Source organism: Hydra viridissima, unplaced genomic scaffold, assembly GCF_058129835.1.
Source record: "Hydra viridissima isolate aposymbiotic clone 2 unplaced genomic scaffold, HvirCarnegie_v1 scaffold_4, whole genome shotgun sequence".
Taxonomy (NCBI): Eukaryota; Metazoa; Cnidaria; class Hydrozoa; order Anthoathecata; family Hydridae; genus Hydra; species Hydra viridissima.
In genome coordinates, this window is record NW_028324303.1 from 2,415,677 (window position 1) to 2,483,527 (window position 67,851).

General features: G+C 29.5%; 7 protein-coding genes and 2 pseudogenes across 12 annotated transcripts; 4 read left to right on the plus strand and 5 right to left on the minus strand.

Annotated features, from left to right (window-relative positions):
- Positions 1-1,908: 1,908 nt before the first annotated feature.
- Positions 1,909-3,583, minus strand: LOC145185287 (uncharacterized; annotated as a pseudogene).
- Positions 3,584-4,879: 1,296 nt separating this feature from the next.
- LOC149889401 (uncharacterized) lies at positions 4,880-5,209 on the minus strand. Its single transcript, XM_090085110.1, has one exon. The coding sequence runs from the start codon at positions 5,207-5,209 to the stop codon at positions 4,880-4,882; it is 330 nt and encodes a 109-aa protein (XP_089941236.1).
- A 6,139-nt stretch (positions 5,210-11,348) lies between these two features.
- LOC149889402 (uncharacterized) lies at positions 11,349-12,694 on the plus strand (annotated as a pseudogene).
- An 11,049-nt stretch (positions 12,695-23,743) lies between these two features.
- On the plus strand, positions 23,744-25,850 carry LOC149889403 (uncharacterized). Its single transcript, XM_090085616.1, has 3 exons — positions 23,744-24,339; positions 25,318-25,437; positions 25,579-25,850. The coding sequence occupies exons 1-3, from the start codon at positions 24,072-24,074 to the stop codon at positions 25,638-25,640; spliced, it is 450 nt and encodes a 149-aa protein (XP_089941742.1). The 5' UTR covers positions 23,744-24,071; the 3' UTR covers positions 25,641-25,850.
- A 9,819-nt stretch (positions 25,851-35,669) lies between these two features.
- On the plus strand, positions 35,670-39,763 carry LOC145201226 (uncharacterized). Of its 5 annotated transcripts, none has more exons than XM_090085962.1 (5): positions 35,674-35,957; positions 38,380-38,587; positions 38,820-38,930; positions 39,057-39,179; positions 39,267-39,332. In XM_090085962.1, the coding sequence occupies exons 2-4, from the start codon at positions 38,389-38,391 to the stop codon at positions 39,137-39,139; spliced, it is 393 nt and encodes a 130-aa protein (XP_089942088.1). In that variant the 5' UTR covers positions 35,674-35,957; positions 38,380-38,388; the 3' UTR covers positions 39,140-39,179; positions 39,267-39,332. The 5 variants fall into 5 exon arrangements, 4 of the variants coding, with proteins under 4 accessions (XP_089942086.1, XP_089942088.1, XP_089942087.1 ...); XR_016452043.1 differs by adding an exon at positions 39,683-39,763 and having other exon boundaries at positions 35,675-35,957; positions 39,057-39,332; XM_090085961.1 differs by lacking the exon at positions 39,057-39,179 and having other exon boundaries at positions 35,675-35,957; positions 39,267-39,555.
- On the plus strand, positions 39,666-40,876 carry LOC145193854 (uncharacterized). Of its 2 annotated transcripts, none has more exons than XM_090085963.1 (5): positions 39,666-39,804; positions 39,987-40,159; positions 40,256-40,320; positions 40,465-40,559; positions 40,678-40,876. In XM_090085963.1, the coding sequence occupies exons 1-5, from the start codon at positions 39,792-39,794 to the stop codon at positions 40,776-40,778; spliced, it is 447 nt and encodes a 148-aa protein (XP_089942089.1). In that variant the 5' UTR covers positions 39,666-39,791; the 3' UTR covers positions 40,779-40,876. The 2 variants fall into 2 exon arrangements, with proteins under 2 accessions (XP_089942089.1, XP_089942090.1); XM_090085964.1 differs by having other exon boundaries at positions 39,797-39,842.
- A 6,468-nt stretch (positions 40,877-47,344) lies between these two features.
- Positions 47,345-48,401, minus strand: LOC149889404 (uncharacterized). Its single transcript, XM_090085453.1, has 3 exons — positions 48,005-48,401; positions 47,775-47,870; positions 47,345-47,634 (listed from the first exon to the last, which is right to left on the minus strand). The coding sequence occupies exons 1-3, from the start codon at positions 48,249-48,251 to the stop codon at positions 47,516-47,518; spliced, it is 462 nt and encodes a 153-aa protein (XP_089941579.1). The 5' UTR covers positions 48,252-48,401; the 3' UTR covers positions 47,345-47,515.
- Positions 48,402-50,115: 1,714 nt separating this feature from the next.
- Positions 50,116-51,660, minus strand: LOC149889405 (uncharacterized). Its single transcript, XM_090085562.1, has 3 exons — positions 51,054-51,660; positions 50,548-50,667; positions 50,116-50,409 (listed from the first exon to the last, which is right to left on the minus strand). The coding sequence occupies exons 1-3, from the start codon at positions 51,331-51,333 to the stop codon at positions 50,348-50,350; spliced, it is 462 nt and encodes a 153-aa protein (XP_089941688.1). The 5' UTR covers positions 51,334-51,660; the 3' UTR covers positions 50,116-50,347.
- Positions 51,661-65,218: 13,558 nt separating this feature from the next.
- On the minus strand, positions 65,219-66,895 carry LOC149889406 (uncharacterized). The gene is made up of 3 exons (XM_090085374.1): positions 66,272-66,895; positions 66,006-66,104; positions 65,219-65,420 (listed from the first exon to the last, which is right to left on the minus strand). The coding sequence occupies exons 1-3, from the start codon at positions 66,516-66,518 to the stop codon at positions 65,350-65,352; spliced, it is 417 nt and encodes a 138-aa protein (XP_089941500.1). The 5' UTR covers positions 66,519-66,895; the 3' UTR covers positions 65,219-65,349.
- Positions 66,896-67,851: the final 956 nt, after the last annotated feature.

The window sequence follows — 67,851 nt, forward strand, 5'->3', positions numbered from 1 at the left end:
CATTAATCAATTGTAAAGTTGTCACCAGGTTAAGTATATTCATACTGAGAAATTTGCATCCTTGTATGGCAAAATTAAATGAAGTTGAAATGTTATCGTAGGAAGCAGATCTTCCAAATTGCTGTCAGCAGGGTGTTACGGAAAGTCATTGGTTAATTGTAAAAGGAATCTTGTTGAAAAGTAAGAAGTTAGCATCAGATGAAGATTTTTAGAAAAAGCTTTAAACAAAAATAACTCAAAGCTAGATCAAGGTGATGATATCAAGCACTTGAAAAAATATTTGGTTTCTATCAAGTTCAGAATGTTGTATATTTATTCTATTTATTTTACTTTTGTTATTCAGAATATTGAAATGTTGTTAGCACCTCAACGAGGTGTAGTAATTCGCTGTGAAAATCAAGATTACCACTAATGCTAGTCTGCCTTTTCAGAGGTCCTCAAGGTGCTATCAAAGTTTTTCCTTGACGATCTCAATATTTAAAAAGAAATAATGTCTTGAAGTTAACGGAACCTGGTGAAAACTTTAATTTAAAATAAAACAATACAATTTATCGAACGACTGTAATAATAATATGAAACTGACCGGTGCAAAACAATATTTGGAAAACTCTTGATTTTTCATCTAATCTTGTCTTGTAATTTCACTTATTTTGAGAAAACCTAACATAACTTACAAAAAAAAACTTTTTTTTTTCAATTTTATTTTATAGCTCCCTTTAACCCACTGAAATTTAGATTTTAGTTATAAAAAACCTTGCAAATCGTATTTACAAAAGTATAGCTCTCATCATCATCGTTTTTGAAGCCGAAAATCCTCTAAGCTAATTTTAAAAAATTAGCTTTAACAGATGCTCCGCTTCACAAATGATATCCGTGACTTTTTTAAATTGTAAGTTTATCTTGTTTTTTACTATTTTCGCCACTAAAATTTCTGCTTTTTGATTGGTCAAGAAAAATTTTTTGAAAAATGTTTATTAAACAAAATATATTCTTCAATCACAAAATAAAATTTTATATTTCTTGATTTTTTACAGAAACGAAACAGTTTATGAGTAAATTTGTATGTTATTCATCTATTACACCTACAGTTTTTACAGTTGCAACTATAAACATTACACAAACATGATTCTCCGTTTCTAAATAATGATTCTACCTTTTTTTTAGTCGTAATCGACAATGCACTTTAAAGCTGATTTGAATAGTTTTATTTGAGACAATTACGTTCGTTCATAACGAGTATTAAAATTCGAATGAAGTTCTTTGCCAGCTTGCTCACTGAAGAGATTATCGGGTGGGAAATCGGCTAGCAAATATCTAGCGAGAAGTCGTTACGATTAAGGCAGCGATTTGGCCACGAGAATGGCTTGCGACAAAAGCATGCGACTAGCTACCGACAAGTCGTTACGATAAAGACAGCAATTTGGCCACAAGGTTAGCAATCAGCTAGTTAAATAAGGAAGAGAATAGCTACTGAAAACTCGTAACACAAACTACACTTTTAGGCCAGAAAATATCGGCTAGGCTGGAAAATATTCCTAAAAAATCGCATGCTATATTTTCAGGGGAATAAGTTATAACCATTGAAATATGATTGCATTTACTACAGATTTTAGATTTATGTCATAAGAAAATATTAAAAGAAAATGTATGAGTTATTTTTAAAAATTAAAAAAAGGCTTTAACAACTTAATGATTTTGCTTAAATTAACAATATTAAAAATTATTTAAAAATATATATGAAGAATAAAATAACTAAAAAAAAAAGGTGAATAAATAATAAAACAAATTTAAAAAATAATTTAACTGGAATCACTACACGAGTCAGTGTTTTATTTTCGAATTTTTCTAACAGGACTGTTTAAATCATTTGTTAAAGAATTTCTCTTTCTCGTTGCAAAATATCAATCTTTAGATTTTTTTAAGTGTTTCGCAATTAAGGTAGTCATACTGGATTCAGTGGCAGTTGGAAATAAACAGTAAGCTGCATCAAAAATCAAACTTTCGACTGGTCCTATAAACCTACGCTTTTTATCTGCACCAGTTCGATTGATGCTGCAATATAGCTTGTCTGTTATGCAAGTTTTTAAAGCATTTTTTAAAAAGTCACTCACATTTTTCCCACCATTTTGCTTCATCTTTCTGCAAATGATATCTTTATCATTAGAGTGATTTTTTTTTTCTAATGTATCAAACTCTTTAACTGAATTTGCTGGTAAATAATCTATATTTATATTTTCGTCATTACCATGGTTAGTGTCTAAAAGTGAACGTATGGTACGCATTTCTGTTTCCAACCCACAAACTTTTCTGCACATGGCATTCACTATGAATTGAATGCCTTCAACAGTATTGGGTTCAACATTTGCATTCAGAATAAAGTTATTTATTTAGTCTATCCCATTTTTTTGAGGTGGTAAAGAAAAGGAAGGAGATGAATGCAATAGTGGTTGAATTTGTGAAACAGACTGCAACTCTTATGGAAACACCGGCTGTGTAACTGGTGAGTCATCTACTTGATCCATTGAGGTAGAGAGAGATAGAAAGTTCTAAAACAAGATTAACAAAGATTGTAAATACTCTTAAATGATATAAAAACTCTATCACAATATTCTAATTATTTTATACTGATTTTTTCATTTAAAAGTGGTAACTAAAAACACAACAAATAAACCATTCAAATGAAACCAAAAAAAAATTCTTATTTTCACAAATGGGATAAAAATTCTTAAAAACGTAAACTGAATTGGAATCGGGGAGCTTTGATGACTCTCACGATGGCCATGATGTTAAAGACGGTTCTTCATCTTTTCTCTTTCTGTTTTGTAGATTTATAGGAGTTGTTTTTTTTTTATGTATTAAAATCAATTTCTACTTCTGATTCTGCAGTAAGAATATTCTACAAAACAAATAATCTTTTTTAGTATATGTACAATCATAGTTTTATATGTACAACAAACATATAAAAAAATCTATATTGATAAGAAAGCACACCAGAAATAAAAACAAATACAGATCATAAAAATTGAAATACCTAAATTAAATACTCAACACATTTTCTGCAATACTTAGTGTATTGATTACAATATAGATAATTTATTAAGTTGCTTTAAAAACACTCACATTCAAGGGTGGAATGCTCTGCCTTTTGGTTTGACCAACACAATCAATAAGTCTAAGGAGTCCATTTTTAGGAGTAAAATTTTTTTTACTACAAACTTTTGAAATTTTTGAATAAGTGATTTCGTATTAATTCCAACTATAAGCGCATAAAATAAATAAAAAATACAATTTTGCAAGATTAATTTATTTTTAAAAATGTTTCTACTGGAACACTTATTGTTTTTTAATTCCAACAGGGTATAAAATACTTATCTGTATTATTTACACCAACCTTATGCATTGCCTTCATTTAAAGGTCATCTTCCGTTAATGTTTTACCACGAGATCTCCAATCATCTATACACCAATTTTTTAGTTTCTCTGATAATATTATGTCGCAGTTTTTTAATTCCAGAACTTCGCTGTCACAATACAAATATACAATATAAGTCATTTGAAATAACACATTTGTAAAATGGAACATAAAAGTTATACATAATATATAACATAAAAATCAAAAAGCTTTTGATTTATGTTATAGCATTTTGATGTCATGCAAATGTCATTGTCCTTATCAGATGACTCATCTGAACTAATTACATGGCAAGACTCAAATGAAATATCATTATTACAACTTGCATTACATTCATAATCATCAAGTATTTTATTTCAACTGCTTCAATGCTATCAGATGACCCATCTGAACTAATTACATTATTAAACTCAGATAAATATCGTTATTACAACTTGCATTACATTCATAATCATCAAGTATTTTATTTTCAACTGTTTCATTGTTAGCATCTTCAATTAAAGATCCTCAAGCATTTTCAACGCTTTTTCAACGAGCTGTTTTAACAACCCGATGAACTAAAAATGTAATGTTTATATTTGATAATGCTTTACATTTATGTAAAGGATTATCAAAAAGTTTTTATACTAAATTTTTTATGATATATATATATACACACTGCCCGGCAAAAGTTTCCGGTCACTCTGTTTTTTGTAAAAAAAGGTATAAAAAAACAAGTTAACTGATTACAATTTACCAAATATCATTACAAATAATTACAAACTAATCAACGTGTTTAAAGCTATGATAAAAATGATATAAATAAACAAGTTTTTGTAATATAACGCGAACAAAAGTTGTTTTTTTTTTCATCGAAAAACCCACCCTTTGCTTACCTTATTGCACAAACAAGTTTTGGCATACGTTTGATTAAATTATCCAAATAAGTCGGAGAAATATTTTTCCACACTCGTTGCAAATTTGATCACAAATGAGTCGTTAATGTAGGACACTCTTTTCTTACCTCACGATCCAGTTGTTACCATAGTAACTCCATTGGGTTGAGATCAGGGGATTGTGGGGGCCATGTCATAATTTTGAGTTTTCCGCGAGCTTCTTTTTTTTGAAAATAGTTTGTACAGTATTTATTTGCGTGTTTTGGGTCATTATCCTGTTGCATGGTGAACCTGTGGCCAATTAGACGCTTTTCACAAGTCACGGCATGTCTACATAATATCTTATGATATATGTTCTTATCAAGAATTCCATTAATTTTCACGAGATTACCAACCTGATTAAAAGCAAAACAGCCCCACACCATTACTGAACCTCCACCATGTTTGACAGTAGGCTGTATGCACTGTGGATGAAATTTTTCAGTTGCTGTTCGTCTCACATAGATCCGTCGCTTTGTTCCAAAAACAAGAAATTTGGATTCTTCCGTCCACAATACATTTCGCCAGTCTATATCTGTCCAATTTGAATGTGCTAGAGCCCATTAAAGCGATATCTTACAGTTCTTTCTGAAATAGCTTTATTATAAGCAGCGTTGAAGTTAGATGTTATTTCTTGGGCTGTTAATCGTCTATTTTGTTTACATGAGAGTATAATCGACTTGTTTTCAGCCTTTGATGTTTTGCAGGGACGTCCAGTTCTTTTCCTTTCTTTATTTGTACCAGTATATCCTATATTTATTTGTACCAGTACATGTAAACCGATTTTCAACAGTTTCTGAATATATCTAGTAGAACGACCATCTTTTGCCAGAGCAACAATTGAAGAACGTATTTCTAGTGATAAATTACAATTCTTTGACATTTTATATTATTTTCTAAAATTTTAGTCTAAATATAATCAAATCGCACTTTTATAAACTAGAAATTAAAAAATAATATCAAACTTTATTCAGCTATATAAAATATTTACTAAATTAATTTATTAATCCAATATTTTATATTAACTTCAAGGAAATTATGCTTTGATGACAAAAGAACATTTGAATTTTATTTAAAAACTTTTTACGAAGTATGTTCAAGCATATTTATAATCGAAATACGAAGAAAACATAGATTTTTCATTTCAATATTAAAAACACATTAGCACATCTTACTTGAATTATTTTATGGTTTATATACAATTTTAAAAGTTAATATCAGTTACAAGTTTATATAAACCATTAGCACATCTTAATCGAATTAATTTATGAATTATAAAGACTATATATATAATTTATATATTATATATTTATTATTATTACATATATTATAATATATGTAATATAAAAATATTAAAAGTTAATCTAAAGTAATATAAAGCAATATAATATATGTAAAGCATTATCAAAAAAAAAAACTGAGTTTTTATACTAAATTTATATATATATATATATATATATAGTTTAGGGGTAGTCAATATGAGGAAGTTTTCAAATCTAAAATACTACACTCTAGATTTGGGGAAAAAGTTAAAATAGCAACTCCCAAAAAATTTCAGCTCAACAGGCCCACTCTATCTTTACCGCCTAAGCACTTTTTTAGAAAAAAATTCTCAAAAACCATCAAAAACAGGCGATTTTGCAGGTCAAGGGAGAAAGTTAAATGAAAAAAATTTGAAACTTTTTTTTTTCTGGGATGTTAATTTTTACCTATATATTTTAACAAAAATACATGGTATCGTAGTTTTTAAAAAAAAATTATTTTTTTTGTATCTAGATTTAAAAATATTACAATATTTGATAATAGTTTCATGTTATTGGATTAAGTTTCAATAGCAAAGAAATTCAGTTGTGTTTATGTCAATTTTCACCACTTTTCTTCCTCTCAAGTGAAGATAAGCTTTCTGCAAACTTACTTTTAGAAAGTTTGTTTGAACTTCTTCCTGGTGTTCTGAAAGCACAACGAACTTTTTCAACAGTTAGCAATATGTTCTGTTTATCTTCCTCATTATTGTATCGGTGAATAAATTGCTGCATCATTCCAACAGATCTTTCTGAATGATCATTTACTACAATTAAAGATTTGGCATAATTCTGAAAGCTTTTAAAAGCAGATTGAGTAAACCAAAACTCAGGGGGAAGCGAAAGCCAATCTTTTTTCCTTTGTTCCTCTAATCCAATTCTATCAAACATAAGATATGAAAATTCATCAACCAAAAGTGCAAGTGAAAAAGGATGTTCACTAATTTCGTTCCCCATTTTCGTTCCCCATTTTTGTTTTAACTTTTATATCTATTTTTGATTTGTTTTTAGTACTGTACCATGCTGAAATCGACATTTTAAAAGTTAGAATTGCTTTTGCAAGATTTTCTTTCTCCTCATTTGACATATTATCTTCCAACAGAGCAAAAGGAATCATTGTTGAATCTAAATACCAACTATGTTTGTGAAGAGAGTTTAAAATTGCACCAACAGCATCTGGTTTGGCACAAAGTTTTTCTGTTGCATTTGGTGTATTGCTTTTATATCAAAAAAGGGAGCTCTAATAGCGTCATTAGCTTGTAAATACTATTTGGCATAAAAGCAAACTTTAAATTCACTTATTAGCCTGCTTAGGATAAGAACCTAGCATGATGAACTACTCCAGGTTTTCTTAGTGTTAATGAAGAAGAAAAAAGGAAAATTACGACGAGTTCTGCAAGCTCTTTTCTATCATCTCTGATTAAATCTTTATTTTCTTTTCCCTTTGTAATATATTCTTGGCAAAAGTTCAAAGACTCTTTCGCAGCTTTCTCAAGAATGGTTCCCCTTACTACTTTCCAATCAAACTTTATCCGTTTGATTGTAATTAAAATCAGGATTTTCAAAATCTGTTTTTAATTTTTTAAAAATGGGATTATCTGGTCCTGTGGAATTTTCATCTGAAACAGAATTACAAAAATGAACCATTCTTAATTCACATACATAATGTCTGCATGAAATAAGTAAAAGATGTTTGTCTATATTGCTGGATATTCTAATTAAAGAACCTTTCTTTAACCCAGTGTTACTTGCAGTTGTATCAAAACATATTTCCTCCTAATTTGGACTCCTTAAGAAGGTCCATTACACAATTGCACTTATCTTCACCAGAGGATGATGGTAAAGGAAATACTCCAAGCAAGTATCCCAGCAAGCACATAACGTTAAAACAACGTTGAAATAACGTTGATCGACGTTGATCAACGTTATTTCAAAGTTGTTTCAACGTTGTGTGCTTGCTGGGATGTCTCACCTCCAATATTTACGTATACAGCCAGTCTTTCAGTTTTAATTCTTTTTCCTTTGTTTAGTTCAACTAATGTTTTGCCATCAAAATGCACTATGCATGGGTATAGGGATTTATTAATTGCTTGTTGAACATATTCTTTTGATATCATGCATTTATTATGATTTGCATGTTTCATTTTTCTAGCTGCTATAGACTGGCTACAATCTGTTAGATCTGTAGAATCTGGCTGAAATCTGTTAGATCAGCTCCTGATTGAGTTAGAATTGCACCTGTAACTTTATGTATAACACTTGGAGAAATATCGCTGATTGTAGCCATAAGAGCTGCATTACCTGCAAAAACGTCTATGGGAATTTCAGCAGTGACTTTTTGTTGTGAAGGTTTTCTTTTAAACCACTTCCAGGATCAAAATCAGTATCACTCAAGGAGTCCTCACTAGTATCTTTATTAATCTCAACATTAGTAGTACCCTCTAATTCTTTATACCGTTGTTTCACTTGCTGCTTTCTCTTTCTGCTACTCTCCATTGCCTAAAAATGTAACAAAAAATTTACTAGTTATTAATTTAATTTAACTATACGAGAGATTGAAATAGTGAGTGAACATCGTTTTTTTTTGGTTCAGCTATTTTTATTTTAAACCGTCTTAAGTGCCATGTAAATTGTAAGTAATTTGGTTAGGAAGCGTAGCAATCTTTTGTTTTTTGGTTTAAAAGAAATACATACTATTTTTCTGTACTTCTTATCTTCTGATCCAAGCATAAGTCTTCTTTCCACTTCTTGGTCCTCCAGAAACTCCAAATCCTCAAGCTTGTCTAAATCAGATCTTTTTTTGTCATTTTTTATTGTATTCCTAAGATCAGGAATGCCAGCCCAGAATATTTTGTTCAGGTAAACTTTAAAATCTTGTTGCTTTGCCAAACCTTCAGCGGATCCCCTTTTTCCATGCAAGTTTTGAATATCCATTGTCCAGACTTGAAAGATTTTTTACTAGACTTTGATCGTTTAGTATAAAAAGGCCAGCTTTAGTCCATGGCGCTATTACCTTGGCCAAAATACAATCACATTTACTTTTTATTGCACATCTTTCAAAGTTTTTCTGAGGAGGACAAGCAAAAATAGTGGCCTTTTTTGATGTTCTTGGGAAAAATGATTGGTTGTAAGCTGAGTGCTGCAGTATTTCCATCCCAGTTGGAAGCTGATAGCCTTATTTACAAAAAATAAGAAATAAAAAATTTAGCTAAATTATTTAACTTCAGAGATTCATTCAAAAACTTATTATAGCTGGTTTTGCTTTTTCGATAATGAATAGTTTTTTTTTAGACCTTAGTGTTCTTTTACTTCCTATTTTCTGACAACACTCTTCTTCTTTATACATATTTAAATTATTCTATTTAAATTTAAAAATCAAGCTTAAAATAATTATTGTAAATTAATTTACAACGACGACAAATGGAACCGTTTATGGTTCTTTAAGCTACTAAAGCTTATAGAAATTACTAAATTTTATTGTACATTTACATTATTAACTTAAAAAGTAAAAAATATATATTTTGGATATACAGTTACAATCCTTTTTTAGTAACAATACGGTAAGTATGTTATTAAATATTGTAATTTTTTCAAATCTAAATACAAACAAAAAAATTTTTTTTTAAAAACTACGATACCATGTATTTTTGCTTTAAATATATAAGTAAAAATTAATATCCCAGAAAAAAAAAATGCACCTGCAAAAAATGTAAACCTGCAAAATCGGCTGTTTTTAATGGTTTTTGAGAATTTTTTTTCTAAAAATCTGCTTAGAGGGTAAAGATAGGACCTGTTGAGCTGAAATTTTTTGGGAGTTGTTTTTTTAACATTTGCCCCAAATCTAGAGTGTATGGTATTTTAGATTTGAAAATTTTCTCAAGTTGACTTCCCCTAATATATATATTAGGGATGTGAGAATATGTGTAGTTTGCCGTAAAAAAAGTGTTCTAAAAATTGGTCCGCATTTTTTTTGATTTAGAAAAAAGTTGATTTAGGATAAACCAGGCTGCACCTCTATTTTGGAGCTAAATGAAATGAAATTTTGTATTTATTTAAAAAAAGAGTCAACCTACAATTTGATTTATTTCATGGTTATTTTTGTAAATAAAATGTAGTGTAATTTTACATTTTTAATCTTTGATGTTTTTCTATGAATCACTGCTCCTAAAATAAGAAAGGGTCCTTCTTTAATTCAAAGGTTCTTTTAAAACATTTGTTAAACTATCTATCCTAAAAATTTGAAGTAAATCTTATGTGCTCATATTAAGTTTAGGTTTCCTCAAGCACCCAAGGTATTTTTGTGAATTTGAAAATTTGAAGCGTTGTTACCCTGAGTTCGCATATATAAAATTTCCGGATCTCATGGTAGTTTTATGGAATTCCGATTGGTGCAGCACTTATTTTCTTATTTCGCTTCAAAATTTTGTACAGATTATTAAATTTTGTTTCATTAAATATACAATTTGGTTGGTCTACTGTTCAGCCTATTATTTTAATTTTCGTGTATTTTTTATTAGATTTTTTATATTGTATATATTTACTATAAGTTGTTAAAAGAAAAATAAAAGGTAAAGAAATGATTTTTAGATTTTAGGCTAAAACCATTTTTAAAAAATTTAAAATTTATTAATTTGAATCTTAAAGATTTTTTTATATTCTTTAGTGATTCGCAAATCTCAAAATGCCAAAAAAATATAATATTTTTGATCTTCAGTCTTTGTATAGTGATGTAGGTTTTAATTTACAGACAACATGCCTCAAAGGAAAGGTTATTTTTTTATATTACAAAAATAAGTTTTCTTTTACTACCATAGCAAATATTGTTAGTGAAACATTTAGTTGTCAAACAACAAAAAATCAAGTTAGACATTTAATAAACAACAGTGTTATTATATTCAAAAAGAACATCTTTAGGGATATGTCAAAGTTTGAAAAAATTTTTTCAGAAGTTCTTTTTAGGACAATAGCTCCCGAAGCTATTAATGATTTTTCATTAGCATCTTCTCCAGCCTTTGTTGAACTTTCTCAATCATCTAAATATCCAGTAAATCAAAATTTGATAAATCTAAATGTTTCAGAGGTTGTGCCAATCGAAGTTCAAGTTGAAGATCCAAGAGGAGCCTATGTGACACCAATAAAAGCTAAATTAAAACGTCGTTTTACTTTATTATCACAATCACGTAGTGATGAAAGAAAAAAATATAGGAAAGTAATTTTTAACACAAAGAGCAAACTTTTACAAATGCCTTTTGAAATAAGACTTTTGAAGAAAAAAATTTGGAAAAAAAATATCAGTATTTGTAATCTTTTAAAAATTTATTTTTAAAAAAAAAAAAATTAATCTTTAAAAAAATTAAAATCTATTAAAGTTGAGGCAGGTCAACAAAACTGCAAAAGGCTGTTGTTATTGTTAAAAAGACAGATACAAAAATATCAGCAACTTAAAAAACAAAACTCTGTAATTCTACAACTTAAAGAAAAACTTGTAATAAAATCAATTGAACATCAAAATTTTCTTCATGAAGAGAAGATTCATAGTTTAGAATGCAATTTAATGGTTTCAAAGAAAAACAAAAAAACATATAATACAGAACTACGAACGTTTTTGATGCTGTGACTAACCAAGTATCTGCAAATTGCATTTCTTCTTTCATTCGAAGTTTTACCTAACATCTAGGTGTTACCATTAGAACTGTTCCTTGCCGCACTACTGTCGAACAAATGGTTAGGGAACTAGGTGTTATCACTGACCTCCAAATAGCAGAAATTGCTATATCTGAAAAGAATTTAACACTTGGATTTGATGGCACAACTCAGGAAGTTGTATATGCTAGCTGTATCCACCTTACTACTAAAACCGGTTGTAAAGTTGTAGCGCTAGATGAGTTAAGTGGTGGCACATCAGAGGACTATGAGCAGCATATATGTCAATCCATAGACAACTTATGCCTCTTTTCATTTAAAAAAAACTTATGCCTTTTTTCATTTAAACTTATCCCTCTTTTCATTTAAAAGATTTTCAAGAATGTTGTCAAACTATAATTGGCAACATATCTAATACAATTTCCGATCGAGCTGTTACAAACCATGCCACAATAAAAAAGTTAAATCTGACATGGAATAAAAGCTTCAATGAGTTTAATTGTCATCTTCATCCTCTAGAATTATTTTCCAGTAGCTGTAGATCTGCACTAAAAGTAATAGAAACAGAAAAAAGGAAAACTATTTGGTAGCGACTGCATGCCCGAAAATATTGTTGTGCAACTAAATAAACTTCGGTACATGGATGGAAATGGCAATCCTAAAGGATTTGTTTTGTTTTTATTAAAAGAAGAACTTCCTAAAGGTTTACTTCCTAGATACAGAGGAAATCGTTTGAATATTTTTTTTCATATTTGTGGAAAATTAATTCAACATTATGACATTTTTAAAACATTTCTGACATCAGGTACTATTTCATGTGTTTGATTACAAGCCAATTTATCTATTGACTTTGCAAACAATATTGCCAAACGAGAACTTTGTGCTGCTGGATAATAGGAAAACTTATAACTAGTCCTTGGATCAAAAAATTTTATGCTTCAGCCGAAAAACAATTCTCGCATTTGGCTGGTATTCTTATTAGTAAAAGAGTTCTTGATACGGTTGACCAATGTCTAAAAAATCCGTTAAAAATCTTATCAAGATCACAAAATATTTTTGATGAAGAGTTTGATAAAAAAGATCTTGTCTGGAAGGCTCTAATTGAATTCTGCCCTAAAGATGACAATATGAAAAAAATGATTTCTGTTTGCTTGACTGCTATATCTGAAGCAATCAATAGGCAATATAACAAATACTTTAGTATGAAGCTCACAGGACGAATGGAATTTGAGACTGAATCTGCAAGGCTACATAATATGGATGCTGAGGAAATGATGGGAATGTTTAGTGCAGCACAGAAATTTGCACCTAATGCAACTCTTTATTACCTATCATTAAGACTGTGTGCCAGAAAAAACAATGTCATCCACTATTTAAACGGTCTTCCAAAACATGTTAAAGAGTCTGTGATTGAGTGGCCATAATTTTTGCACTAAAAAAAAGAGAGATTAATTGATTAAAGATGTCTGAAGTGGATAAGGAGATGACACACAGAGCAGAGCAAAAAAGGCAAAAAAAAGATACAAAAGAAAGGAAAAGAATAGAAAAAAAATTTAAAATATTAGATATAAGTATTGAAACTTTTGGAAACGAGTTTCCAGACATTAGTGAATCAAATTTTAATGTTATTTTGGATGTCATGTCTGGAACTGCCATAGGCAGAAATATATGTCATATTAGGTATGAAGATGAAAAAAAGGTTATATGCAATGGGAAAATTGAAAAAACTAAGAAAATGATACAGGATACATATGTTGTTGCTTATTGGAACAAGGAAGAAGATTATAACGATGCAATAGACTATGATATTCCAAAAGTTCAACTTGCATATATATGTATATATATAAATATATACACTATATATATGTATATAAATATATATATATATATATATATATACATATACATATATATATATATATATATATATATATATATATATATATATATATATATATATATATATATATATATATATATATATATATATATATATATATATACAACATCATAAATATCCTATAAGATATAGAAATGGGTTAAAACTGAATAGCAGGGGAAACACTTATAAAAATCTTTTAATTTTGATTAAATTAGGTTTTAAGCAAAATTATTTAAAAATTATTTTTGTTCTATATTATAAAAAGGTTTGTGCTGTTTCGAATGACATAAAATAAACAAATAAACAAATATCAATCGTCAATAGTTTACTGATCGCGCTTATCTATCTTCCCAACATCTTATTTCCACAAGCCTGGAACAGTGCGCCGAAACTACAACTGTATAAAACATTTCGACTTAAAATCGACTTAAAGTTGCGATATGGCGCAATCAAATCGATAGCTAAAAACCCGCGATATGTAGCTATCGACTAGCTATAGATTTATCACTATGTGGTAACCAGCTACACAAATGCGATATGTACCTAGCGTCTTATCATAATAAAATCGCTTTCTTAAAAACTGCGAAATGTAGCAATCAACTGGCTATTAATTTTTGGCTATCATGTAGCTAGCTACAAATCTACGATATGTAACTAGCTATAAATCGTTATAAATCGTTATTAAATCTATAGCTTAAGATCTGCGATATGTAGCAATCGAATAGCTAAAGATTTATCGCTATCTAGTAACTAGCTACGCAAATTCGATATGTAGCTATCGACATATCGTTATAAAATGGACATGTTTAAAGTTCAATTATTTTCATAATTATAATAGATCCAACTCTAAAAATCGAATTTTTGAAGATGTTAAAGACCTTACGAAAGAATAAAATAAGAAAAAAAAAATTGCTTGAAAATAGCCATAAAGCTAGCTAGTCGCTAGCTCACTTCCCACCGGGTTGCGTTGAAAATGGAAGAATGTTAATAAAGTCTATGCCTAAAAACTCCCACAATCCATTAACCTTGATGGATTTCCGTTCGGGAGCACAAGTTTTAATTTTCTCCATGTCCAGACATTTGTCACGTTCTTTTACCCATTTGGGAATATCACTAATCATACCTCTAGAAAATTGCGAAAAGAGTATGTATAGAATATGATAAGTAAATTACTCTAGAAAATCTATTATTTTTGCATTATAATAGAAAATGAACCATGTTAAAATCTTTTTTTCATTTAAAAAAGTGATAATATTCAAGGATATTTAATAAAAAACAAACTCAAATACCCTTACTTAGTCAATAAAAAGCACTTTTTAGCTTAAATCTGGTGGTATTAAGACCAAAATGGGTTCCATGATTAAAATCATGCACATTCCTGAAAGCAAGCTTCGTTTCTTCAGCTGTTGAAAGAACATGTAACTTATGAGAACACTTACATAGAAAAACATTCTATCTAAGAGAAAAAGATTAAATACACACAAGTTTCATTTGCCACATTTTAAATCAAACATTAAATTTTAAATTCAAAATAGAATTTATTTATATTATACAAGTTATAGCATTTATATAGAATATTTAAATATAATGTATTTTCAATAACTTATCATCAAATAAATCAAAGCCAAAAACTGAAATTCTTCTCAATATTAATACATTCCCAAAAAATAGAAAATTTTCAGTTTAATTCACAAATGACTTTTTGCTCCAAACTAAAACCTTTCTAAATTGTCGCATCAAAAAGATATCGTTTAACGTCTGCATTAGAGTACTCATAAACCTTTCTTGGAAAAACACCCCAAAAAACTGATTTTATTCTAAGTTCCAAGAATATATTCTTAAAATCACTCCATTTTGTTGTTCAACATTCACATTTTTGTACCAGTACAACATTCTCAGCGCTAATGCACTTTCGCATTCTCCCTCCCCCTTCCTTTTTTTTTTTTTTGCAGGTTATAAATGATCATTGTTCAAAAAAAGAAAAAATTGGTATCTATTTAGTTTTTTGACCTATAAAGTGCTTTAACTATATCTTGAAGAAAAATTAATTCCCTACCAAATCGCTTATACTCACCATTTTCCTTACACAGTTATGTTTTGTAATATTGCTAACGACAAAGTTTTCACGGTTGCAGCGTCTAATTTTGACATAGGGTGTTGAAAGTTTTATGGTTTAAGTTAGAAAGTTTCTTCATTTTAAACAACGATCTTTCATAACCTACCATATAAAAAAAGGGTGGGGAAGGGTGTGTGTGAAAGTGAAGTAGCATCACATTCTTTATAATATAATAGATGAGAAACTTTCATTCAAAACACAAACCTTATCCTCAAATTAAGCCCTTTAAACGGTATGTTTGCTAAAGTTCGACAGTATGTTAACTTTGAAACGTTGGACAAGAATTCACGGAAACTACTTCAATTTTTGCTTCTTTTTTCCAAAACCGTTTGTTTAGAGCAATACAAAAAATATAATTCTCCCCAATTAATTTCCCTAGTGATAACCTGTAAGGTAAACTGAGGTAGCTTCGACATCGGTGTACCATTAACACTTTTTGTTATATAACTCACAGAACACATAAAACTCGTAACTTATTTCAAATGTGGCTGATTGGAAAAGAATTAGCAGTTTTTATTACGAGCGCCATTTTGCTTAGTTATTATGATATTCAGTGAAATGTTTTCGGTTAATAGGACAGTGTTGTTAACTTGCTCAATTTGAACTTTAGTAAAACTTCTGTTTGAGGTATGAAAAACTCCAAGATTTCTTTGAGTATTTGTTAATTTATAACTGTTAATGCCATTATAGGTTTCTTTCTTTCACAAAGCCATAAGAACAACACTGATTGATCATTTGAAGAGTAGCAGAAGTAGTCTAGTTGGTAGATCGGCTTTGCTAATTAACGACCCTTTGAGTGGGGATGTGGTGCTGATCAAAACACTGTGCAGTGTATTGTGAAGGATTATTTGCAGATTTTTGGTAGTGAGCATTCATTTCAACATGGCAAACCAGGAATCAATTGGTTCTATGATTTTGAGAAAAGGTGGAGAAATGAGTTGAAAAGACGGATGTTTCTGCAACTTTCAGCAAACAGAGCATATCAATGTAATCCAGTTGTGGGGAATAACTACTTTGAGAAGATTAAATTAATACATCAGCGTTTGGGCTAACGTTTTGTTAATGAGTTACTCTTTGCAACAATCTATGTTAAATATATTGATATTGATCCGCCATTTTCTTCGTCTAAAAGCTAAGTTATAATGATTTAACGCTAGGTTTAAGGATCCTCTTTTTGACCATTGTAGCGTGTCTGTACATGCGCAGGACTGTCTACTTCTTTAGCGAGTTTCGCGTTTCACGTGACACCTCATACTCTAACGAGTTTTTATTTTCTGCACTGATCTCAAAACATAACAAGTTGGCGTGTTCTATTGATTTTTTTTTTTTGTTTTTTATTAAAAAAACGTTGAAGCCAAAACTGGTCTTTCAAGATGACGGCGATCAGAGCTCTAAGTGGTGATTGGTGTACATTTTATAAAGATTTACAGAAATACGAAAGAAAATAATTTGAATTATTTGTATAAGAAAAACTAGACTATAAAATAATTTTTTAAAAAAATTGAAAAAGTTAAAATGATTTTAAAAAAATTAGACAATGAAAGAAGTTATTTAAATATTAAAGTTCAAAATATTCAATACACTTTTTAAGTGCAATTTACGATTAAAAGTAACATTTTTGTATAATTTATGTACTTTTTAGTTCTTAGATACCCAATGTAGTGTGCTAGAAGGTTGATAACATATCTGCATGGTAAGCGGCAATTGTGTCTAACCAATTTTTTGGTAAACCTTTTTTTTTCTATTTTTGTAGCAAGATACCAGATATGTTCATACTGCATGAACAATTAGTTGAGTGCTGTGAGTACACACAACTCAGGGTTTCTTTCTATGATTATTTAATGAATGAAATTAATTAATGGATATATCATTTAATAGGAGTATTTGAATTGCTAGGGAGGCGTTTTTTTATTTTATTATCTTTATTTTTATTGTTGTGAGTAAGGAGGTGATGAAGGGATCGGGTATTTAGGGGTGGTTTGGATCTAGGGTAATGTGGAAGGGTTACTGGAAGGTTGGGATCGAGGTTGGTGGTCTGGGGATTTCTTGGTTAAGAAAGGGCAAGATTTGTGGATAGTTTGGTTAGGAATGGGCAAGGTTTAATCCAAAAGGTTAAGGTTGCGTTTGCCGTCCTCAGTATACTTTATTACATAATATATCTCAATAGACGTTCTATTATCGTGAGAGTTCTTGAGATTTCTTTACAAGCAATTAACAAATTGCTATGTTGGCAGCTGCAAACAGTTGCAAGTTGGTTAGCAATTATTATTTTAGACTTAATAGCTACGTTTCTTTAGTCTAAAAATACAATTGCTAACCAACTTGACAATATTGTTAAGTTGGTTAGCAATTGGTTATTTTCACGTAAAAAGAAAAATTTCAGCTTTTTTTGGCACACAGGGTAAACAAGGAATACATCTTCGAGAAAAGTATTTTTCTTATCAGTGTAAATTATGCAAAAATTTTCCTTAATTACACATTATTTTGCGTTTACGTAACAAGCTTTATACGATAGGGCCCTGTCTTTCGGCGTAAGTTACTCATTTTTCCGCTTTATAGGATTGGGCTCACTTTTGGCCTCTCAAGATGGAGACGGAATTAACGAACGGCTATATGAAAATTTAGAAATTGATTATTATAAAGTTTTTTATCTTGTGTTCGTATATTAATAATATAAGTTTTAGATAAAAACTTTTTTTTTTATTAAACAATGTTTTTCCTAAAAATAATGATATATTAGGTATTTACATAAATTTTAAGTTCAGAGACGTTTTTTTGTTTCACAAACATATTTTTACAATTACTTGTATATTAACATTCCTGTTTTTTAGAATAAATCTGATTAAAATAAAACTAAATATAAATTTTATTTTCAGTTTGTTTAAATTTAGTTTGTTTAAAAGTACTGAAGAAAACGTGTTTTGACGATTTTTTGCGTAAGCTACGCATTTTTAAGCTTTATAGAATTGGGCCCAGGATTTTTCTTACGCAAAAAAAACTTTCGCAAACTGCAATCTTATAAACGAAATTACGCAGAATTTTTCAGTAAATTACGTAAAATTTCTCACGCAAAAAAATCTGCAGAAAATTCTAAATTTTGCGTAATAACGCAAAATTTTTACCAAAGAATGATTGTTGCGATTTTTTCTTCTAACCATAGATGTCTGTTTTTGTAAACAAAAAGATTTGTTCTCGAAAAACGTAGAGTTAAACAATTTTAACATTCAAAAATCCCTCAACTTGAAGTAGAAACTTTTATCAAAATGGTAAGTTTACGCTAGAGCAAACTCACGATTGATTGCAATATAAGACATGAAAGACCTAATAATAAGCGTCCGTCACTATAAAAAAAAGAGGTTAAAAGCTGAAAGCATTTTAAAAAATGAATGAAAAAGTTTTCATTTAAAAATTCTTTAGCATTTAAGCCCTTGTATTATAGAGTGACAAATCTCTAATCACTCTCACAGAGAGACAGAGAGTGAAAAGGGATCTGTCACTATAAAACAAGGGCTTAAATCCTAAAGTGTTTTTGTTTGAACGTGATGTCATGTAATGAAAAAAATGTGATTTTTATTTATACGTAAACTTATATAAAAGGAGCAAATGATCTAAAGAAAAGTATTATGCTTCCAATATTAGCATAGAAGAGATTCGCCATTCACTAAAAAAGCTGATGAGCAAATTAGTCATCGACGGAAATTCGTTTGTCATCTTCATAAATGAAGTTAGTTTTAATCAATAACAATTAAATACTTTTTACCAATGAGTACACGAATATATATAAATACATATATATAAATATATATATATATATATATATATATATACATCTTAATTTTTGTACGCATATCTGTGAAAATATGAAAGGAAATTTGTTTACAACACACTGATAGTAAAAATACTTTTCTCCAAGGTGTATTCCTGGTTTAATTTTTGTGCCATAGAAGCTAAAACTTTATTTTTACGTAAAAATAAAAAGTTTTACGGCTAATTTGAAAGATCCTTGAGTAAGCATTTTTTTTACTGTACTGCAGTTTTGAAAATTGCGTAATTGAGCAAAATTTTATTTTACACAAAAGTTTTCCGTAATTATTTATTAATTTGCGTTTTGCATATCAAGCTTTGTAGGATAGGGACCAGATATGTTTTTATAACATCAATTTTCAGATCAGTTACTAATGCTTTGTTTATAATCATTAGTAATAAGTTATCTAAATATTGTAGTAAAAAGTTATTGAATGGCGAATCTTTTAATGAAAGCAAACTCGGAGGAAACAGAGTTTTTGATTACTCCTCATATAGAATACTTTTTTATAAACAGACAAACTGTATACACAAACACACACACACTCACACACATAAGCACACACACACACACACTCACACACATATACAAACACACACACACACACACACACACACACACACACACACCCATGCATACATACATACATACATACATACATACATACATACATACATACATACATACATACATACATACATACATACATACATACATACATACATACATACATACATACATACATACATACATACATACATACATACATACATACATACATACATACATACATACATACATACATACATACATACATACATACATACATACATACATACATACATACATACATACATACATACATACATACATACATACATACATACATACATACATACATACATACATACATACATACATACATACATACATACATACATACATACATACATACATACATACATACATACATACATACATACATACATACATACATACATACATACATACATACATACATACATACATACATACATACATACATACATACATACATACATACATACATACATACATACATACATACATACATACATACATACATACATACATACATACATACATACATACATACATACATACATACATACATACATACATACATACATACATACATACATACATGGCCTCCATTTTCATGCTCAACAGTTTCCAAACGGTCACCAAATTGTTGATGGCTGTAGCTGTTTTTTCTTGTGAAATGTTTGCTATTGTTAGCTCAATGAAACTAACTTATTCTTTCTTTTGATTAAGGCCGATTGCGATAATATACTATTGCTTGTAATTTCCTCTAGAACTAGTAATCATATGGAGTAAGGTCTGGGGAACGAAAAGGCCAATATTGTTTAAAATGTCTGCCAATAACTCGATTTTCACCAAATTGATTGAGAAATTGTTTGATAACGTTAAAAATGTGAGGCTGTGCGCTTTCCCGCATGAAAATAACTGAACGCACATCTTTGTTTTTTCTCTATTCTGATAAAAGATTTATTTTCAGCATTGTAACGTATCGTTTACAGCTGGCGGAGTCGTTATAGAATAATGAACGGACAGCAAAATGGAGTCGAAGCAAAATGGAATTGATGTGGTGAGTGTGTTGCTTTCAACTACTGTAGCATGGCGAACTCGTAAGGAAGACTTGAAGCTTTTTTCGGAGAATATGATGAATTGATGTTTAAGGGACTTTAATATCATCTGCAATTTGTTGAGTGGAGCAGCAACATATCTCCAAAGCAATACATGCTGTGATTCACAATTGTTATTTTTTCATCCTTTAAAGATGGGCGACCTGAAATATTGTCTTTCATTGAAATATTCTGTCTCACGTAAAAATGACTGTTTACTCAAAAATAATAATCTACAAAATAACATTCCCCCCTTATATATGCTTAAAAAAAAAACATTCTAGAAATATTCTTATGCACACGTATCTGTAAAGATAAGCATAGATAAGTTTGGTTTTTTCATTTCAACGATTTGATTTTAATTCTGATTTTATTAAATCAGTTTTGATGTGATATTTTTTAATTACAGAATGTTTCTTTTTCTATCACAGCACCATTTCTAACATCAGCATATGTTTGAATAACGTTAAAATAAGATTGCTAAAAGGAGAATTTGTTAAAATTACTTTGATACCTTCGATTGTTTTAAAAACCAAGAACTTTTTACAGCACTTTTGTATGAGTCATGAAGGTAAAGGTGTGAGGCAAGCTATTAAATGTAGTTTTTACAAGTAGAGAAGATAATTTTAGAATGTACATCTAACTTGGAATCATATTTATAATTAACAAAAGCATTTATATTTTGAATGATATGTTCAGAAACCTTTATTGAGTTTTTTGCTCTTGCTCCTTTATGTTCTAGACAAAGAGAGGAAACACTGAACCTTGTCGCCATTATCTATAAACTTCGATATAAACTATGAGATTAAAATTTTTAAAAATTATGATACTTTTTGTTTGTAAAATGAAAATAGTTCACCCTAGAAACATGATTCCAGTCTTGATTTTGTTTACTTGGTTGTTCTCTTCAACTGTTATTATCTTTATTATTTAGCTACAACCTATTGTTTTTGTGATATTTACATTTTTACATATATATACATTAGAAAATGGTTGAAATTTGAAAAGTTATGTATGTAAAATTGTATATAAATTAAAAACTATGGGTTGTAGTTAAACTATATTGATAATAACATATATATATAGATAAAATGCATAACTAAAATGCTATTAAAGAAGTACCTTTAAAATATAATTAATTGTAATCTTTGTAAAATATTGTTGATAAATTTGTTAAATTTGTTAAATTTAAGGAACCTGATTTCTTAAATTTAATTAATGTCATTAATTCAATTGATTGATTTTTGCATTGTTTTCAGTATGACAATTAAAAACAACAACAATAAATAACAACAAATAATAATAGTAAACAACAATCTACAATATTATTATATTTTACAAATAACAGGTTTTTTAACCACATCATACTACATATAGTTTTTTTCAAATAAAACAACTCTCATAAAATTGATTTACACTGACTTATCGTTGAGAAGACAGAGGCTTGGATCAGGAAATTTTTGAGCTACCAAGAATTTTTGCCCAACATTCAGCAACTACTAGTAAAAAATGTTGCCGCTTCTTCCTCTTTTGTTATGTATGAGTTACAATTGGTTATTATTTTAAAAACTCTTTCAGGTGTATTATTTACAACTCTTAATCCATTCACAATTTTTTTACCTTTTAAATAGTCTTTGTTATTACTCCATAATTCTGTATTTGCATGCAAAAGTTCCGCACTAATTTTAGATCTCCTGAAAAATTTAATTGATTAAGGTGAAATGAAATGGCCCACTTCTTCTTCTAATATTTCAGGTATTTCAATTAATTCAACTGATGGCTTCATTTCGCAGTAGTCATCAAGTTCACAGTTTTAAGAAGTTTAAAATGCCTGGAATGCCTCTACTCTCGAGCGATGTCAAAGGATTTGTTAACAATGTGCAATCAAGATGTGCTGAAGGAATAAAGAATAAGAGCTACACCACAAAATACTGATACTAGTTTTAATGTTTTGATGTAGACTTTAATACAGGGCTAACTTTGTTTGAGGGCTATTTCTACATTCATAGCTTTTCGCTGTATTTTGTAAACTTCTCAATAATTATAGTTATACTTCAAGTACGAAAGTCTTTTTTATCTTATTTATAACTAATAAATGGGAACTAATAAATTATTTTTACTTTTAAAAACATTCCTTATTAAAAAATCAAATTCATTTGACTCTAATGAAGAAAACGGTAGGTGTGCTATTTCTGTTATCACCACTGTCTAATTAAAAAATCAAATTCATTTGACTCTAATGAAGAAAACGGTAGGTGTGCTATTTCTGTTATCACCACTGTCTATTCTAGCATGAATAACTTTTTGCAACCCTATATTGGGAAGTTTCATCAGATTTCTGTCGAAAACTCGACATTTATGGTTTGAATAATATAAAAGCAGATGTACGGTGTAAAGGGGTCAATAAAGGAGGAGTTTATTGATGATTAAATGCCGATGTTAGAGAGCTATAAATTTATTTTTTAGAGAAAGCGAATAATATCATAAATTTTTCCCGGAATAGTTTTAATGTTTTTAAGAAATTTTTTTTTGTTTAGTTTTCCTTAAACTCAACAAAGTAAAGGAAAATTCAATTTAATGTTTAAATGTTTTTGTAAATTTGGTTTTATTCAACCTTCCCTTCATTCACAGAACCGCAATATTATTTTGAAATTTTTTCTTTTTCTATGAGCGAAAGAATAGTTCTCGTTTTTTCACATAATTCATAATTGTTTTTCGGGGTATTTAAGTAATACCACATCTGTATGTAATGGAATAAAGTAAGGGTTTTCAGAATCAAAAAATCTATATAGAGTAAAAAAAAAAGTTATCTTAAGTGAATTGTGCTCGATCGTACACAATGAGTCTTGTTGCTTTATCAAACAATCAGTGTTGTTTTTTTATCACACAATCAGTTTTGTTGTTTTATCGATACTTCTTTTAGCCTCGCAAACTTTTGTTCGTATTTTGTTACAATATTTGCGTAATTAAACTGGTAACTATTATTTTTATCTCTCAACCGTTGTTAACTCAAATACAAGACTTTTGGATGCAAGCACTGTTTATGCATATCGACAAGAAATTCTTGAAATATGGTTGCAAGCATTTATTGAAAGGCGAATCTTTTAAAAAGTTATTTCAAAATTTTTAAAAGCAAATTTCGAGCTTGAGTAGTTTGCGATTACCCTCCCACATCTTTAGATAGATCATCAAGAAAGTGACGTTTTGATGACCTAAACACAAAAAAAATGTTGGGAAATAACCTTACCGAAAAGACACTGGTATTTAAAATAAAAGGCGAGTGTATTGTTCTGAGAAATTTTAAACATTAAAAATGAATTTTTTTAACATTTCGACAAGACTTTTATATGTTTTAATGTTAAGCAATACTAAAATCTTGATAAATGGGTTTGAATGCTTACATAATGAGAATTCATTCAAGACCGGTACTGGCATATTGAAATGCTTCACATCTTGCAATTGCACACCAAAACCGGACAAATCTGCAACATACGAAGAGTGCCAAAGCTGTTGTTGCTCGGCTCATTGGAATAAAACATTGAGTTTAGAAAATGAATTGAGAGAAGAAATTCCAAACTTAGGTAATTTACATAGAATACTTATTTTAAGGATCGACAAACATTTACATACATACATACATACACACATACATACATACATACATACATACATACATACATACATACATACATACATACATACATACATACATACATACATACATACATACATACATACATACATACATACATACATACATACATACATACATACATACATACATACATACATACATACATACATACATACATACATACATACATACATACATACATACATACATACATACATACATACATACATACATACATACATACATACATACATACATACATACATACATACATACATACATACATACATACATACATACATACATACATACATACATACATACATACATACATACATACATACATACATACATACATACATACATACATACATACATACATACATACATACATACATACATACATACATACATACATACATACATACATACATACATACATACATACATACATACATACATACATACATACATACATACATACATACATACATACATACATACATACATACATACATACATACATACATACATACATACATACATACATACATACATACATACATACATACATACATACATACATACATACATACATACATACATACATACATACATACATACATACATACATACATACATACATACATACATACATACATACATACATACATACATACATACATACATACATACATACATACATACATACATACATACATACATACATACATACATACATACATACATACATACATACATACATACATACATACATACATACATACATACATACATACATACATACATACATACATACATACATACATACATACATACATACATACATACATACATACATACATACATACATATATTTAAAGCTTTGTGAATATACACGCTCAGCTGCTTTTATATCATATAGGAACACTTGTAATACCGTTAGCTATTACAAGTGCGGTTGAAGCTGGGATCATAACGGTGCTTATTGCTGTTTTAATCTTCATAATCTTTAAGTTTAGAAAAATAATCAGGAGCCCTAGTGGTAAAGAATTTATCTATTTATGTTATGCATTACCTTTCTTTGTTATTTTAAGTGAAGTCTGTGTATGGTGTCTGTATTTCTCTTTATATTTGATTTTTTAACTTTCTTTTACTTTAAAATGCTGTTTTAATGGTTTTATAGGTCTTTCAAATATTGTAACAGATGAACATGGCAAGGCTTTACTTAAAGAAGCTAAAGTGTAAAAATGGGCAGTGAGTAGATCATCATTCCATAGAAATGTACGAAAAAATGTTGCATTTTACATCAAACACCTCAGAATAAGAATTTTTTAAGCAAAGTTGTAAAAATTTTATTCTGTGACAAAAAAATCTTCTTATTTGTATGTAAATTTTTATTTATAGTTAGGATTATTCTTTGAAATACGCATATCAAGTTCAGTGTTTAACATTGATTTTGAAATGAAAAACAAGTACACATATTATTCTAATTAAAAGCCTATCTACAAAAGAACTAATATCGCATTTTAAAACTTGGCCCCAATTTAGAGAACGCATTAAAAGATGGAGCTGTTTGCATATCCATGATGAGTAGTCATACAGACAGCTGCTTCTCATGATGCTAATTTCTATGAATTGTTTGATATAAAAAAATTTATTTTTCATTTTTTGCAGATAGATCAATTAGCCCTGTCATGCCTTACATATAAAAACATATCTACAAAAGAATTACTTTCGCATTTTAAAACTTGGCCCCTTTTTCCTGAGTGAAGACATTTTTGAGTTTCTTACAAATAAGCGAAGCTTCAATTAGTCAATAAAATTTCAAACAAACTTCAAACAAAAAAAATTTAGTTCTTTTGAGAAAAGACGTTTTTGAAAAATTAGCGATTACAGTTAGTTGTAGATGTTTTTTCGTTTAAAGATTGTAAAGACTTTTGTGAAGGTTGGAGGGGCGATATAATTTGGGGAGGAAAAAACAATTTTCAAAAGTACTATACTTAAGGTGGAGGTTGTTGGAATGTGGTCGGACCTGGTATTTTGGTAGGTTTTAAAATTAATATCTACTTTTTTTATTAACAAAAATAAATTTACTTCAGTATTTTAACGCGTTGCGAATGATTTTAAAAAGATAAGCGATTAATGTTACGTTTTTTAGATTAACTCGATTCGACTGCGAGATTAACAAAACTCAACTGTTTCAAAATCGACTAAACCAAAACATGTCAGAAACAAAAAGTTGTGGTAACAATGATTCTTTAGTTCTCAAAAGTCATTTCAATTTTACCAAGCATTTCATTTACGATATTTAAATGCACCAAAAGATTATTTCTTGGCTCGATATTAAATACTGTAAATGACAAAAGAGATTCAAAAGTAAGAAAAATTCCGCCAGCAATGAAACCTGACATTTTATCCAAATTTAGGCTGTGCACTTTTGTATTATATATTTTAAAAAGAAATGCAAAAAACAAAATCCTCGAGATCACAGTTATCTTTCGACATTTTACTAACATCTTGCTACTAGCAATTAATTCCTCATGTAAAGCCCAATTTTTCATTGAATAGTTTTGACCTAATGATATAAAAAGCAATGAAGCTTAGCTTCCAGCTCTCTTGAAGACTTTTAGGTTTTCACAAAATTTCTAGTTATTATCATAATTCAACGCCTTAAGCATAAGATCAAAACTTTCACAAGACTTATCTGATAGAAAACTTTATTGTCCTTTGAATGAGACGAAATATTTCTTAATGGTAATGTGATTGGCGATACAGAACGAAAAGCTAAAACAGCTCATAAAACTTGGTTTAAAGCCAAGAGAAATATGGAAGTCATTTACTAATAGAAAATCTGAGTGTAGAAACTCTTTTTCAACAAACATATTCTTTTCTTCCAATAGGATATTTAAAGAAAATCTATAGTTCCGATCGTATAGTTGGTACATTTACGTGGTGTTACAATATTTACCGTAAATATGGTACTTTTGAAATGTCTTTTTTCCTCCTCATTCAAATAACATCACCCAAACAATCTTTGCAGTTTTAACCCGTTACTTATTAACCCATTTCCTTTTTCCTAAACTTTTTAATGATCATTTTCACGAACATTGCTTTTGTACAATTTATCTATCTAATATGGCGACATGTTTTTTATTTTTATGTTGTTAATTCTTACTGATAATTTAAGCAAAAAAGTATCTAAATAACAGCTTATGTAAGTGTGTATGTATGTATGTATGTATGTATGTATGTATGTATGTATGTATGTATGTATGTATGTATGTATTTATGTATGTATGTATGTATGTATGTATGTATGTATGTATGTATGTATGTATGTATGTATGTATGTATGTATGTATGTATGTATGTATGTATGTATGTATGTAGGGGAGACTTGTACTGAATGGACCACAAAATAAGACTTTTTTATAAATTCGATTAATATTTATTTTGTGAATAACTATGGTGGGTTTTTTAGTTTAGAAGACAAGATTCATATCTTAACTAACTATCCTTGAAAGGTGTAAACCATTGAGCAATTAAAACATTGTTAAAAAATGCGATAAACATGACCTGTACTAAATTGTTTAATGGTCCATTCAGTACAGTTGATTGTACTGAATGGACCAGCAGTAAACTCGTAATAAATAAAATGTTGAATTATGCACAGCAATGAGGGTATATTGATGTTCCAATATTGAATGATAATATTGTTATCCTAGTGAAAATTAACCTATAATGAATCATGATAAACCATGAGCTTTATAGTTTTTTATGCCCAAGATTTTTTTTTTTTTTTTAGTATATTTTATTAGTCACACTTTCACAACTTGTTTATATTAAAAAGACACGATTATTTTGTTTTAGTAAGTAACAAACTGAAACCCAATAAATGCTCTAATCGGAAAATGGTCCAGTCCATGCTGTACAATCAATGGTGGTTCATTCAGTACACATATCAATATCCAAATGTTACCCAAACAATTACAACAATCTGTACCCTAGATAACTTTCCTTCTACTTTTATCTGAAGTCCAAAATATATATCTATAATATTATTAATATTAAGAGTTCACTTCTTCTTGAAAAAACTCTGTAAATTGAAAACTCAGAAAAGTTAAAAAATTACATTTGCCTTGAAAAAACAGAAAACTTCCATAACTACTGCTTTTCTTTGAATAAATTTAACTCAGACATACTGAAGAGACATTGTGTAAAGGTGAATTATTTGTGACGACAAAAATACATCTAAATGGTCTCTAAGTTCTTTTTTTTGAAAAGGTCCATTCAGTACAAAATCCATTCAGTACAAGTCTCCCCTATGTATGTGTTATAGGTGTGCGAAACTCGAAGTTTCGAGTTCGAGTTTGAGTTTATTCAATAATCAAACTCGAACCGAATGTGCTTATTCGAATATAATTCGAATTTCGAACCTAAAGTTCAATATTTAAAAATTGCTGTAAAATCGTATTAAAATGCTTCAAAAAATCGCTGAAAAATTATTTTAAAACGCTTCAAAATGGAGGACGAGAGAGTGAGGAGCGTTATTTGGAATTATTTTGATAGACGTAAAATTAACGATACTATATTTGATTTTTGTAAAATTGGAAAATGCAGTCAAAAAATACCTTGTCCTACTTCATCTACAACTAGCTTATTTACTCACCTGAGAAGTTATCATAAGAAGGAATCAGCAGATTGTGATAAAAAAGCACAAGAAGTAAAAAAAATGAAAAAGGAAGAAAATAAAACTGGAAAACAACTGTCAGTTTGTGTCACAGATCTGGTGGCTAAGGATACAGCATGGATGTCTGATCACGAAAAGGCTAAAGAAATTACACGAGCTATTGGCCGCATGTTGTCTTCCGATTACCTACATTACGATTTCGTAGAAGGACAAGGTTTTCAGGCGCTTATGAAATTGATTGCTCCTCAGTATCATATTCCGAGCTGAACCCCTTTTCTCGCAGTATTGTACCAATTATGTATAAAAATTTGAAACAAGAAATGATTGATCGCATTTTTATTGAGTTTGTTGGCATGCCATCCTATTGATTTTCCAAAGACACATGGTCTTCTTGCGCACTGGATTCCTATTTATCATTTTGTTTGATATATTTAACTGCTGATTTTAAAATGCAATCATATACACTGGAGAATAAATTAAAAAGTCAATTGAAGATTAGAGTTTCTTAAAAAGTCTATTGAAGATTAGTCGCTACCAAGTGCAGTACCAATATACGTTCTTCTAGACAATGGTAATAATATGAGAGCAGCCATGAACATGAGCCAAAACTTTATGGACTTACCTTGCTTTGCTAATACGCTTCAACTATCAATTAATGATGCAGTATTGAAGGCATGATAAAAAATTGAAGGCATGATAGTATGGTAGCGAAATGTGAAAAAATCGTTTCGCACTACTAACACAGCATTCAATCATCTCACATGATGTATGCACAACAATTAAAAAGAGATGAGTTCGGACTATTTCATGATTCAACGACTTATGGCAGAGAAAGCACCTTTATCAGCCGAAGTCGCATTAATTGGTAAGGTGAAGAATCTCACTACGAACGAATGGAAACTCGCGGAGGGTTATGTAAATATTTTAACTCCTTTTGAACAGGCTAGCAAAGAGTTCTGTGGTGAAAGTTACCCAACTTTATCTATGAAAATACCAGCTCTGCATGGATTACACCAGAAATTGCAAGGTTTCATCAGTGATATTGCAAATAGAGGCTCTGGAATTTCACTGGCGCGGAGACTTGTGGCATCTTTAGAAAGAAGGTTTCCTTCTTTTGATGAGGTAGCATAAATAACTATTTATATACTGAGACTCATTATATTAGTGTGTATTTCAGTGTTTTATCAATCTTTTTTCGACATTCATTGTCATTTTCAATCACGCACTAATTTTTAATTACCTATTTTCACATAAAAAATTTTTTAACTTCAATTGCATTAAGAACCATGGTCATCTTTATCTAATATACGGCTACTCACGAAAATTTAAACGATTGCAGAATTTTCAAATCTAATCTTCTGTTTTTCTTGAATAAAAATCTAACGGAAATAGATACCAAAATAATTATTTTTCCAATTTGGTAAATAGGTTATTTGTTAATAGAATAAAAAAAATTAGGTTTTGACTCATTACCGTTTACTCAGAAATTTCCTTAAAAGGTAGGTGATACAAATTAAGAAGTTTCACAAAAGTTTAAACAATTTTATTTAGGATCAATTATTTGCTAATTAATTGATAAATCCGCTGCGAAATTTTTTCTCGCAGCGAATTTATCAATTAATTAGCAAATAATTGAGTAGTTTTTCAATCAAAAAATTCATCACAACATCATCAGGCAGCTTTTAATTCATTAAAAATCAACTTAAAATATTGTGAATTTCAAATTAATTTCAATTGCGTGCAAATGGGTCGAAAATCAGTTTCTAGTAGAGACCACCGATTCGTTACTGTTTATCGGTTTGCGGATTGTGCACCGAATTAACTATGCTAAACGGTTCAAATTACTTACGGATTGATTTGATCCGAAAATAATTTATCGGAAAAAAATTCGTTAAAATTTTTTCGGATTTTTTTTTCGGATTGCAATCCGATTCGATACTTTCGGATCGGATTGCAATTCGAAAAACTTTTTTCGAATTGGATTCCGAACCGAAATTATTTTTACGGTTTTATACGGATTCAGAATAAAAAATGCTTTTGAAATAAGATTCATTTTTATTTATTTATTATATTCAAATATACAATGAAACGAAATGAGTTCCTTGTTAAGAAATAAAATAAGTCAAAATCACACTGAAAGTTAATCATTTTCCAAATTCATTTCCTGGCCACACAATGTCTTGAATTTTACTGAGTTGCTTAGTGTTTTCTTTCATATATACCAACATCTCAACCTTTGAGATTGAAAGATTGGTTCTTCTAGAGCTGTATATATTCCCTGCTGTTGAGAAAACTCTTTCAGATGTTGATGATGCAGCAGGTATACAGAGGTTTTTTCTGGCCAGCCTTGACATTATTGGGTAAATATACTGGTTTTGTTTCCAGAATTCCAGTACATTTGTATTTTCTAGAACTGGTTTTGAATTCAAATACCCCTCAATTTCAGCAGAAATGGCTTTCTTGGTGCTTGTTTCACCTCCAGGATTAATGTAACCTGCACCAAACACTTTCTTCCTCAGTTGTTCAGTGAAATCAAAGTCGTCATCATCTTCATCATCCAACATTGAAAGGGAAGGAGTGCTTTGGCTGGCCAAAGTTTCTTTTCTTGACAGTTCTTCCATAGCTTTCTTTCCTGCAGTTTTGACTACTTCAAATTTTCCCCCCTCATCCACAATGCACATGCTCTTTCTGTTAGGATTTAAAAAATGAGCAATAGAGAATTCAATATTGATCAGCTCCCCTTCGAATCTTTTGTTTAGATCTTCATTGAATTAGTGAGCAAGCTCTAATGACACCTCGGTTTTTGGCTTGACACAGGCCTTATATTTTGCCTTGTTTTCCTCCGCCTTGTTGAAGAATTCTCAAATATTAGATAGCTTAGGCATCTGAAAAGAAGAAAAAAGTGAAATAACATAAAAATGGAATAAATCAGATTATTTGAGTTTTTCTTTTATATTTGTCTTAATAAAAAATGATATTTTTGAGGCATGCATAAAGCTTTCAATAAAAGAACTAATTATTTAAAGGTTATTTGCCTTAATTGTTAAAATGAACGTAACAACTTTTCAAACTAGTTTTTATCTCTATTTTTATTTCTATTAATATTTAAGTAGAAGAAACATAACAATTAGAGTGCGCCAAGTTCCCGTATTTACGGGAACTACGGGAGCGGGATCCTGTTCCTGCTTTTGGTATTTAAAATACGGGAACGGGATCCTGTTCCCGTAATAAATAAAATACGGGAACAGGAAATTCCCTTTCCTGTTCCCGTACGTCATTCGATGTTACGGGGTTTTCCCGTAATTATTATATTATAATATATAATATATATATATTTATATATTATGATATAATATATATATATTATATATATATTATATATATATAATATATATATTTATATATTATATATATACATATTTATATATTTATATATTATAATATATATATTTATATATTATAATATAATATAAGAAATACGGGAAAAGCCGTATTTTTACAAGTTTCCCGCATTTTACCAAGTTTCCCGCTTTTTTACGGGATTCCCGCTATTTTATGATTTGCGCGCATATATTCCCGTTTATTTTAAGATTTTAAGATTTGTTATAAATTTGGTACTAATACTAGGAACAAACTACTATAACTATAAGGTAAATATATATAAATATTATAATAATTTAAAATTATAATTAGGTTTAAGACCTAATTATAATTTTTTTAAGTAGTTTACTATCTTCGTTTCTTTGCTAACTTTCTTCTTTTCTTTGCTAACTTTCTTCTTTTCCTTACTAACTTTCTTCTTTTCTTTACTAACTTTCTTCGTTTCTTTACTAACTTTCTTCTTTTCTTTACTAATTTCTTCGTTTCTTTACTAATTTCTTCTTTTCTTTACTAATTTCTTCTTTTCTTTACTAACTTTCTTCTTTTCTTTACTAACTTTCTTCGTTTCTTTACTAACTTTCTTCTTTTCTTTACTAGTTTCTTCGTTTCTTTACTAATTTCTTCTTTTCTTTACTAACTTTCTTCTTTTCTTTACTAACTTCTTCTTTTCTTTACTAACTTTCGTCTTTTCTTTACTAACTTTCTTCTTTTCTTTACTAACTTTCTTCGTTTCTTTACTAACTTTCGCCTTTTCTTTACTAACTTCTTCTTTTCTTTACTAACTTTCTTCTTTTCTTTACTAACTTTCTTCGTTTCTTTACTAACTTTCTTCGTTTCTTTACTAATTTCTTCTTTTCTTTACTAATTTCTTCTTTTCTTTACTAACTTCTTCTTTTCTTTACTAACTTTCGTCTTTTCTTTACTAACTTCTTCTTTTCTTTACTAACTTTCGTCTTTTCTTTACTAACTTTCTTCTTTTCTTTATTAACTTTTTTCTTTTCTTTACTAACTTCTTCTTTTCTTTACTAACTTTCGTCTTTTCTTTACTAACTTTCGTCTTTTCTTTACTAACTTTCTTCTTTTCTTTACTAACTTTCTTCTTTTCTTTACTAACTTTCTTCGTTTCTTTATTAACTTTCGTCTTTTCTTTACTAACTTTCTTCTTTTCTTTACTAACTTTCTTCGTTTCTTTACTAACTTTCGCCTTTTCTTTACTAACTTCTTCTTTTCTTTACTAACTTTCTTCTTTTCTTTACTAACTTTCTTCGTTTCTTTACTAACTTTCTTCGTTTCTTTATTAACTTTTTTCTTTTCTTTACTAACTTCTTTTCTTTACTAACTTTCGTCTTTTCTTTACTAACTTTCGTCTTTTCTTTACTAACTTTCTTCTTTTCTTTATTAACTTTTTTCTTTTCTTTACTAATTTCTTCTTTTCTTTGCTAACTTGCGTCTTTTCTTTACTAACTTTCTTCATATCTTTGGTATCTTTCTTGTTAATTACCTTATTTTCCTTTGAATATAAGTTATTAGTTAGAATTAACCTTTTTTCCTTTTTTTTTTTTAGGTACATAGCTTTTATTAAAACTCCCCTGTGTGTCTTCTATGTTGTAAAAATCTTCTATGTTGTTAAGTTAATAAATTTAAAAAATAAAAAAAAAAAATAAAAAAGAATCCAAAAAAAAACAAACACCTAAACCAAAATAAACCACAAAAAAAAAAAACAAATTGTATAACCAGGAAAAAAAAAGAAAAAAAAAAAGCAGGAAAAAAAACCAGGAAATATAAGACGTTCCAGGTGAAAAACGGGAACAGGAACGGGATTTTCCCGTTCCCGCTTTTTAAAATACGGGAACGGGAATTCCCGTTTTTTTCCAAGTCCGGGAAATGAATCCCGTTCCCGGAAATTCCCGCTTTCGTTTCCCGGAAAACGGGAATTGTCACAGCCTAATAACAATATAAATTTTATAAGACCAATCCACTAATTGAAGCAATCCGCAAAGCGAAATAATTCGCAAAGGAATTTGATCCACAAAAAAAAAAAAAAAAAAACCGCAAAAATTTAGTTTGAAATATTCTTAACTTTTAAATCAAAATAAGATAATAATGGCTTACCGTAATAAATGTAAGTAAAGAATAGTAGACTTGATCTGTTGAACGAATTGTTGTAGGTTAAGATTTCCAAATAGGACTGATTGAAAATAAAAAAGAAATCCACTATTTATAGGACGCGCATATAATAAAAATGTAATTTTTTTGAACCAAACCATTTAATGGTGACGCGAACGGAACGCGATTCGTATAATTCGCTAAGCGAATTAAAGTTAAATTGATTCGCAAAAATTTTTCCGATTAATAATCCGAACAGCAAAGTGAATCCGCAAAAAAAAAATTCGCTAGTGGTTCGTAAATTAGTTTTCGGATTGTTAATCCGAAAAATTTTTACGAACTGACTGTTTTAATCCGCAAAATAAGTCGGATTGGCTTTTTGCGGATTTTACGAATCGAATCGGCGGTGCCTATTAATATCTAATTATCTATATTCATTGCGTTATTTGACAGTTTCTGTAATATTTTATTAGGTTCAGCCAGATGCAGTTTGCACACTGGTAGATCCCAGGTACAAGTCTTTTTTTTTTATTATTGAAGGTTATAGAATTTTTTGTCCTGAGTCTCCCAAAGGTTATACTACTCTCCGTTCCACAATAGTTGTCACATTTGGATACTTTTGGTTCGAATACTGAAAATGTATGCTATTTAAGTAATTTTTTTAAAGATTTGCTAAATTTGTAGAAGAAATTTTAAACATGACGATTAAAAATGTTTTACTAGCTATACGCGTCAAATGTTTTATCAGCTATAAGCTTGTTAGAAAGCCTTGAGTAACCCTTTTCAACAAGCTATTACTTTTGAAAATCGGTCTAACACAAGCGAAGCTATAGCTATAATAGTTTGATCAAATGGGACAAGCATTGTGGAACAAAATTTATGCAAAAACTATCAAATGTGACCACTGTTGTGGAACGGAGGTAGTACTTGCTAACCCGGCAAACATAAGACGTCTTCAGACCGTCTTATTCAGGTCTTTAAATGGTCTTGTCTTCGGTTGACGTCTTCAAGATGTCTTCAAGACGTCTTTTAAAAGACTGTATGGTCGTGAAAGATTGCGCGTCTTCGTAAGACGTCTTCAAGACGTCTTTTAAAAGACTGTATCGTAGTGAAAAATCGCTCGTCTTCGTAAGACGCCTTAAAGACGTCTTTATTTTTCGAATAATTCTACCAAACAAAAAGACGTCTTTTAGTCGTCTTAAAGACGTTTTTAAAAAGACTTTCGGGGTGAATAAACTTAGTGTCTTTTAAAGATGTGAAATTTTTCATAAAAAGTTTTATCTCGACCTATATTAATTCTCTAAATCAATATTCTAGCAAAAGGTTTTATATAGGTATCATTATGGAAACTGAAAATAAAATGAAGCGTCGTCGCTTGAATAAAAGTATGTTGAATTTTATAATAGATATTAATGATATAAAGATATTAATGATAGTACATCGAATTTGAATCCTGAATTTAATGCTTCTCAGGCTGAGCCTGAAAATCCTTGTAAAGCCCTAAATAATGTTTTTAAAGAAGAAAACAATAAGTCTTTGAGTTTTTAGTTATGAGAATTTTGAATGTTGTAATGCAGCACCACTTTTGACAACAGAAACATTATCAGAAGATTTAGCAATGTGGTCTTCAAAAAGCAAAATTTCTCAAAACCAATTAAACGAGCTTTTGAGTATTCTTAAAAAACATGGTCATTCAGAGTTACCAAAAGATGCAAGAACGCTTTTAAAACCCTCTAAAGTTGTTACAGTAGATAGGAATTGTGGTGGAACTTATGCTTACTTTACTATTGCTGATGGCATAAATAATTTTTTGAATTTGAAAAATGATTCTCAATGTACTGGGTTATCTATTACTATTAATGTCGATGGGCTACCTTTTTTCAAATCTTCTAATCTTCAATTATGGCCAATACTTGGTCTTATAGAGAACTATATTTTTATCATTGCACTTTTTTGTGGTGATGTTAAACCAGACTGCTTGGATGGTTTTCTTAATGATTTTTTCAAAGAATCTTTATTGTTAAGTGGTGAAGGTTTATACTATAATGATAAAAAAATTGATGTTACACTTAAAGCATTCATATGTGATGCACCTTCTCGCTCCTTTCTTAAATGTATACAAAGTCATACAGGATATTACTCCTGTGAACGATGCCAAGTTAAAGGATTTTATGAAGAGCATAGAGTTGTTTATATTGATAACAACCCATCAACTCCAAGATTAGCTGAAGAGTTTAATTCCTTTTTGTACACTGATCATCAGAAATCTCTTACTCCTTTAGCTCAACTTAAAATATCTTGTGTTTCTGATTTTATTTTGGATTACATGCACATGGTTTGTCTTGGTGTAATAAGACGTATACTTACTTTTTTAAAGTCTGGTCCAAAGCATTGTAGACTTTCAAATGGCCAATTTAAAAAAATATCTGATAATCTATTAAGCTTACGTGGTATGATGCTATCTGAATTTGCTCGACAACCATGTTCCCTTTTAGAGTTAGATCAGTGGAAAGCAACAGAGTTCAGACAATTTATCTTATACACTGGTCCCTTAGTTTTAAAGGGTGTTGTTAGCAAAGAAATTTATAATCATTTTCTAACATTGCATGTTGCAATGGTAATTCTCTTAAATGAAGACAGTGAATTTAGGAAACATTATCTTGCTTTTGCTAGAGAACTCATTAATTATTTTGTTATCAACTCAAAACATTTATATACAAATCCATTCTGTGTTTACAATGTTCACTGTTTACTTCATATTTGTGATGATTTTGTTAAATTTGATTGTTCACTAAACGACATATCTTGTTTTCCCTTTGAAAATTATATGCAGACATTAAAGAAAGCAGTAAAAAACTCAAAGAGTCCTGTTGTTCAAATAGCCAAGCAATATCAAAGTATACAATCTATGTTAAATAAAAAATCTCTAAAACTAAAAGTTTCAGTGAAGCTGAATAATTCATGTTTTTACATAGGAGAAAATCAATTTTGTTTTGTTGATGAGAAATTATCATCTGGATTTTTTAAGTGTAGAATATTTAGACTTGATTTACAAAATGATTTATATACACAACCTATTCAGTCTAAAACCTTTCAAATTTTCTTCATACCAAGTATTGATGAAATTGGAGTTAAGTTTGTTGAGTTAAAAATGGAAAGTCTTTGCAGAAAGGTTGTTGTTCTACCTTGGAAGGGAGGTCTTGCATGCTTTCCTTTATTGCATGAAATAGAACATTAATTGAAAGGTTTTTAAATTCAAATTTCTTTAGATTAAATGTTTTATATTTATTATGTTTTATTAATTTGCATCTTGTATCCAAAGTTAGATATATATATATATATATATATATATATATATATATATATATATATATATATATATATATATATATATATATATATATATATATATATATATGTATTATAACATTGTTTCATTTCTTTATTATTTAGGAAATTTATTAAAACTACCTTTTTTTAATAGTTTTAGTGATGAAGTAAAATATCTTAAAAATATAAAATATTAAACAGATTTATTTAAACTGTCCACACAGTTATTTTAACGCTGTTTTTAATTCCTTTTTTTGTTTTATTTGTCTGTTTTTTCAGACATATTAGTGCTCTTCCTTATCATTATCACCATAATTGTTAACCTAATGATTTTTTTTGTTCCTTTTCATTCCTTTATAAGTTTTTTAAATTAAAAGACAGTTGTCTTTTGTTATTGCTACTTATTTCTGTTATTCCAACTTAATATAAGGCTTTTGTTGATATTTTAAATTTTTTATTATTTTTTTCATGATTTAGTTTTACACCATGATTTGGGCAAGAGCTATTTGGATAGAGAACTTTGAGGAAATAGAAGATGTTGTTCCTAGAAGGTGGATAGATACTGATAAAAAAAAAATATTACTCTGGCCTGCAGGTGTATCTTATCATAGAGCTGTTAAAAATGAATTGGATGGGGATGAGACATGGGACAAATATAAACCTGTTAAAATCAAATTCGAGAGTGGTATGAATATATATATATATATATATATATATATATATATATATATATATATATATATATATATATATATATATATATATATATATATATATATATATATATATATATATATATATATATATATTATAGCTCTTATAAATCCAATATAAACATCAAATATTTTGCCACCATGTATGTGCTGGCAAAATATCTGATTTTTATATTGGATTTATAAAAGTTTTGATTCTTTTAGATAATATGGAAGAACTAAAAGAATATTGTTACACCACAGCAACAGAGGAAGAAGATGAAATAGATATTTGTGTTTTCAAAGATACCTTTAAAGTGAAAAGTAATGTAAATGGTATAATTACATTTAGTTATATTTATGTTAATTATTTATTTTTATTTGTTTAATGTCAAATCTATGTTGTAAATTAATGTTTGTATAAATACTAAAAGAAAAATAAATAAAACTATTATGTTTTAGAGTTACTTGACTTTTCTTTGCCTCCGCCAGTTTTTAAATCTGTGTTGAAAAAACCATTAAAAAGATCTTTTGACTCTAATTAGTCATCTGGATCTACTTTCAAACAATCTAATCTGTGTTCTGGTACACTTTGTCTCTTAATTTTCAATTTTTTCAAAATTAGAATTTATATATTTTTAATTTACACTATTACTGAATTCTTATTTTTAGCTGACACTTTTTTACCTCTACATTCAACTACAGAGGAACAATCACCTTCATATTTTGGTGCACTATGTATGTATTACTTTTGAATTTTCTGCTATATTTTTTGTTCATTAAAGTTGGAATATTCTTTTATTGTTAACTTTATCTTTGCCTCACTTATTTTTACCTTCACAATCAACTGAAATGGAACAATCAAATTTTTTTTTATATATTTTTTTTTTTTATAGGCTCTAAACTAAAAAATTGTATGTTCCCCCTCCTCTTACCCATCAACTTTTGTGATCTCGAGGAGCTAAAGCCTAAAATAAGAAAAAAATGTATTAATAATAACAAAGTACCAAAAATTTTTAAAAAAATTTGTTGCAGATTAAAAAAGTAACTTTTTATTATTTATATGTATAATTTTTTTTTTGCTTTAGTTATACCTCATACATCAGAACCAAACAAAAAGCTTCAGAGAACAGACATACAAGAAAAAACCATGATTGAAGCGCTTGGACCTGAGAAGTTACTTAAAATAAGTTTCCTATGGAAGTTGGAAGTAAGCTCTTTAACATTTACTTGATTTTTTTATTTGGAGTAAGTAAAATGTGGAGAGTATTTGTACTCACATTTGGATTTGTTTTAGGTATAAGAATAATACTTGTAAACAATTTTGAAAATGTATTAATAAATGTTTTGCATTCTGTATATTTCTTTTTTCATTTTCTTCATATAATTTAGAATACCAACACATGATGTTCAAGATGGTTTCAAAGGTTCTTGAAAACCAGGAGCTTATTTTAGCTATAAACAAACAACCCAATAGTAATTTTGCAATCAAGAAATTAGACACTATTGCAGAGTATGAGGATTTTATCAAAAGTTTAGAGGATGATTGTGTTCGACTTGATTTGGTAAATCTTTATCCATATGTAAAACTTTATATTCCATATAAATTAAAAGTGAAAATAGTTATTTTTTTATAATTATTTTGCCAAACTTTTATTTAGGTTAAACAGCTCAGTTTTTTAGGTGCAGAAGATTTTAAACAACTGACAAGATTGGTCATGAATAGGTTTTTTTATTACATTTTGCATAGCAATCATTTTTCGTGTTTGTGGTAAATATATTTTTTATGTATAGTAATTATGGAAATCAATAATTATAAATTGTTTAATATTTTTCATAAATTTTATCATTTATTCAATATGTTTTTTAGATTATTTACAAATAACCTGTTGACACAGTTCAACTTAAAAGGTTCTGGTGGAAAGGTTGGTTTATTATCAACTAAACTGTATGACTTAATAGAAGGTAATCTAAAATAGGTTTAAATTATTCAACTTTTAATTTAGTTAAAAATCTATGTTAAGTTAAATTTATTTCCAATATATTTGATAAATATATCCTACATGATTAATTTGATTTTTAGAAGTTATAAAAAGAAGATTTGAAAAGGTTTCAAATGCTGAAATTAAACAGCAAGTTGGACGGTATTGTAAAAATGCTCCTTCACGGCAAAAAACAAAATAAAAAAATATTCTTTTTTATTGTTATATATTGTATATATTATTATATGTTGTATAAATTGTTAAATAGAAAGATACTTGGTAACAATCCAACTAACTGTATTATATGTGCCTTTTTAAATTATTTGCGTTGTTTTTTTTTTTTTAAATAATTTTCTTTTTCTTCTTTAATAATGTTTCTAAAAAACAAAGTAAGAACTTGAACTTGCTTAATAGTGTTTTTAATGTTGTTAAAACCCATTATTATCGGTAGTAGCAACCTAAATATACCATTAATACAACACAGTTTTCTTAAAATATGAATAAAGAAATCTTTAGGTCGTCTTCAGTAAGACGTCTTTAAACAGTCTTGAGTAAGACGTCTTTTCGACGGACAACTAAGACCTTTTTAAGACATCTTTAAGACGTCTTTTTCGATCTTGAAAAGACGTCTTTAAGACGACTAAAAGACGCCTTTTTGTTTGCTGGGAAGTAGTTAAAATGTCATCTAGTTGAAATGTCGCCACTAATTGTAGTGAATGGAAATTTTCGGCTTTGGTATAAGTTTCGGTCGAAACCGAATTTAAAAAAAGAATTTAAAAGAAATAGAACTTTATAAACAACCCATCGGCTTGATTACTAAGTCCTACGAAAAATGAAATTGGAAGAATAAGTAAAAGTATACACAGTAAAAAAATGGCTTTTTTAAATAGCTCAAAAAGGTTTTTTACTTGTCCCGAGGGTGGAAACCTTGAAGGGTTTTCTAGTAAGCGCTTTTTTTAAAAAACTTTAATCCGTTTTCTAATAGAACCCTTTCAAAAAACCTTTTTTTACACACCAAAAGGTTTTCCAGTGGAAGAAAACCTTATGCGAGTGTAAAAAACCTTTTGCGAAACCTTTTTTTTTTACAGTGTACCATCAAAAATATATTCTGGTATTAAACATAAACTTGCTCTCAAACAATGGACATGCACTCAAAATAATATTGATTGGAATTACTGAAGAATTACTGAAAAACACCATTGTAAGTTTCTTATTTTTAGCATCAGTGATTTCTACCCATCAATTAATGAAAAACTTCAAAACGGTGCAATTAGCTTCGCTGAGCAACACATAACAATTAATAATGAGCAAAAAATTATTATTATATTGTTTATTATAAAAAATTAAATATTATATTGCGTTTATTGTAAAAAATATTGTTTAATATCGTAATGTATTGATTCGTATCGTCATTTATTGCATTTACAATATGAGTTGCGATGTTTATCGTAACTTAACGAAAAATGTCGTTAGCTTTTAATAAATAATGAAATTTAATCATAAGTACTATACTTTTTTGGATTCGATATTATTGTTACATATCGAAACAAACGATACGCAAACCCGATATTGTATCATAACAAAAAGTTTTGATACGCAGAAACTTAGTTTCCGGTACTCCTTAAATTTGGCATCGTTGTGTGACCATGCATTCAATAAAAACTTTTGAACTTTGCAGTCTATTGACTATGCTCAACTGGATTAAAAACACTTCAGAAAAATATTAACTTGATGTATAATATATATCTTCAGAAAAAAAGCAGGTTACACTCTGAAAAAAACTTAAAGAAGTTAATAACGAAATGCATGAAAATGTATAATAGAACTTTTAGGCATTAGATAAGTCAACTTTTGATCATGTAGAGACATTTTGTCTAAATCTTTTATTACTCTTTACAGAAACACTCTAAAAAATTTTGTTGGGGAAAGTTGTACCAAATGAACCTTTTCAATAATAAGAACTTAGATAAAAGTTAGATGTATTTTTGTTATTGCTAATAATTCATCTTTACACAATCTCCCATCAGTATTTTTGTATTAAGTTTATTCGAAGCAAGGCAGCAGTGGATGGCAGCAGTAGCCATGTATGTTTTCTGTCGTTAAAAGACAAATGTAATTTTTTAGCATTTTTAAGTTTTTATCTTACAAAATATTTTCTAAGAGAAGTTAACTCAGATTATCAATAATAATGCAGAAAAACACTTTTTCTTTCGAAAAATAGTAGAACAAAATTTATCTGAGGTACAGATTGCTGTGGCTCTCATGTGGATTTTAATAATTGCACTGAATAAACCACTATTGATTTTACTGAGTGGACTGGTCCATTATTCGACAAGCATTTATCACGGTTTTAGTTTGTTACTTGCTGAAACAAAATAGTTGAGTTATTATTATATAAACGGGTTTTGAAAGTGTGACTAACAAATTATACCAAAAAAAACTAATCATATACCTAAGTATGGAAAGGCAGGTAATTTTAGGATACAAGTTCAGGTAATAAGTTTTATTTTAACATATTCCCTATTTAAAATATCATATTTCATATAAAGTGAAATATTAATTAAACTTATTAAATTTTTTGTAGTAGTTAAATTATTTACCAGTGCACTTAGTAGCTTTAAAGGTCGTTTCATGGCAACCTAACAGTTAAGCATAGAAAAATTACTTTATTTTTTTTGCTTGAATAAACTCTGCGGTGGTGAAAATGAAAAACAAATCTAAATGTTATGAAAAGTAAAAGAAAACTAAATTCAAATTATAAAAAAATTCGATACGTATTTACATATCGATATGTATTTAAAAATTCGATTTGTATTTACATATAAAGAACAAAAAGATAATATGAAAGAAAAATTAAAGTAATAATCATTATTAACTTGTTTTTTTTTTTGTTTGTTTGTTTTTTTGTTGTTTTTTTTCATTAATACTATATATTATACATATAGCAATTAATACACATATTACACATATAACAATTAATACACATATTATACAATAACTGAGAATTAATAATCGAGCTTAGCTAAAGTACGAGATAGCGATGTTTATTCACAAAACGTTGAAAACCCTGGATGCGTGTCAAGCGTGGACTTCGACAACAGTTTCATGCACATGAAGACTTGTTTATACATAGGCGCTGGAACATAGGGTGCAGGATGGGCAACTGCCCACCCAACATTTTTGCACCAGGGGCAGAGGATATCTTCTGCCCCCCCCCCCCCTCTCAAAAATGTCGCTATCCACGATTCAAAATAGTGATAATTTTATGCACTCCGAAGAAAAAAACTTTTGTATTCAAAAGAATGCTAAAGTTCTTTTTTTTTTAAAGAAGTTTTGCATTCGATAAGAAAGTATTTTTGCATATCGATATTTGTATTTAAGTTCCTGATGTTGATGTGTATTACCGTGAACTATGTTAGTTAGAAGTTCAGCTTTAAAAGTTTTAATAACAAAATATGTAGAGTCAAATACTTTTCTGTTATAAAAGAAAATATCGCCCTCATGTAAATCAGTCGCAAAAAAAATATTTTCAGTTTTGAAAACGTCAAAACGCAACTTTTGAAAGTCTTTTGTTTCTAAGTCATTATCCATGACAAAAAGAGAACTAAATTAAGAATTTTTCAATGGAATTCGATAAGTAAAAAAATTTCATTGTACAGAGTATAGAGAACGGACTCCATGAAAATGAAATAAAATTTAAAAAAGCAAAATTTGTTTTAATGTTTAATCGCACAATTCTTTAACAAATCAATCAATGTCAGAAGCAAAAAAGCCCCGTTTAAAGACTAGAGACTATAGAATAATGTCGATGTTCCTATGTTACAGTTACAACTGCAACTGCTTCCACATTTGTTTTAGGACAAGTCACTGCCTAAAGATTTACACCAACTAGCAGCAGCTTTAAAAGACCTTGAACCAAGTACCCGCAGGTTATTTGACATGGTGGAACAGGAAGTTGTGTTGTGTTTATCTGTTCCAATATCCGTAGCTGGTTCTGAAAGGTCCTTCAGTACATTGAGACGGCTTAATAATTGGCTGCGGTCAACAATGTCACAGAGTCGCCTCACTCACCTCGCTTTAATGCACATTAACAAAGATTACCTAGACAAGGTTGACATTACAGCACTCATGGAGGAGTTTGTGGCTAAATACCGTGAACGTTCATCCGTATTTGGGCATTTTTTTGCAATAACTGTAATTGCTTTTGGTAGATTTTGTTTTGTACCAAATATTTAAATATTGTAATTTAAAAAGGATTGCAAATCTGCATTTAGCAGAGTTAATTATGCCTAAAAAATTTCAGTGGGATAACGCCCCCTACACACCCTATTCAGGGAGGGGTACCCCTCCCCAAGCCCCACCAATTTCTGCTCCCAAACTCCCCCCCCCCCCCAGTCTTTAAACACTTCCAGCGCCTATGTGTTTATATGCATCTTCACGAATTTAACAGACATCAAAAATTTAGAGTTTCCAACATTTGATAATTTAAAAGTGAATGAATTCTCATGTTTTATTATTCGAAGTCTTCATTATAAATAAAACCAGTCTTGTTGTTTGTTGTTTGTGTTTTTAATTCCTCCTTCTCAACAGTCTCATACTCACAAAAAAAAATCGTTCGCTATATATATATCCCTTAAAAATGCAACTTGCGACTCTTGTCGACAACTGATTATCATTATACAAAACGTTATAATAACAAAAATATACAACGTGACTTTTGTCAATAATTTTGCAAAACTGATTAATGACGCACATTGAAATCACAGCATGGTTGTTTTATACTTTGAAAAGTATACTTTTAGACACACAAAAAAAATCATTATTCAAGATGGCGAATATTAGGGATTTTTCGTGTTAAATATTAGGGATTTATACGATTCTTAATCAGCATAAAATCCTCCATGAGAATCAATCATAAAATTAGGGGGGTGGTGGAGAAAGTCGAATAGCGCCTGGAATGCCTGTTTTGGTCGATGTTCTAAGTTCTAGCGACAATTCCGTTGAGAATGAACTTTCTGAATCCTCGTGCCAAACCCAAAATGTACATCTGGATCTCCAATTTAATAGAGTTCAATCCTTTGAACTTACTTGTTCTTCAGGGTGTCGCCAAAAATGATCCTCTCTATTTATTTACTTTTTTTCACAGATGAAGTTTATTTTAATGGAGACCAATAGATTTGCTTCTCAATTAAGAAAAAGAAGAGTTATCAGAACATTCTAGAATGAAGCACTGGTTGCCTGTTATAGTTCATTACAATTGAACTATACATTGCAATTTTTTTATACGAAGGAGTACAATGGAAGCCCATGTATGAAATGTACTACACTAAAAACCCATTATTTGTAAGTCCTGGCATCAAGTGGTTATTATTGTATAATAAGTTCAAGCTGGTAGACAAGTTTGTTCATTTTGTTGATTCAAATATGCTTTAAAAAAATGTCCTGTTTTATTCAAAAAATATATTTCCATTGACAACTCACTTTTGTTTTGTAAAGATCGACTTTCTTGGAAACAATATATATTCACTGTAAAAGCCCCAGATTTGGGATAAAAACATTTTTATCATGCAAGTAAGAATCAGGTTGTATTTGGAAATATATCTTATATATAGGATCTGTATTGTATTAAAGGCTTAGTTTAAAATTTTACTCTGTGGCAACAAAAGTTGTTATGTTTCATGGATAGGTTTCTTAATATGGGTTACAAATGGTATATTGATATCTGGTATTCTTCCTATTCATCTGTCTTCTTCCCATGAACTTTAGGAACAACCTGCAAAGACCATAAAGGTTTGTCATATGCTACACAAACAAAGTTTAAAAAAATGAATGTATGGTTTTTTTATGAAGAAAGAAAAAATATAATAGTATCACATTTGAAGGATTAAAAAGATATATATAGGGTGTCAACTTGAATTATGATTGGACTAAAAATTTTGCTTAGAGTTGGAAAAAAAACAAATGCAAATTCCTTTACTTATTGATAGCAATAACAAAAATATTCGAACCGTTGATAATGATGACACTGTACAAAGTGAAAAGAAAAAGGGTAAAAAAGTGGTGTAAGAAAATATTTGCTCATTAAATCAATCAAGTAGCCTTCAATGCTCATACAATTTGTAAAAAAAAATGGTTCATAACTTTTCAGTTTTGAATTTTAGAATACTGCGATATCTTCATTCATACAACAATACTGTCAACAGCCAACAAAAATTGACTCTATATTGGTGGCAAACAATCCTTTACACTTGATAGACCAACATTTTCTAGCATATGTCGCAGAATCAGACAAATAAAAGCTAATATGGTCTGTGGTGTAATACAAGCACTACATACGAAAAAATTCAAGGCATGAATGTGTAGATTGTGATAGCAGGACTTAGTGCGACTTCATGGTTTGCAAATTATCACACAAAGAGAAATTATAAATTAATTATCTTTTAAATTTTTTATATATGGATGTATAAATGTATATATATATAGAAGAGTATGGAATTGTACATATTATATACATATACAATACATATAATTATATATATATATATATATATATATATATATATATATATATATATATATATATATATATATATATAATTATATGTACTGTATATGTATATAATATGTACAATTCCATACTCTTGTACATGAATAATAATATTTTGTTGTGTTAAATATAGTAAAAACTGTATTTTACTTTTTCTTAGTTATGTAGCGAAAAAAACAGAGTTTTCAAAAAAACGACTTTTAGAGACCACTTTTTAAAAAAATTTGACTTAAAGTAGCTGTTATTTAAAATATGGAAAAGCTTAAGACATTTTAAAATTAGAATGAATTTTTGTTTCATGAAAACTTTGTAACTTGTTACTACTTTATCAATATAATAAAACTTTTATAAATTAAAACTTGATTTAGCTAAAAACGAATATTTTTGTTCTTTTAAGAGCTAGAGATATCTGGTGGTACTTCATTTTGAGCCTTCAAATCCGCAGTGATATTTGATGTGGCAGGCAGTGTTTCTTTTAAAGCCTCGGAATCTGTAGTGATGTTTGTTGTACCTGATGTTGACAATAAAATATATATACTCACATAGGTTTAAACACTTTATTTGCGCACAGTCCATTTACAAATATTTTAAAGCAAAAATGCAAAATAAATTATTTTAAAAAAAGTAAAAATTATTTTAAAAAAGTTTTACCGTTTCGTCTATATCGCCTTAGAAGCAAAGCAAAAATCATCATAACAAAAATTAAAAGGAAGCTGCACACGCCTATTACGACCTCTATTTGCCATTCTAAAAGGTTAAAAACATTGTGTATGTGAAGAGATAAAGTTAGAAGTTTCAATAAAAGTCATATGTATAAGTACAATGTTGTATGTGTCAAGTAAAATGATTAATTCTAAAAGTAATAACTACATATTGCTTACGGAAAGGTTTAACATCTACTGGTTGTGTTGCTATTGGTGGTTTGTTGCAGCAACATTCTTCACAGCCAGCAAATTTAGGTACATCGCTAGTGCCACAATCGCAAGATAACGCACATGTTAACTTTCCAGTAAAAACCACTATAAACGCTTTTTCGCTGGACAAACACCTAACAGCATTATTTGAGGAACTGACTTGCATAAATAAGCATATCATTAAAACACCTACAAACATCATATTGAAATCCATTTTTTACAACAAGATAAGTTAAATATCATTCTAAACTTTAATGATATATTTCAACCTCGGTTATTTCCCTTTATGAAATTTAATCTACGTTATTTCGAAATTCGATACCATTGAAACGTAGGTTATTTCCCCATTCGATGAACTTAAACATTTGTAATACTCTGCTCTCGATTAAACGTTTTAGTTATAATATTTTAAAGTGTTCTCATCTTGGGCAGTTATGACGTTTTAAAATGTTCTAATTATGGGCAGTTATGACGTTTTAAAATGTTCTCATCTTAGACGATTACAGTGGCTTTGGATTCTGCCAAGATATAAAATTATGTTCGAAAATGATTACTTTTACAAAGTTTGGAAACATTTTATTCTCAGATATTATTTGATGTTAGGGCTCATCAAACGGCCAAGTATGATAATGTTCTAAATGCATTTTAGGGGGGGTATTTATTTTTACATAAAGATTGAAACATTATCACTTCAAAAAAAGTTGTACTAACGGTCAATGCCTCTGTTATCCATGGCGAGAAAATAAAACACGTATTCAATGTTAACAAATTTTCATGGTAGGAACCTAATAATCTTCGACATTGATTTACTGAAAACTACTCATGGATCACTTAAAACCTTTTTAAACCAACGAAACGTTTTATTTAACTCATACGAACGTTCTTTGGTTATCCAGGTCATACGAGTTTTCAGTTCTTTGAATTAGTAAACTAAATATAATTACCTAGATTTTATATCTCACTCATATATATGTATTTTGTTGTTTTATATTAAATTTAATTTACAAAAATGAGTTGTCGTGGTTAAACAGTTTTTGAAAATGTCGCTCGTCAGTGAATGTGTTAATCAACTCTTAAGCTTTAACAACATAACCGGGTTTGACAACATAACCCCGGGTTTAAAGAATATTGAAAGTTGATCGGTAAACAAATGTTAAGGTTTTTACAACATGTTTATGTTTAAAAAACGCTGAGGTTTGATTGGTTAATAAAACATTAAGGTTTTTATCCACAAAATCATGTTTAGATAACGTTGAGATTTAGCGGTACTTTTAAAAAAATGCCTTTTTTCTTTCAAAATTCAAATTTCATCTACGAAATTTACAAAAGTCTTTGCAATCAAAAACGTTTACAAAAGTCTTTGCAATATTTTTACAAGAAAAAATTTTACAACTAATACCCCATTCACACTAACAAAACCGAGTTTTAATAACACTCGCTTTTAAAACGGTGTTTTATTTAAATCTGCTTTTTTAAACTCATTTATTTTAAACAAGGTTTTAAAAAGAAAGTGCGAACGGAAAAAATGCGTCACTAGTTTAAATAACCACGATTAAAACAAGTTTTATTTTTGGTGCGAATTGGGGTATAAGTCTAATCATTAATTTCTCAAAAATGTCTTTTCTCAAGATAAAAAAAAAAATTTTATTAAGATTTGACTGATTGAAACTTCACTTATTTGTAAGAAACTCAAGAATTTCTTCACACAAGAAGCTTGGGGCCCAAGTTTTAAAAAATGAAATTAATATCATTGCAGATATGCTATTATTTCAAAGAAATGCTCCCAGAAATTAGAAGCTGAAAATTTGAAAAATTCTCTGAAAGTAGGTTCAAATAACAAAGAATAAAGCAACTCAAGGGAATTGATATTAAGCATGTTTGGTCATCTTTGATCTCTTTCAGATATTTTGTTAAATCATCAGTTTTTCGTTTTAACAACTTGCTTACTTGTCCATTTTCTTTTGTATGAACATTACCAAGAAAAATGTTTTTGTACTGGTAACTATTTATTATTAAGACTTGTTTCTTACTGCTGTTTCAACTTAAAAAATTAAAAAAACAGTTGTAACATTCATGTTTATTCAAAATAAATGTTTAACACCTTAGCTTAGTATGCATATTTCAAAAAATACTCATGTCTATAAATAACAAATACTAATTTGTAAACAAAATTAGAACGTTTTTGTCACAATCTTTAATAACTTTGTTTAAAAATTTTAACATATTGTTCAGTTTAAAGCACAACACTTTCGTAGATTTCTCTAAAATGATGATCCAGGAATGCGATTACACGCCACTCACTAGCCATTTTCACACCTGGTTATGTTGAAGTAATCCTTGGTCACGTTCCTCTGGAACAACATTTCGACAACCTGTAAAAGCGTTGATAGGACAATTCAAATTAAAAGAAAATAAATGACTTCATAAAAAGAAGTATTTATATCATACTCACATTTCAGTAAAAGTGATTAAGAAAGTAATTGTATAACATTAATGAATAATTTCCTTACCAATAAGGCTCCATATTCCCGTTCTTAACCGAGCATTATGAAAAGTTAAAAGAACAATGAGCACAATTATAGTCACAGTTCCAATCGCTGTTGTAATAGTAAACATAAACACTTTGTTCCCTATGTGTTATAAAAGACACTACATGAGTATATACACATCATTTTGTAAATGTATGCATGCATGCATGCATGCATGTATGTATGTATGTATGTATGTATGTATGTATGTATGTATGTATGTATGTATGTATGTATGTATGTATGTATGTATGTATGTATGTATGTATGTATGTATGTATGTATGTATGTATGTATGTATGTATGTATTTATGTATGTACGTAGGTGTGTGTTTGTATGTATGTATGTATGTATGTATGTATGTATGTATGTATGTATGTATGTATGTATGTATGTATGTATGTATGCATGTATGTATGTATGTAATGTTTGTATGTATGTATATAATGTTTGTCTGTGTATAAAATGATTTTTCTATATTGTTTACTTAAACGCAGATTTTCTTCTTTTAATTCTTTTTCTAAACTTGATATTTCATTTTGAGCAGAGCAACAACAACTTTCGCACCCTTTGTATGATATAAAGTTCATTTCCACCTCGTGTGGACAAACGCAAGAGGTTGAACAGTTTAATTTTCCCGCATCGGCTATGAATGCACGTTCATTATTTAAACATATAATCGCATTTACGTAGACTTTATGATTGTACATGCTTATCATAATTAAAAATGTCAAAAAACTTCTCAAAGCGTGAAGATCCATTTCCATTGCATAAAATCCTTAGGAACACCACACTCGGCTTTTATCTTAAATATCAAAGGGTCATGTCGGTAAGGTCCCTGGTTATTTCCTAACACTTCGTTTGTGTTTAGATCATCGAAACATCAACTTCGTTGATAATCATTCTAAAGATGTGGGAGGGTAATGGCAGACTCCTCGCGTTTTATGTTTGCTTTTAAGAATTGTAAAAAACTTTTAAAAAGGTTCGCCATTTAATAAAAGTTTATGACCACATTTCATGATTTTCTTATTGATGTGTATAAACAAAACTTGAATGAAGGAATCGAGTTTTTGAGTTACAACGGTTTAGAGTTGAAAGTATAGTCACGTGTTTAAGCCCGCAAATACTGTAACATGATGCGAACAAAAAATAGCGATGCTAAAAGAAATATTGAGACTACAAACTCATTATAAACAAAACCGATATTGTTCATTTGCATTTGAGCGCGTGAGTGATATGCGTTTTTCATGCGCAAAAAGATTTTTTTTTTTAATCCGCATGGATTTTTTGATTCCGAAAATTCTTACTTTAATGTATCACATACAAATCTAATGTTATTCAAACACTCTAAAGACAATTGTGGATATTTGTAAAACGAAAACCATTCTTTAGCTGAAAAAAAAGAGAAAAGTGCAAAATATAATTGTGGTTCAATAAATAAAGGGATGGTTGAATGAGGTTGACGATGCGTAAAGATAATTTTACGAAAACATATAAACATTGAGTTGAAATTTTAACTTTGTCGTATTTAAGGGAAACGAAACTAAGAAGTTCTTCAAAACACTTTAAAATTACTTTGGCATAGATTAATGATATTATACGCTTTCTCTAAAAAATAATCTATAGTCCTCAAACACTGCAATTCGGTCATCAACCAATTCTTTCCTTTATTGATCCCTTTACACCGTAAGTCTGCTTTTATATTACTCAACCCATAAATATCGAGGTTTCGTCAGTATTCTGATGAAACTTCCCAATTTAGGCCTGCAAAAAGTTATTCATGCTAGAATATACAGTGGTGATCACAGAAGTAGCAAACCTAACGTTTTTTCATTAGAGTAAATAAAAATCCTTTCTTTGTTAAGGAAGGTTTTAAAAAATAAAAATAGTTTATTAGTTTCTATTTATTATTTATAAACAATAAGAAAGAAAGGTTATTTTACGCTAAATGTTACTGTAAGTATTGAAAAATTTACAAAATACAACGAAAAGTCGTGATCATAAGAATACTTCATCAAACAAAAAGTAGTTCTGTCTAAATGCCTACATCAATACATTAAAATTAACGTTAATATTTTGTTGAGTAGCTCTTAATCTTTCTTCTTTCATTACATCTTGATGGCACACTGTTAGTGTTCGACATCGTTTGACAGTAGTGGCATTCCAAGTATTTTGGATTTTCCCCAAAAACTTATTAAAGTTAGATGTTTGTTTATCTTGTAAATCTGCCCCAATATTGTTCCAAAAGTTCTCAACCAGAGTTTCAGAGTTTTCAAATTATTTTATGGATTAATTTTATTTTCCCCTAGTCAAAATTATTAAGATCTTGCAGTATTTTTTTGGATTTTTGTCAGGTGTTAAATTTTGTAATAAGTCTTTGTATCAATCCAAACTTTGATCCAAAACTTCTTTTGATCAAAACTTTGATCAGTTTTGAGTGGCGGATCAATAAATAAATTATTTCAAAATAATTTATTATTAATAATTTATGCCAGAACATAGTGCTTCACATTCTACATACAACGGTTTGTTTCCTTGGTTTTTGGCAGCTGATTCAAAGATTTCAGCTGCCAAGAAGGATTTGGAAGAAGCATGAGGAACTAAAAAACTCAAATTCAAGAAATAAACATATCAATGAGTTCATAAAAACCTTGTTTTCCGCCATTTTCATTTGTTTTGATATAATAAACCACTGTTAAAAAATGGTGGAAGACAAGGTTTTTATGGGTTCATTGACATTTGTATTTCTTCAAAAACTCCCTACACTGCAGGTGACCCCAGCAATCCCTTTATATTCTAAAAGTAAAAGTGTTAATTAACTGAAAAAAATATGTATCTCCTTGGAACTCGGTGGAAAATCTTTTTTAGCTGATACTTAAAACAAAAAAGTATGTATATATTCTATATATTTTAGAAAATTCCTCTAACATGAACAAAAAAAATCAGATTGCGACTTTTTTTTCAATATATTTGAAATATATAAAGTTAAAAGATTATCTTAAAAGTAAATGTAGACTTTAATTTAGATTAAAAGGTCTCCATTTTTACTAAATAAAAATCTCTCAATTTTTAGATTTCTTTGAAAATGATATTAAAATTTTTAACTTCTTTTAACCATAAAATATAAAATATGAGTTTTATGAAAAAACTGTTTTTACTTTTTAAATAAATGATTATTGTAATTAAATATTATTTAAAAAAGGGCTCTATATTTACAAAAAAGTTGTGAGGGGTTTATTGCCATTTTTTTGTTGTTTTTGAGTCAATCTGCGTGATTTCTGGGTGACAAAAAAAATTGGTTGGCAAAATATTTTCTTCACTGCGGAAGTGCGAGTTAGAAATCCAGTTAATACAATTGATCTGTCTTGTCACGTTGCATAATATCCGGGACAAAATTTTTAAATTTGGAGACAAAATTGTTGTCCTGATTTATAACTTTATTCTGGGACAATTTTTTCCTTTGTTTCGTTATTTTTTTCCGGGACATTTCTCGTCTCGCTACTCTTGTCCCGGTTCATTTCGAGAAAACGATTTCGAGACGCAGACCCTTAAAAATTAATGCTAGCACTGACAAGCAAAATGTTATCGCGCTAACTCAGCCGGCACACAACGTTGTATTTACGTTGTATTTATGTTAAAATTACGTTTTACGTTACTTTACGTTAATCTAACGTTGTGTAAACGTAATCTTTTTAACGTAATATTCTAACGTTGAGCTAACGTTGACACAACGTTAAAAAAACAAAGAAATATTAACGTAGTTCTGCTAACTATAAAAAAACCTACCGTAACTTTTTGCTTTTTTTTCTTCTTAAAGATGGCGTAAGAGAAGATAGGAAATATATTTGTTTAAACATAATTACTAAACTTATAAGTTTAGTTCGAAGGTAATTACCCAAGTTTAAAGGCTTGAATAAACTTTTAAAAGACAATCGAGGAATTTTGAAAAAATGTTTTTAAATAAACAGCGTACAAGTAGTAAAAACTTTGAATTGCTGATAAAAGATTTAATAAAAGGTAGTAAAATATCGATTATAAAGGTTTAATTTGATTTTTTATCGTTGTCAAAACCTGTTCTATAAATTATAGAACAGGTTTTTTTTTATGTTATAGAATGTTTTATTATGATATTGAACAATTTTTTATTCTTAAATTATTATGTTACAACTATTTCTGAATCTACTAGTTCTCAGATAAATTATAAATACTTAGCTCGATGTCATTAAATTTGTTGAAATTTTAATTTTTTGAATTTCCACAATAAAAGTTTGTATCCAATTATTTGAAATGTTCAAACAATGATGTAGTATTTGTATTTGGGTATTCATTATTACAATTTTTCTTCTTTTAATCTCATTTTAAATTTTAAAAAGTTGTGCTACTATATATTCCTTTAGTTGAATCCAAATTTATAGCTAAGTTTATATTTTTTATAATAAATGTGAGTAATATGTCTAGTATTTCACTTTAGATGCAAGGAAATTACAAACAAATATCAAATTGGTAGGAGCCTAATGCTCATCCAATTAAATCTGCTATGATGTTATTTTGAATCTAATAGTTACTCACTCTGAGCAATATTGTATAATATTTTAAAATCAAGTTAGCTGTGGAAAATCAATTTCAATAAACTGCTTGCATTGCTTATATTTTGGCAAACAACGTAAGTATGTTATTAATAAGAAACATGAAGATTATTTTTCATATATCTTCACCGAACATCTGCTAGGCATTAAGTGTTAAAAAGAAATCAAATTATAAAGTGAGTAGAATAAAATTTATTTCAAAATTTTTATTTGTAAAAAGCATAGAGAATCTTCAACAAAAGCTCAAATAAACGATCAGGTTGCAAATATTGGAAAGGTCTCTCCATTGGTATCAATAAATGCCAGCAAAAAGAGAATGCAAGCATTTGTTACCCAGTTTTATTTATTATTGTTTAGTTTCTTCTTGTATATCTATAGTATATACTATGCCTGTAATCATCTTGTATTTTCACATTTTTAGTATTTATTTGTTTATTCATTTAGTTGTCTTTTAGTTAAGATAACTTAGTAATTGAACTGAAAAAAAAAACAATTAAAATTGTTTTCCAAACTAAAGTTTAACCTTAACATTTCATTCTTGGAATACCTGTAATACCTCATTTTTATTTTTAGATTTTATTTTAAGCAAGTTTTTATTTTATCCTAAATAACCATAGCTAATAAACATTAGCAAGTGTTTTTACTATCTTTCCAAAAATTATTTTCAGCGCAATTATTACTAATAATTATTAGTATATTGTAATAATTGCACTGAAAACATTTTTTGGAAAGATAGTTGTTGTGATTTTAATATGTGTCAATAATGTGCCAATAATTAGCTTTGCTAATTATTGACAAGATTCACACGTTGCATAATTATTATTATAACGGTTTTTATTATTATAACGGTTTTTATAACGATTATTAATTGTTGACAAGAGTCACAAGTTGTATGTTTAAATGCTATATATAGCGAACAATTTTTTTGTAACGTTGTCGAGGTTGTTGAAAAGTAATAAAGATATTAGAAACGAAATAAAATGGCTCTTAAATGCGTAGAACAACAAGCTAACCGGGCGTGTCTATTATCTCCGCAATATGAAGATGGACAGCCAAAGCGATTTATTCGGCAGATGACTTCTTTCTTCGTGATAAACAACATTACTGCAGATCGACACGTAGCATATTTGCTTGCTGCTCTGCCGTCGAAAATCTACAATACCATGGAAGAATTAACAGCACCTGAACTGCCAGAGGACGTTTCGTTCGAAGAGTTGGTGGTGAAACTTGAAACGTTGGAGATAAGAAAATCATCGTTAATCTCACGGTATGAATTTGGGAAAACTTATCGTGGCAATGAAGAATCGATACAGACGTTTGCGCATCGAGTGATTCGAGCAGCTCAAGAATGCAAGTTCTTGCCTTCAAAGAGAGACGGTCGACTTCGTGATCAATTCATCATTGGGGTTAATGATGGTGCTGTTCTGCGTGCCATTCTTCGGGGAGAGGATGAGTTGAGCTTTGACGATTGCGTCAAGACTGCATCCGTAATTGTACAAACCAGATTGGATGCGGCATGTTTATCTGTGAATGAAGAGGTAAATGCAAGTTACCGAACAACTAGGACAGTAATGACAAGTCATATTCGGAGAAAGAAAGAAATGCGATGCTTCAATTGCGAATCATTTAATCACTTTTCACGTGAATGTACCTCTTTATACAAAAAATGCTCGCATAAACATGCTGCGAAGGACTGTTACAAACGTCAACAAAACCAGGAAAACTTAAAAGGGACGAGTTCGCATTAGGTATTTCTACAAGAACTCGTCCCGAAACAGTACTACCTACTATCGACTTGGTGATAAACGGAAGAAAAGCTACAGCGCTTGTAGATACTGGTTGCTCGCAGTCAATCATCACCAAGAAGCTACTGCCATCTAACTACAAAGTGATTCGTGTAGTGGATGTTGCGACAATGGGCGGAATGATTCGATGTGAGGAAGTTGTTACTAAAATACACCACCCAACGAATGGGTGCCTGCTTAATGCATTGGTGTTATGCGTGGATGAAGTAATAAACAAATACGACATGATGATGGGCATGGATCTAATAAAGTCGTGTGATGAGCTGAAAATTGGCACTGGGAAATTAAAATTCTGTAATTCTCTAATTAAGTTTTCATCGACACCCCGCGTTGCGACTGTTGAAATTGGAACAAGCAAAGCTAATTTTGATGGCAAAAAATGGATTGTTAGTTGGGAGTGGGAGAACGAACCTAAAATGAAGAACAGAACAAGTCAGTATAACATATCTAATCAACATCGTGAAGCGTTCGACAACAAAATTAACGAATGGATCAAAGAAGGCATACTTGTCAAATATGACGAAAAAAGTATGGGCAAAGCTAAAGGATTACTACCATTGATGTGCGTCATGCAAGATAACAAAAAGAAGATAAGACCGGTGCTTGATTATTGCGAACTCAACGCCTATGTAAAAGCCTCTACAAGGGATGCGGATGTTATCAACGATGCAATGAGAGATTGGAGACTCATGAGTACAAATAGCAATGATTTTGTGGTGGATCTAAAAAGAGTATACTTACAAATTCATGTGCATACACGAAATTGGCCTTACCAAACTGTCACTTACAAAAATCAACGATATGCGCTTACACGTTTGGGCTTCGGTCTGAACTTAGCACCTGTGATGATGAGTTCAATATTACGATATGTGCTCCAACAAAATTCAGCACTCGCAAAATCAACAAGAGGATACATTGATGACACCTTGGCAACCAATGGAAACGGAAGAATGCTGGTGGCACATTTGAAGAAATGGGGTCTTCACGCAAAAACACCTGAATATTTTGGCAAAAACCCAGTTCGTGCACTAGAATTGGAAGTAACAGTAAATCCGTCTACAAAGAAAATGTTTTGGAAGAGAGGTCGCGAGATTCCCATTATAAAAAATGTGCTCACCAAGAGAGAGATATTCTCATCGTGTGGTAATCTGGTTGCTAATCTACCAGTTGCTGGATGGTTGAGACTCGCATGCAGCTTTATAAAAAGATGTACTAACGAGGTTGGGATGAAACTATTACGGATTAGCACGTTAATGAAATGATAAAGGAGGTCGTGGAGAAAGTCATCAAATGCGATCCAGCCAAAGGCGTATGGAATGTCAAACCAAATGCATCCCTTAATGTATGGTGTGATGCAAGTTCGCTGGCAAAAGGAGTTGTGATAATGCAAGGTGACAAAAAAATAGAAGATGCGACATGGCTCCGATCAAAGTCTGATGCAATGCATATCAACGTAGCTGAATTGGATGCATGTATTGTAGGTCTCAATATGGCATTGAAATGGAATCCAAGTGATGTCTATATCAAAACTGATTCTCATAGTGTATTCAGCTGGTTGAATTCCGAATTGACTCGTGACAAACCTGTAAAATGTGCTGGACAATGTGAAATGCTAATCCGACGAAGGCTTCAGATATTTGGAAAATTGGTCGAAGATTATGCCGTAAATGTAAATGTTACATGGATACCAACAACAAAAAATGTCGCAGATGAACTTACACGAGTACCAGCAAAATGGTTAAAACACAGAGTTGCAACACAAGAATGTAATATCATTTATAAACACGATAATCAGCAGGTTAAAAAAGTTCATTCAATAGCACACATGGGAGTTTCCAAGAGTATGAAGTTATGCTCGCGTGCTGGTATCCACGTTAACAGAGAAACAGTAAGACAAGTTGTCGCTGAATGTGATGAATGCAATTCAATTGATCCTCGCGTGGTTTCATGAGATAAAGGAAATCTTGCTGTCTGTAAAGTGTGGGAAAGAGTAGCCTGCGATGTTGCTCACGTTGATTCATTGCTATATCTCACCTGTATCGATTGTGGCCCAAGCAGATACACGTTATGGTCACCATTAAGCGATGAAAGTGCAGCAATGGTTGTTCAATCGTTAGAAACAATATGGTCATTGCTTGGATCTCCTTCCGAAGTTCTCCTAGATAATTGTAAGTCGTTTAGATCTCAGACTATGCAAGCTATGGCTCCGAAGTGGGGAATAAGACTTATTTATCGAGCTATTGAAAAACCATCTGGAAATGGAATTGTTGAAAGAGTTCATCGAACGGTAAAAAGAACAAACGCGAGAGCAAAATGTGGTATACCCATGTCTGTATTCTTAATCAACAACGTTCCATCAAAACACGGCACACCTTTTGAAATCTTATGCCAACAATACAAACGCGTCCGAATTCCTGGAATCGATAAAGTTGAATCAACACAAAAACCCCTAACTAAACTTCAAGGATGGTAAGTTGGCGACAAAGTGTGGGTGAAGCCCAAGCATATGACGCCGTGTACACGGCGATGGTTAAAAGGAAGTATAGTGGCACTGCGTAATAGTTTGAAAGCTGAAGTTGAAGTTAATGGGCATACGTTGCCACGACACTTTTCTCATCTGCAGCATCGTTGTGGGGACAAGAAAGGAGACATAGCAACTGATGACGATTACGGCCTGACGCTGGTTAAACCTCCCAAAACTAACTTAGAACGCGTTGTAATCGAAGATCCAAGTTCCCAAACAAATCCCCTGGACGATGGTGAAGCTGACAATAGTGCGGACCACACTGGGCAAAACTATCCAACAAATTGTGAGATAGAGACACACCCTGTTCGATTCACTCGATATGGGAGAAGAGTGTTTCCTAACCGAAAGTATCAAGATTATGTATGAGCTCTTGGTGAGCTGGAGGAGATGTTGTGATTTTAATATGTGTCAATAATGTGCCAATAATTAGCTTTGCTAATTATTGACAAGATTCACACGTTGCATAATTTTATTATTATAACGGTTTTTATAACGATTATTAATTGTTGACAAGAGTCACAAGTTGTATGTTTAAATGCTATATATAGCGAACAATTTTTTTGTAACGTTGTCGAGGTTGTTGAAAAGTAATAAAGATATTAGAAACGAAATAAAATGGCTCTTAAATGCGTAGAACAACAATAGTAAAAACACTTGCTTGTGTTTATTAGCTATGGTTATTTAGGATAAAATAAAAACTAGCTTAAAATAAAATAAAATAAAGTATTTCATTTGACTTTTAACTGTATGATTTTAATTATGATACAAACATTCAACTGTATGATTTTAATTATCATACAAATATTTAGCTGTATGATTTTATTATGATACAAAAATTTAATTGTATGATTTTAATTACTATAAAAACATTTAGCTGTATGATTTTAATTATGATAGAAACATTTAACTGTATGAGATTAATGAGCTAGCAAGTAAAAAACTTACTTTGATTAAATGTAGTTACCTTTTTATTATTATTAAAAATTTAGGTTTTCTTATTTTTTATTTTTTATTATGTTCAGTTTTTATTATCATCTTGTTATTGTCAAAACTACTAAAATTTAGGTTTATTTCAGAATAATAAAAATGAACAAGAGAAAAATCAAAACTTGAGGGAATGGCGGCAAAGTAATTGAGCCTTAAACAATCTTCTTGTAAATGAAGAAATTGACAACTCATTGCATGTCAAACCCAATATTAATGAAGTGGAGAGTAGCATTGATTTCCAAAACATTGAAATTGAGAACTATAACGATTTTTTTTGTGTGTCTGATCATAAAGATATTTCTGGAACTGAGAGTTCTGACCTAGACTCTGAGGTTCTTATGAGATATGATGATAAAGATCTTCCTTACATATGTTTTGAATACTTAGATATATCTTAGTCTTGTATCTTGAAAGTTAGCGTTAAGAAAAAATCAAGCAACTAGTCAGTTATAAGAAAAATGTATTTTTAACTATTTTTTTAACATCCCGTTAACAGTATCCCATGTTGTATTTTAGAAGTCATCCTGCTAATGCACAAGTCTTCGACGGAAGCACAAATAAAAGATCAAATAGGATGCATCTTAAAGTTCTCACCATTTGTAAATGGAAGCAAAAAAAATTATTTGAGGAAGCAAGTGATTGTTGAACAATTATTAGTTTTCAGTTTTTTTGTAAATTTATTATATATGCTATATAATACACAAAAGAATACATAATGCATCTTTAAATAAAGTCTTTAAAAACATTTATTGTATTTTTAGTTTGAGTATCCCCGAAACTGTTTTTCTAACGCCTTGTAAGGGATTAGAAACCCTTATATTAACGTAGAATATTGATTGTAATTGTGTTAAACATTTAATGTTAGTATGTTAACATTAAAGGCATATATAAACCGTTTACATACGGTTATATTCATTTAAAAACCATGACAGGAAGCCATAGGCTTCGGCAAGTTTATATGAATATAACAGTATATTAATATTAAATATTAAACACAATTACAATCAGTATTTTACGTTAATATAAAACGCCAATAATTTTCCAACTTAAATTTATGTTAGTATAACGTTAATCTAACATTAGAATTTTACGTTTGTATAACGTTATTATCTAACGTAAATCTAACGTAAGAATTTTACGTTACAAAACCTTTCCATTTTGCCGAACCGGCAACGTTGTACTAACTTAAAATCTAACGTAAATACAACGTTAATACAACGTTGCGTGCCGGCTGGGAACGAGCTAATGAAGTATGGTTTTTCGGAAATGGTGGATCTTAAGTAGATCCACTAGACTTTTAAAGATATGTAAAAATTCAATTGTTAGTTTCGTCTAAGGGCAGCTATTCTTTATTCAAATGGCCCTTAGAATAGATTTGTGCTTTTTATAGTAATATCTTTAAGTTACTAATGTCAGTCTTGATTAGCCTGAGACTTGGTGCTCAAAAGTACATAACTTTTTAAATTAGATACTCCAAGAATGGTCTTTGCTAACGGAAAAAAGTGTGTCATAGTCATGTTAAATACCTGATTTTCTCTTTACAAAATGTTTTTGAACGAGCTAAAAGTTTATAGTAAAATAATATAATAATATAACAAAATATATAGTAAAGCGACAGATAACCCTTTGTACTCCGTTGGAGACTTTGTCGACATGATAAGTTTATTTGTAACTTTGTTTAAATAAATTAATTTATGCATCTAATGATTCGAATATCCGTTTGCGTGTTATCTTTTTTTATTTTATTTTTAAATTGATTTTATTCAAAATCCACCATTTCTACTTGGTATTGCAACAAGTACGCTGGAGCTTCATTTTATAGAAGAAAAAATCCGGAGTGTAAAGGGTTTAAATAAGGAAACAGGGTTTCCAAAAAACTGCATTTTAAAAAAACGTGGTTTCGGATTTAATTTTTTTAAAAACTTCTTATAACTTATAACATACTTGGCAATCTCTTAAATTTTGTAAACAAAATTATTACCTATTACTTGTAATAATATACAAACAAAAAACCACCGCTGTCAGGGGCTATCGAGGTGTTTAAAAATAGGTTACATTAGAATCACAAACGCTGTCCAATATTTACAGGGGATAAGTCACAGCTGTCCGAGTTGTTTCTGTGCAGCTCGCAAGGACGATTTCTCAATTTAATTGAAGGCAAGATATGCATTCTGTTGAAAACGAAAAATGGACAAGAGCATATCTTACTTATCTCATTTCTGTTCATCGAGTTCGGCATCGCCGGAACAACGAGGAAAATTCAGCAAAAGTAGAATTTCATCATCATAATAAATATTATATGATTATTGTTAGAGGTGATAGACCTACTCGAATTGATATATGTGTCAAGGGATTCACATCTACATACTGCGTGACAGAAAACCGTGTCAGAGAATTTGGGAGAGTCTTACAGCAAGGAGATTGGTTGACTAAAAATATTCGTTGTTTTAAAATAAACATCTTTTTTTTTGTTTGTTTAATTGGAAACTATGTCGAGACCTTTTAAGATAAAAAAAATCTTATTATAGAGCAATTTAAACTTACCCATTAAAAATATAAATATTGTATTCATGCCTGGGAAAATTACTTTTAACACCAGATTTTTTACATTTTTAAAAAATACCCCTTTATTCTGGAATACAAAAGAAAAGCTAATAATAAATAATGAAAGAAATACCCTTAAAATAAAGTTATATATAATCTACATATAAAAATAATGCGAGGTCATCATAAAATCAGGCCTTATGCTTTTTCTGTTGTAGATTACCTTTCCAATTGGATGTTCATTAAAGAAATGCCAAGTTAGATGTTTGTTAACTTTTACGATTACTGGTATAACTCTCTTCCCCTAATGCTACAGATGTTGGTGCAATGTAGCATCAATATTCTGGTAAATTAGCTTCTTCCGCAAATTTTTTCATACATATCCAGAACACGATTCATTCCAAATATGCTCGAGGTGCGGGTGCCGGAACGGGTTTGAGCTTCGTTTCATATATGAAATTTTTAAGTTTATTTTAATGAAGACCAATAGATTTTCAGTCAAAATGTGCTGATCACTCTTTTTCAAGAGAAAAAGAGTGATCAGCACATTTTTGACTGAAGCATTGGTTGCAAGTTATAGTTCCAGATATCATTGCAATTGCAGTTTTAAAAAGTACGGGAGTGTTAACGCTTAAGACTATCAATATCAAATTAGAAGGAATTTTTGTTTCAAAAGTTTTATAAGTTATGAATCTTTAACATAATATTAGTTAACTATTTTTTATCAGATTTTTATTCAACTTTATTTTACGTTATATGCAGTTCTTTATCTTAACAGTTGTAAGGAATTCTTTGATTCGCAAACATAATTCACAAATATAAAGTAATAAAGTATATAATACACAAAGTATATATATAATACACAAAGTATATAATACACAAAGTATATAATACACAAAGTATATAATACACAAAGTATATAATACACAAAGTATATAATACACAAAGTATATAATACACAAAGTATATAATACACAAAGTATATAATACACAAAGTATATAATACACATATATAAATTCACGAATTAATTCACACAAAAAAAGAAGAACGCAAAGTTTGGAAGAAGCGGATGAAATTGTTATTAAAATAACAATTTTTTTCTTGTGTATGCGGTTAGTTTCCATACCATTAAATGGGGTAGGTATAAATTCAATGTTTTGTTAGCTTCTACTTTTAAACAAAACTCTTGGCAAGGAAAGTGTTGACCATGTTAAGTTAGCTTTTAGCCCCGAGTTTTCATCTTTGACCGAGACCTCGGCCTTGAATGTTGTTGGATTCAGCATTAACATCGTGCTCAAGGGCGCCGGCCTTAAGCTTTGTCTCTTGAGGTGCTGGTCTTGAATTTATCACTGAAATGTGAACTTTTTTACTTAACCACTAGTAAACTCTCTGTTAGTTACAAAACCCGGTGGATCTAATTTCCATGCAATAATATTCAGGCCATTGAATTTAAAATACGTGGCCATTGCCACATTGAACAGGTATTTTAAATTTAACGGCAGCCACATTATTTTTGGGTTTTTTCGCTTCAGAAAAATCCCTAAAAATTTAACTTTGTCTGCCGTAACTTATGGAATTTGACTATAGAGATTCCTGCTATGGCCACAACAGCTCTTATTATACGTTACCGACGCTTTATTCAATCAATAAATGCTGTGAAAAAATATTAAAATATCGATCTTTTATTGAAACTTCAACCGTGAAAATAAAATTTGGCCACACAGTTACAAATTCCTGGATCCGCGCCTGATATTTATATGATTCCAATGAATGATACTGTATGCAGTTATGCAAAACTGAATTCGATTATTAATTTTTTTTAAATCATTAAAAGTTTAGGGAGAGTTGTTGTGAATCGAATTTTTTTAAGCTCAGCATTATTGTTGTTTTCTTTACACTTATTCCCCCCCCCCCCCCTCCAACCTTTTTATGCAGGATTCGCCAATGAACGCAACCCATGTAATTTATTTGAAAAGACGCCTAATATTTACTTTTTCCTGTTTTTAAAACTTATGACTTAAATAAATTCCCTTGTACTTAAAAAGCTTTATTTACCAACTTTCAGCTCTTAATTATCAATTGAACTCATCTACTGATATTTTTGCTTCAACTTTGAAATTTTACCAGGTTTGGTATGAAAATAAATTAAACGAATGTTTTTTAATAAACAGTTGATTGGTGGAGGCAAAAAATAATTTAGGCTGTAGTTAATTGCTGTTTTCTACAAACAGAAGTTTGAGAACAAACTTTTAAAATTAAGTTTAACCAAAATACAAACCTAATTTCAATAATAAAAATTTAATAAATAGCTAAATATAAATAACTTCGTCGTTTTAACAATGCTGCGTTTCTGACAGTAACTCGCATTGATCCTTTGAATCTGTTGTGTATTTTGATGTTTTACCTGTGAAAATTTTGAAAGTCAAAGTAATGATGGAAAATTTTATTTTAATACAGAAATATATATATATATATATATATATATATATATATATATATATATATATATATATATATATATATATATATATATATATATATATATATATATATACTATTATTGTTATTATATAAACTAAATAATTAGCTTGGTTTATATTACATTACTTAAAGTTTCACGCAATAGCGATCATCAGATGTTATTTATGATCGCTACTGCGTGAAACTTTAAGTAATGTAATATAAACCAAGCTAATTATTTAGTTTATATAATAACAATAATAGTATATTCTACTTATTCTACGCTGTATTGAGCACTCTTACTGAAAATATTAACATAATTTCTACAATACTATATATATATATATATATATATATATATATATATATATATATATATATATATATATATATATATATATATATATATATATATATATATATATATTTACAAACACACAGAGTTAAATAATCATACTTTATTGGCGCACAGTCCATTTACAAATATTGTAGAACAGAATACATAAAAAGAAAGAATATATAATTTTACCTTTATATTTAAAACGCCATAGAAGTAAAATTACTAAAAACAACAAAGTAAAAAATCCAAGAACGCTGCACACACCTATTAGTACTGATATTTGATGTTCTAAAAGATATAAAATATGGTATATGTGAAGACATTGAGTATAATATTCATGATGCAGATATATTTAGTCTAGCAGTTTCAATAACAGATAAATTGTCATGTATTAAGCGTAATATAGTATTAATTAAAATAATCAATTTTATAAGTAATAACTGCATATTGCTTACGTAAATATTTAATAGCTTCTTGTTGTATTGTCTTTGATGTCTGGTTGCAACAACATATGTCACAACCGACATAATTAGGGACAATACCAGTGCCACAATCGCATGATAACGCACACGTTAACTTTCCGGATGAAAAAACCATAAATGCTTGTTCGCTGTATAAACACTGAATATCATTACTAGAGGCTTTGACTTGTATTAGCAAGCATATCATTAAAACACTTTCGAATATCGTTATGAAACCCATTGCTTATCTACAACATGTGTGGTTGGCATTTGTTTCATCGTTAGTCAAACTATCCCAAGGTTATTTCCAAAATGACATTTAACCTTAGGTTATTTCCCGTTTTTGATCGCATTTTAAATCTATGTAATTTTACTATTTTAGACCAAGGTTATTTCCCAACTTAACGATGCTTAAACGTAGGTAATAACCTGCTCTCGATTAAACGTTTTAGTTGTAATATTTCAATGTGTTTTCATCTTGCGCTATTTCAGTGGCTTTGGATTCTGTAAAGATGTTCGAAAATGCCTATTTTTTTCAAAGTTCGGAAACAGTTTATTGTCGGATATTATTTGATGTAAAAGGGTTCATTAAACGGCCAAGTTAACAATCAACTCATTCTTTGTGTGTTTATTATTACAGAATAAAATTGACGGTAAAGCTACAGTTAAGCGGCCTAAAATTAATTTACTTTTTAGGTTTTTAAAATACGGTGGAGTGTGTAAAATGCATTTAAATGGAATAATTTGTAGAATGCATTTAAATGGAATGCATTTAAATAGAATAATCGATTTCACGCCGAGTGGTTCCCAATAAGAAATAGGCTTTCGAAGTTGATGGTGGAATAAAAATAGTACAGCCCGATTGATTTTAAATTATTATAGGATATATTTATATATAATATACAATATTATATATCAATCTTGCGTGTCCCGTCAGTATCCTTTATTATTGATAAACAAAACGGCTATTTTCATAACCGCATATCTCTTAAAAAACATTGCATAAACAATTACTATTTTGACCTATATTCTTTAACAAAAATAAATAACTATAATAAATTGCTAATCAAAAATAAATCTACACATAACATATAAAGTACCAAAATAATGGCAATATTACAAAAAAAACATAATAACATAAGAAAAAGTTATATAAAAAGAACACAGTTTCGAAATAAAAAAAAAAAAAAAACGAACTGAAAAGCTATTTTGAAATTTATCTACTATGGTTTTTATAATTATTCTATGATGTTTTTAGTCTCCGTGAACGAGAGCACAAAAAGCTAAAAAGTAAAATTATTTTAGACCGCTTAATTGTAACTTAACCACAGCATATTAAAATAACAGTCTTAAACAAAATCATAACTCCCTGGTTTTAATAACAACATCGCATTCTCAAAATATCAGTTGTGAATGCGTTGGTTTCAAATAGCGTTTTTTGTTTTAATGTTTTTTAATACTGTTGTTTAGTTGCTTTATAAAATGTATTTCGAGTCTTTTGTGTAAAATGCATTTATTTCCCCAGTTACTCATTCTTGATTTGGGTTGTAATTTGGCACGTGAATTTCTTAACG

What these genes read in the sequence shown, in the direction of transcription:
- LOC149889401 (XM_090085110.1), bottom strand. Translation starts at nt 5,209, where the DNA reads ATGTCAAAGAATTGTAATTTATCACTAGAAATACGTTCTTCAATTGTT.
- LOC149889403 (XM_090085616.1), top strand. Translation starts at nt 24,072, where the DNA reads ATGAATTTTTTTAACATTTCGACAAGACTTTTATATGTTTTAATGTTA. An exon ending in AGAAGAAATTCCAAACTTAG is followed by an intron (nt 24,340 to 25,317) that starts GTAATTTACATA and finishes TATATCATATAG; the next exon opens with GAACACTTGTAATACCGTTA. An exon ending in AATAATCAGGAGCCCTAGTG is followed by an intron (nt 25,438 to 25,578) that starts GTAAAGAATTTA and finishes ATGGTTTTATAG; the next exon opens with GTCTTTCAAATATTGTAACA.
- LOC145201226 (XM_090085960.1), top strand. Translation starts at nt 36,191, where the DNA reads ATGTGGTCTTCAAAAAGCAAAATTTCTCAAAACCAATTAAACGAGCTT.
- LOC145193854 (XM_090085963.1), top strand. An exon ending in ATTGTGTTCGACTTGATTTG is followed by an intron (nt 40,160 to 40,255) that starts GTAAATCTTTAT and finishes ACTTTTATTTAG; the next exon opens with GTTAAACAGCTCAGTTTTTT. An exon ending in ACTGTATGACTTAATAGAAG is followed by an intron (nt 40,560 to 40,677) that starts GTAATCTAAAAT and finishes TTTGATTTTTAG; the next exon opens with AAGTTATAAAAAGAAGATTT.
- LOC149889404 (XM_090085453.1), bottom strand. Translation starts at nt 48,251, where the DNA reads ATGGATTTCAATATGATGTTTGTAGGTGTTTTAATGATATGCTTATTT. An exon ending in AGTAGATGTTAAACCTTTCC is followed by an intron (nt 47,871 to 48,004) that starts GTAAGCAATATG and finishes TTAACCTTTTAG; the next exon opens with AATGGCAAATAGAGGTCGTA. An exon ending in AAGGCGATATAGACGAAACG is followed by an intron (nt 47,635 to 47,774) that starts GTAAAACTTTTT and finishes TGTCAACATCAG; the next exon opens with GTACAACAAACATCACTACA.
- LOC149889405 (XM_090085562.1), bottom strand. Translation starts at nt 51,333, where the DNA reads ATGGAAATGGATCTTCACGCTTTGAGAAGTTTTTTGACATTTTTAATT. An exon ending in AGAAGAAAATCTGCGTTTAA is followed by an intron (nt 50,668 to 51,053) that starts GTAAACAATATA and finishes TATAACACATAG; the next exon opens with GGAACAAAGTGTTTATGTTT. An exon ending in GGGAATATGGAGCCTTATTG is followed by an intron (nt 50,410 to 50,547) that starts GTAAGGAAATTA and finishes ACGCTTTTACAG; the next exon opens with GTTGTCGAAATGTTGTTCCA.
- LOC149889406 (XM_090085374.1), bottom strand. Translation starts at nt 66,518, where the DNA reads ATGGGTTTCATAACGATATTCGAAAGTGTTTTAATGATATGCTTGCTA. An exon ending in AGAAGCTATTAAATATTTAC is followed by an intron (nt 66,105 to 66,271) that starts GTAAGCAATATG and finishes TATATCTTTTAG; the next exon opens with AACATCAAATATCAGTACTA. An exon ending in ATGGCGTTTTAAATATAAAG is followed by an intron (nt 65,421 to 66,005) that starts GTAAAATTATAT and finishes AAATTTTCACAG; the next exon opens with GTAAAACATCAAAATACACA.